Raw genomic sequence first — 72,089 nt, 5'->3', positions numbered from 1 at the left:
ACCATAACTCCGATCGCAAGTTTTCTCACAATTAAACCGTAGCGACTCCTGTTATATCGATCAACGCGATCAGAATAAAGCCCTAGCTCGGACGTACTTATGGCGGATCTCCTGCCAGTTTCAAGCATCGCCTTCTGAGAGTTCTGGCGAGTGGTGTCCTTTACGATTACACATTGACGATACTGAGCGTCCTTAATTAATCAGCTTACCGTTGACATGCCTCGCTGTCGATTTGTCGAATTTTACCTCGCCATTGTCGTCGAAATGTAGTCGCGTACGAGCTACAGGTGCTCTTCGGCAAGGGTTATTTCGACGAAACGCGAAACAAGACCGTTTTAGCCCGATTCGTTAAACCGTTATTTCGAACTATATGGAGCACACGACGTTGCTCTTTCGCCGCTTCCCACGCAACTAACGATCGCGCATTTCTCGGCTCACAGTTTTCACTGGCGATTCCATCAGGCGCCACGGAGATTTCCTTTGTTCGTGGGGGAGGCTCGTTATGGTAAGTGGAAGGCAGGTGGTTATGGGCTACTTACTACGATGCTAGGACTCGAGTGCCACCGAGTGCGCACGACATGCGAGGAAAATCTCTCACCGTTCCGGTGCTTGACCTGCTAAATACGCTTCTAACGCTCCATTTTCGTCCGCTTGTTCGAGTCAAAGCGACACCGCGATTTCTTGCCCGTGATGTGCACTTTTGTCACAAGTGTCCGCACGCAAATATCAATGATATTAGAAAGTGGTCGGATATTTGCAGCGAGGATCCTCGGATCTTAATAGGTTGAATTACGTATAATATGTATACATTGAGTAGATATTTATATTTAAAAAATTACTGTAAGTTGCTGTAAGGTAAACAAAAATTTTTGTTTGAAAAAAAAAAGAAACCGACTTATTTTACTCTATTCCTTAAAGAAAAATATTTCTAATTACTATGAGGGAGTCTGTATAAATAAATGTCGACTCTGATATTAATAGTCACTTATATGTCACGATTAGACATGTTTTAATAGGATGTTTTATGTTAATTTGCTAATTTATTTAAAAAATAAAACTGTTAGGAAATAAAATTATAGCTTTTTAGACATATATACTATATATAATTGCGGTTTCAAATATACGAATGTGTTTTCCATTGATTAGCGCAATTAACGCAATCCTTTATATACATAATTTTCAACCGTATCGCTGAATTTTATAATAATGTAATATAACGTAATATTTGAAAATTATTTCTGATTTTGATGTGTTCTCTTTCTGTGTTGAATTAAAAACACATTTTACGTTAAAGCGGGGAGGTATGTAAGTAGCATTTTTATAAAAATTTTTATTCCTTTTTTCCACACTCGTTACACATGTAAAACGACATTCGTTGGTCGACTAAATCCTTATCTGGAAGAAACAGTGTGGCGAAAACGATCGATATATAAAAAAAGGCAATACTCTCTAAATGTCCGGCGAATGATTCAGCGCTCTACCATCGGCCATTAAATTAATCTTTACTAATATTAATACGCATACTAATATTTAAGATTTTGTTAATCGGTAATCGCGCTGCGTTGATCTCTCATCGTTTGCGAGTTTCAAACGGGATGTCGGGGATCGGGTAATTGTATCCTAAAGTCGGCCTGGGTGTCGTTGGCGGCAGAGTTGGGGGTGGCGCCGGGCTTCCGGTCGGCGGCGGCGAGGTCGGCGTGCTGGGCGTGATGCTGTAAATAGGCGGGGGTGGTGGCGGTGCTGTCACGGTTGGATATACCGGCCTCGGGGTTGACGGCGGAAGATATGGTGGTGGTCGAGTTTGCGGTGGAATATACTGAGTAGTCGACGGAGTTTGTGGTGGAATGTACTGAGTAGTCGACGGAGTGGTTCTGGGCGGCAGATAGCCCGATGTTGTCTGAGTATACGTGCTAGGCGTTCTTATAGTTGGAGTATATCTTGTAGGAGTATATCTAGTTGTGGTTGGTGTATATCTAGTTGTAGTTGGAGTGTATCTAGTTGTAGTTGGAGTATATCTAGTTGTAGTCGGAGTATATTCGGTCGTAATTGGAGTGTATCTGGTAGGAGTATATCTGGTTGTCGTTGGAGTGTATCTGGTCGTGGTTGGAGTATATCTGGTTGTCGTTGGAGTGTATCTGGTCGTGGTTGGAGTATATCTGGTAGTAGATGGCGTAGAATAAGGCGGAAGATAAGTAGGTGCTTGGGAAGTGATTCGAGGGGTGGGTCGCGTGATAGGCGGTGGAGGGCGAGTAGTCGGGCGTTTTGTAGAATATGTTCCAAAGCCAGTCTCAAATGATCCAACGCCTATATATCCTTCTGTTGTGGTCCTTGGAGTTGGTGGTACGTAGGGTGGTCTAGTTGAAGGCGGCAGGTAAGAAGGAGTAGGTCTTGTAATAGGCGGTGGAGGACGAGTGGTCGGGCGTTTTGTAGAATACGTTCCAAAGCTACTTTCGTATGATCCAACTTCATATTCTATACGTTTTGTTGTTGTCCTTGGAGTTGGTGGTACGTATGGAGGTCTAGTTGAAGGCGGCAGATAAGGAGGCGCGGTTTTAGGTGGAGGAGGTGGTGGTGGTGGTGGTGGTGGTGTCTTGGGAGGATACGTAAAAACTGATTCTGGTGTAGTATATGTGTATCCTCTTGTTGGTGGTGTTCGCGGAGGTGGTGTTCTTGGTGGTGGGGTTCTAGGTGGAAGAGTTTGTGGAGGCGGTGTATACGGTGGCGGTGTTCTCGGTGGAGGAGTTCGTGGAGGCGGTGTTCTTGGTGGAGGAGTTTGAGGAGGTGGTATATATGGTGGCGGTGTTCTCGGTGGTGGAGTTTGTGGAGGTGGAATATATGGTGGCGGCGTTCTCGGTGGAGGAGTTTGTGGGGGCGGTATGTATGGTGGTGGAGTTTGTGGGGGTGGAATATATGGTGGCGGTGTTCTCGGTGGTGGAGTTTGTGGGGGTGGAATATATGGTGGTGGCGTTCTCGGTGGAGGAGTTTGTGGGGGCCGTGTATATGGCGGCGGTGTTCTTGGTGGAGGAGTTTGAGGAGGTGGTATGTATGGTGGCGGTGTTCTCGGTGGTGGAGTTTGTGGAGGTGGAACATACGGTGGCGGCGTTCTTGGTGGAGGAGTTTGCGGGGGTGGTAAATATGGCGGTGGTGTTCTCGGTGGAGGAGTTTGCGGGGGCGGTGTGTATGGTGGCGGCGTTCTTGGTGGAGGAGTTCGTGGAGGAGGAATATATGGTGGTGGTGTTCTCGGTGGAGGAGTTTGCGGGGGTGGTGTGTATGGTGGCGGCGTTCTTGGTGGAGGAGTTCGTGGAGGAGGAGTATACGGTGGTGGTGTTCTCGGTGGCGGCGTTCTTGGTGGTGGAGTCTTGACAGGTGGTAAATATGGTGGTGGTGTTTGCGGTGGAGGAGTTCGTGGCGGCGGTGTTCTTGGTGGCGGTGTTCTTGGTGGCAGCGTTCTCGGTGGCGGCGTTCTTGGTGGTAACGTAAACTCTGTTTCTGGAGTTGTATAAACGTATCCGGTTGTTCTTGGCGGCGGTGTTCTAGGCGGCGGTGGCGGTGTTCTAGGCGGTGTCGGGAATGGAGTCCTTGGAGTTGTATATGTTACATATGTAGACGTTCTTGGAGGTGGTGGTGGTGTTCTAGGAGGAGGTGGTGGTGTTCTTGGTGGTGGCGGTGGCGTTCTTGGTGGCGGTGGCGGTGTCCTTGGTGGCGGCGGTGGTGTTCTTGGTGGCGGCGGCGGTGTTTTTGGTGGCGGCGGTGGTGTTCTTGGAGGCGTTGAGAATGGAATCTTCGGAGTAGTGTATACATATCCATCTGTTACTACAGGGGGTGGTGGCGGCGGTGGCGTTCTTGATGGTGGTGGCGGCGTTGGGAATGGAGTCCTTGGGGTTGTATATCTCTCTGTCACCACATATGTTGATGTTCTTTGTGTCGGTGGTGGTGTTCTTATCGTTGTTATTCTTGGAGTATACGGTGGCAATGTCACCGTTGTTGGCCTCAACGCTATTTCACTTGTCCGTGATCCTCTGTCGATATAATCATAGTTTATTACAATATTTAGTAAGAAAATATTATTTATTATCACGCAAAGCTTAGTTACAAATAAACTTTTTTTAAAGGTAAATCTAATCAAACTGATAATAGTATACATATTAAGACTGATACTTATACATATATACATATTATAAGTATTATAATTATATATATATATATATATATATATATATATATATATATGAGTATTATAATAAATATTATAATTTTTAGATTTTTAATTACTTACGCAGGGGGTAAAGTAAAAGGTTTAGATGGTGGCTCATAGATATAACCCTGGAACTGTGGGCTATTCTCTATCGCACGTTTGCTTCTCTCACGATTTGCATCTACATAGCACGTGGAGAGCAGGGCCACCACAACGGCTGCCCACAGCAGCTTCCACTGCACATAACATAACTTTCATTAAATTTTCACCATTCCAATTAATTTAAAAAAGTAACTTGATTATGTACATTTGTGTATATTTGATTAACGTAAGCTATCATTTCAAATATTTTTTGCGTTAAAGCTTTTTAAGTAACTATCGCGTATTATTGCGTCAAGGATCGGTAATTAAATGAGTAAATAAAAATTACATTATTTACTCTTTCTCGCAATAATTAGTCGAGCGTTCACGTATGCAATCGTAATAGATCGAAGATCATCTCCGTGGGATAATCTCACGCTTTGCCCACGGTGATCTTACATAACGCATCGACCACGAGGTGCTATGTAATATGACGATGATGATCGTGAAAGGTTCGCGAGCGTAGAATACGGTGTATCGTCTTTTCATTGATTAACGTTCGACGATGCAGTGCCATTTACTACATAATTATGCTAAATGTTTCCCGTTAATATAAAAATTTTGAGACCCACATGACAAAGCACATGGCTTAATTTTAGCAATAGCTATTATAAACGCTTTTTAATGTAGATTTTCTATTTAGTTTTAGATTTATTCTCTGATATTTACAACGTTAAATATATTTATAATACACTACTCTTATTATTAAATCCTTTCTCATTTCATTTTTATTATGTATTATAATTTGATATTTTTCAGTGTGTAACATATTTTACATTTAAATGCTTTTATATTATAACAAAAATATTATTCTGCGTGTAACATTACGCCGTATTTGTTTTTTCAACATGGATGAATAATCTTGCACCTGCAAGCATATACATCGCGGTTTCATTAGTTAGCGAATTTAAAGGCGTCTGTTTCATTTCATCAGATTCAACTGGTACCTCTGACTGGCGAATTAAATCGCTGTAATCGTTCGCGACGTGTTCTGTGTTCGACGAACGATGATTCTGTCTCGAACAAGCGCGTCCGGTGACCTTTAGCTTTATAATTTATATGGAAGGATAGCAGTGTGTGTACCACGGGGAAAGAGACAGCCTCTCCCGATTTGTATCTTGTGTGTGAAAGGTTTCTGTTTTGTAGAAGTACTGGAGTCGGTTTGCCGAAGAAGCGATACAGATTGTAGGCAAATATATCCCAAGATATCAGCAATGTAAAATTTATAAATTAAAAACGAATTTACATCAGATTTTAATTTATCAAAATCTAATTAAAGTATAATAAAGATTTTAACATTTTCAACATGTTAATATTTTCGATAAGAAAAATTAACTCCAAATTAATATTCTGACTCCGTGAGATAAAGCAAATAGATGTGTCAAATGTTAAATATTTTAACAATAAGAAATTTATGAAAAATATGTAACGTTGCTTGAATTTAACATTGACTTTCATGTATCGATTGTATCTTACTGCAACTTCGATGCAATCGAAATTTGATATTACAAGAAACAATGTGTCTATCAGATAATTTCTGCACTTCCCTGATGATGTATCTGTGGCATCATCTAAGTCAATTGACTACATCCATTAACTCGGCACTATATCTGTTCCACCTTTGGCCTTTACCATATTTGCTTTGGACAGGTTCTTCTCGTACCGTGTCATTGTAGGAACCTTATTGTACTAACAAGAGGGAGTTCTCTTGCTTGAGGCGACACAATGATCACTCGTGACTAACAGATATGTCGGATGAATCAATGGCATCTTAAGATTTCGAACAGTTTTTAGCTGTTTATACCAAACTATTGTATTTAAAGGTTTCTAATAATAAAAGCGCTATTGATCACGTGCACTTATTGAGTTTTTGTTTAAATTGAAAGAGAGAGAGAGAGAGAGAGAGAGAGAGAGAGAGAGAGAGAATTACTTTGAATTTCTGTTATTTTGAATTTATTTTACTTGTACTCTTATTCAATTCCTCATGCAATTATTCATTTGCTCTAACCATGAACTCGTATCACGATAAAGACTTCAAGGCATTTATTAAGACCTATCTGCGTAGAATGTCATTATTGTATAAATAAAAACTCCGTGTAGGAAGTGTTCGATAATAACAATACTGGTTTTATTGAGGCCGACGCAAGTTCGCTCGAGTCTCTCGGAGAATTACGCAGGTCGCAGTTATGTAAATGTAAAGGGACTCGCGGACAACATTCTTGCAAAGCGCCTCGCAACTGCAGCGAAATGGCATATTATTTCGTGAAAAAGACAGGACCGGTGATTTGCACGGTGTAGATTTGCCGTCGTCCCTCCCCCCCTGCACACCCTCTCTCTCCCGTGGCGCCGAGTGCCAGAAGTTGTCTTTGATGGAATTTATGACAGGATTTATTTGCAAACCATTTACCGGTGACATGAGTAATCATCCTATTCTGGCAACTGTAGGATGCTCAAAAGACTTCGAGAAAGAGGAGGCTGCGCTTTCTCAAGAGAGTTCTCGAGGGATCATTTAAATTTAAAATGCAACGCGCAATAGAACGTAAAGAAGTCAATTTCGAAACTTGGTTGTGTGTACGCGGGTAACGCGCGCGTGTTACTCCTTATCGCGAATGATTATCTCGCTGCACGTGATAAGTAGGACAATTATTAGAGCATAATAAGCGCGGACACCCGGACAGCTTCATCCTGTCTGTTTGCTCAGCGTTGTTCGAAGGGTACGTACAGATTAAGCAAACAATCGATCACTCTCTTACAAAGTATCCTTAGACATTTCATTTACATTTGGAGAAAGCGCCGAGAGTCCGCGAGATGCTGGCCGATAAGAAGGCGACATGGACCTCGGTGGCCTTTTTCTCATTGGGTCGACGCATGAGATCGCGTAAGGTGCAAAATGTCTTGCGCAACGCAATCGAGCGTTGAAATTTCTAATCACGCGACTGTCGCTAATGGAACACGCGGAAGAGAGTCGATCGAATCGCGAAGCAATCGTCGAAGGCAGGTAGAGAATTTCTTTTGTGCGGGCGTTTTTAAGGAAAATTGCGCGGATAAATGACGATGCTCTCCAGAAAGCGTTGCAAGCGCCATTTATAGAAGTAGATTTTATTATAATAATTAAAAACGGCAAAAGAAGCGATTAGAAACATTCTACATAATCCTAGATTATGAAAAAATTTCAATGGATATAATAATCACTCAATGAAAGACTTATATTAATTTCTTAAATGTAAAGGTGATTTTTAAAATCTTGGAAAATTTTTACAAAATTTCGTTTGATTTGATACCAGAGATGACATTATCAAGAATGCGACGATCGAGGGGACTTCCAAGGTTGAAAAATGTTTCTAAGCGTGGAAGAACTCACGAGGACTACCTATAAATTTTGAAGGAGATTGAAGTTCGATCTCTACAAATGTAATCTATTTATTTGATCTCACGCATAAAGAATATTTTTTTTCATCAGACTCCTTAGTAATATTTATAGTTTTTACGAACAAGTGAATCCTAGTATTCTAGTGTTTTCGAATACTTGTACCGGATTTATGTAAATCACGTAACCTTTCCTGTTAAATAAATGTCAAGGATTAAAAAGTTAATGGTCAAAGAAATAGCATTGAGATTTTGTCGAATCAATATATTTCGAATGATGTTCGCGAGAAGAATGTATGGTAAAAAAAAATTCTGGTAATACCACTAATCAGTAGTCACATTACATGTTTTGTAACAGCGGATTATCGAATCAATATTGCCTATTAATATAAACATGTTATTCATTGATTGAATATATGATTGTGAAAAAAACGCGCGGTAAAGAGATTCAACAAAGTTAATAGTCATCATCTCGCAATTATGTAGCCACGTGGCCACAGGTGGTTTACATGAAGTATCATTAGTATTCGTCTACTATAGCATACACACATTACGAAAGCAGGCAATGTAACAAATGTGGCGCACGATAAAAGATTCTGGACTAGTTAATGTATAATATTATTTTATAGTCGTTTGTGCAGAGATTAGACAAAATGCAAACCGAAATGCATAAATAATAAATAATTAAATGTATATATATAATGTAAAATAAATAAATTAAAATAATGTGAAATAAATATATATTGCGTCAAAAATTCGGAGCAACGTGGGGAAACCTTATTTCGCAAGACGCGATTCTCTGCGTAACGCGCATCCTTGACAGAAAAAAAAGCAGGTGCCATAATTCGCGTACGACACCCAGGCTGCGAATCGCGCAAGTCGGTGGAGAAAGCAATTTGTCGGGTTCGGCTTAACCGCGGCCGGACCGCTCTTAGCGAAACAGGCTTAATCAGCGTGGGGTGCGTGTGCGTTCAATGGGTGAGCGTGCACAGCCGGGTCAACCTTATAAGGTGCAAATATAGTTTCTTGCATAATTCGTGCCGAGCCGGCAGTTACGTCTCACTAGCACTAACAAAGCACGATTAAAGCCTCTTCGGGACAGGTGCTTTCCAATTATCTCACTCGACGATGATAAATGCTCGTATCGATTAGCGTAATCTCCACTGATTGTGTCATATCTCGAAACGGAGTAAAAGTCACGATGCTAAATATTGTGTTACGCATAGCAAAAATGAACCAACAGAATAAGTATAAAATTTATCTGAGAAGACATTAATGGAATATGTAAATATAAATTGTGAAATACAGAATTATAAGCTTTTAAATATAATTTTCGGATTTAGAAAATGTTTGAGACTATATTAATACGATTCTCACTTATTCGATGTAATTTATAGCTTCACAAATTTGTAAAGGATTTTAATTTTTTTCTGCGTTGCTTCCTCTTTAATTAGATAATGTATAGTCTTCGTTAAAGAATTACACTACCTTTGAGGTTTTAGAACGATACCTAAAGTTTGGGATTTTTTTGTGAGTAAATGGATAACTTTATTTGAAATCTGTTTAGAAAACATTGTTGTACATATATAAGAAACTAAAAAAATATTTTTTTATTTTTTATGTCCAAAATGACGGCGCACTGACCTACTTGCAAAATCCCTTTTTTTTTTATCGGTGTACAGGATTCCAGATACACGGTTTGACTTTGAACAAAACACAAAGAATTTTCATTATTTACATATTAAAGACTAAAGAGATACGTAGGGATTTTTCAAAATATTGATTTTTCTTAAAATGGCAGCTATTTTAGAAAAGACTTGTACTGGCAAAAAATACACATTTTTCGTAAAATAGCTGCTATTTTGAGAAAAATCAATATTTTAAAAAATCCTTATGTACATCTGTAGTTTTTAATATGTAGACAGTGAAAATTCTTTGTATTTTGTTCAAAGTCAAACTGTGTGCCTGCAATCGTGTTCACCGATTTCAAAATTTAGAAAAAAGGCATTCGGCCAGTAGGCCAGTGTGTCACCATTTTGAACATTAAAAAAATAAAAAAATATTTTTTTATTTTATTATATGTGTACAACAATGTCCTTAAAGTAATTTTTTAATAAAGTTATCTGTTTACCCAGAAAAAAATCCCAAACTTAGATATCATTTTAGGGCCTCCAAGGTGGTAACCCCTTAAGTCGATAGGAGCTTACAATCCAAAGCCTCCAAACTGCAATAAATATTTCATTACTGTGTGTACTCGTACAATGTATAAGTAACAAATAGGTAAGGATAATATCTTGCGCCGGCCGCAATATTAACGCGTCGTTATTAATTATTTGTCCATTAATAACCTAATCAATATTAATTACCGTGCGCACCGTCGATGCAATTATCATCTGTGAAACGTATGAAAACTTCTGTAATCGCCGGCGGTCTTATTGCACCTGCGACGTGTAATTACTTTCTACATACGTCGTCACGTCTCTACCGTTGAAGAACAACGGCGGCTCGGTAAGACTGACGAGCTATTGTAGAACGCCGACAAAAGTCCCCGGCCGTTGTAATACGTTGTTTTCGCTGCTTAACATGACAGAGCCGGTTCTTTCCAAGCCGGATCGGTATACGTGTGCGAACGGAAAACTCGTGCCTCTGCTTTTCAACCCCATGACATTTCCACGTGCGTTCAACCGATCGCGTGTTACATAGTAAGAAACTTGCAGTAACTCATCCGTTCGCCGCGGACGTATCATAAAAAGTACCACTTTCCTCCTCGTATTAGGCGTAACGGTATGTGAGCAATTACACTGCTTTGTGCGGCGATGGCATTGTAGTAAAAACGAGTTGCATCTAACAACAAATTGAAGAGATTTCCCAGAAACGACTGATTGGATCGACGTCGATGGCGTTGGTCCGTCAAAAAGTCGATTTGTTTAATTAATTTTCTATTTAGATTTTAAAAAGTAATTAGATTAATAGAAGTAATAAGATTGTGTTGAAAATTAAATAAGCATTAAATAAAAAAACATAGTAGAGACGTGGCATAAGATTTTGCGACACTTAAAGAAAAGTATTTTTATTTCTTGATCATTCGAATTCGAGAATCGATCAAAGCAACGTTGGTGAGCTGTCCTGATTCTACATATTTTGAAGTGCTGTTTTAAGTAATGACTTAGGGCCTAGGCGAAAGTAAAGGAGTCCAGTGACGAGTTCGTATTTCAGGAATTCGCGTGGGACGTCTTGGCATGTGTATAATTAAATAGAATCCAGTCTCTCTCGCGTATCGCGACGAATCTTTCTCGCAGCTGCCAAAAGGCAGAAGTTCGCGCGCTCGCCGACGACGATATGATGATGATGATGATGATGGGCCGCATTATAATTGCATTACGCAAGCGGACCGGCGGTTGACCTCGCAAGATCGATCCCGTCCAGCTCGCGCGAAGAGAAAAACGAGAGGGAGGGGGCACAGGTGGGAGAAGAAAAAGGACAACCGGGTATTTATCGTTATTACGAAAGGACGTGGGCTCATCTTGAAATTTACTGACCAATTTGGTCCCGCGGCGACCCGTTATTGCATAATCAAAATACCACAATGAACGGCGCGTCGCGCACGGTGTTGACCGGTTGCCTGGCTGCAGTTCGGCGCGATCGACGGGAATACGCGGGAGATGAGGACGGTGGCCGATAAATGCAAATAAACGTTCGACGCTCCGTGACGGATTTATTTCAGCGTTACGTCGTTGTAAGAAACGCGGGGCGCGGTGTGAGTCACGCGTGAAGCCCGGCATCGTAGATATACCGTGAAAATCTTGATCTCGTATTCCGGTCTCGTTGAACAAACGACTGTTTGATATTGATAGATCGGGTCGCTGTAACGATGGATTCTGGACTGGGATGCCTCGAATCGCTTTCTATATCGCGTAACGCTGCTTTGCATTTCTTTCGCAACAAAGGATCAATGGACTGTATTTGAAACGAGAATATTATATCACGCGTTGATAGCTCGAAGGAAGTCTCTTTTAATTAAAGTCGAAATACGATTAAAAGTTACGTCATCCGCAGCTCGAGTACTGTATTATTTTTCTATATAATTTTTAAATTTTGTCATTATGATAAAATATATCATTGTTTGAATACTTCACAGATATTATATTTGAAATTATTTTTTACAGAATTTCTATATCCTCTGGAAAGCTATTCAGGTGGAATTAATAATATCTAGTTGTTAGTCAAATCGCGAAAAAAATAAAAATAAATCGAAAAATTGAAAGCTATTTGTTAAAATCTTATATGTCATATCGATGAGCAACAGCCATTGACTTTTATTTCCGACTTTTTCGATCATCTTTCATTTTACGCATTTTACTGAAAGAATTACGATGAAACAAATGCAATTAAATTTACGATAAAATTTTGCAGACTTGAAAAACATTCTTGGGCAACGTAAATATGTTTCTGAAATATCGAGTTTTAAGATATGTAATTGCGAAACCGTCAATAATACTTCTTCTGTAAATGCGGCATCCTTGTATTATAGATACGGTAAAATAATAACTGAATATAATAAATAAGTACATTTATATTATAAATACAGTAAATAAATATATTATAAATACAGTAATATAGATACAGTAAAATAATAACTGAATACAATAAATAAGTACATTTATTTTATAAATATAATGATAATCTCGAAATATCCTTAAAATCTTAAAGTCTTGTTAAAACTTTATCGGAATTTTCTAAACATATTTTTGTAATATCAAAAATGGAATTTTCATTGCGTAACTTATAACACAAATTTTTTATATTTTTAAAAACACATGGCTTTTTTCAAGATTACAAGAGCATCAAAGAAGTCTTTCAATGGCATTTTTTTAATATCATCAATTTAACAGACAACTTTCAGTGATCCTCGGTTTAATGGTAGATTTTATCGATTAATTTCTTTTGATAATCGCGGAATGACGAAGTTTCGAGTTTTCTGTTCGATCTCCGACACAGTCAAAGAACTTCCGAGGACGCTTGCGAAACGTGTATTTGGATGAACGCGTGTAGTTATGCTGAGCGATTAACAAAATATTATGAGGCATATTTTTGGGAGGTCGTCACTGAAACGGTCGAGTGTCCTCGAATGACATCTTTCGTCTTCACTTGGCAAATTATTGAAATAATTCTGATATTTCTATGTTAACACGTTACTGAAAAATGTTGAGATACGACGTGACGACGAGTCATAAATATGATCGCTTCGAATTAATTTAGAAATTGAACGTAATCCGTTGTGAGTTCGAAGAATTTAATTAACTCGTATGGACAATTATGAATCGTCAGTTCGTTCATTAAAATGATCACTTTAACAATTTCTACGAATTGATATTGATTATCTGTAACATTATACTAATATCATAAGTACAATAAAAATTGTTCAATTTAATTACGTAATGAATAATTTCTGTTAAACTACACTGACTGCAAATTTTCTTATACTTGTATTTATTAAAATTAGAGTAACTCATTTTTTACAAGTTTTACAATAGTTAAAAATTATTTTTAATTTATGAAAAATATCAGATGCAAAATCAATTAGATCAATCTTGTGACGCAAGAAGCGACTATAATTTTAGGTAAAATTATTTGATTAGGCAAAATTATTAAGTAATTAAATTAGAAAAATTTATTCAATATCATTATGCTCATTCTTAGTAAGATATATCAACTCTGATGGGTTGGCGATCAAACAAATGGTTTCGCGATGGCAATCATGATGGTCGAACGGAGTAAAACACGAAGAAACCGAATTGAATCCCTTCGACGCGTCTCTCGGACGTGACGAATCGTTAACGGGACGATTCATCATTCTGTCGACGGGCGATAATCTGGGGATTTAAAAGAAAAAAAAATCTTCTCGCGGTGGAAAGATCTGTTTGCGTAACACGCCAAGCACATGCTTCGGCGGTAATTACGACATTTTTGCGAATCACTAAAGATGTGCAGTCATTGATATTCAGCCCGAATGGATGCCAGGCGGCGGATAAATTAGTGAAAGTTACGATTGCAAGATAAGCAATTAATACCATAATCAATTAATCGTTGATTACAATTCAAAATTTGTTTTACTTATATCGAATTCAATTTCTTCAGATTACGTTATGCCAATCAATGATCATTATAACGTATCTCTTTGTAATTGTAAATTTAATAATTTGTATTTTAATAAATAATAATAATTAATTTGTATTTTTAAATTTAATTAATATTCTGCTAAAGGATATATTTAATTATTAAACGTTGATGTTTGTGTAGTCATTGTGATGTATCACGTGAATCGGAAAGTACTGGTATTTCTTAATATTTCTCAAAACGCGAAAACCTTTCACGCGAGACTCGGGCGGTTTTAACGATCGAATACAACGTTCCATTATCTCATGCGTGTTAAATGAGTATGTGTGTGGGTTGCGGATAAGCGCGATGTTCTTGCCCCGCATGTAGAATTGTGCCAATGACGTAAAGATCGTCATCACGTATATCTACGTCTCATTCATAATTTCTATATGCAAATATCACAAATGTAATTGTAGAATTACTTCGTCGCACACCGAATCAATCATGTCGATTTTTATGACAATATAAAAATTTGTCTGTAGGCTGAAACGACGACATTAATTAATTATATATACATGAAGAGTTATGCAAGTTCTAATCGCGTGCCGATCTTTGACCCTCGGCTGACTTGAGCAAGAATTTCAATTATGCATAGCGCCGGGGCTAAACTATTGCACGACAATTTCGCTAATCCTTCTACGCGTGAAGTCAGTAGGCACTTGTTAATGTCTAAATATATTTAATCAAAGGACTGTATCGCGAAGATGTTTGATCAGCTAACGAGGAGTCCCGTAAGAAGTCATGTTTCTCATGTTGTATTACAAATAACAGAAATTTATCAATATGTACAAAGTTATAGACTCTGAAATTGTAATTTTAATGGCGGGAATTTTTCAAAGAATTAATAAATCTGAATACTAAAAATGATTTCATAACGAAAATCTTAATTTAAAATAGAGTTTAAATTTAACTAATTATTTAACAGAGATTTTTTGAAGACTTAATAAAACTGAATACTAAAACTACTCCGTAATAAAAATCTTAATTAAAAATAGAGTTTAAACTAATTATTTAATAGAGATTTTTCGAAGAATTAATAAAACTGAATACTAAAACTACTCCGTAATAAAAATCTTAATTTTAATTTTAAATTTAATTTGTTTAATTACTATTTTTTAAACGCCATAGCTAATAAACGCGACGCTGGAGCATTGTATTCTGACGAAGCACGCGGGGAAGAGATGAATGAGGGAAGTGAGAGTCGACAAACGAAAGCGATTAAGATCGCCAAAGGGCCCAAAGGACTACCGTCGATCCAAGTATCTTCCGCACTTACTTCGGATTCGCTTAATTTGCATAAAGCCGTGCTAGGCCATGAACCGATGAGAGACTTGTGTGTATCGTAACTGTGCCTTATTTGATGCCGAACAGAAAACGCGGTTGTGTATTACGCCATAAGATCCTCGAGGCCTCTAATGGCACGCGAACCGAGCAGTTTGATGGCGTGTGACTTTTTATGCGCAGAACCGCGCGATTGACCTTTACCGGACGAAAATTCACTTCTCGTTACGTGATCGTTCCCATTTTAATCCACGCATTAAGCAAGAATTTAGATGTTCTAACTCGATCGATGGAATTTGAAGAATTATAAATATTACATAAGTCGCTTAATAGATTTATCCTTCGATCTCGTATTCTGCATCATCGATGCAGAATCGCTGTAGAATTAATTCACCGTCAAATTAAATTCCACCAGCTTGTAAATGATATATCTTACAAGAGAAGTAATTAATAATAGCGTCTTATTCTAGAATGCTTTTAGCAGTCACGAGGTAGATACAGAGAAGATGATAGTCTAAAATGATTTTTGTGGAAATAAATGTGAACAAGTTGGCGGATTACAGTCGGTGAATGGCGTTGTTGTACAGATTTTATGTATCAAGATCGTTTCACGCAAAGAGAATGTGAGCTTCGCATTTAATAAACTTCTAAATAAAACTTGCTAGACGAATATTAAAATATAATTTCTAAGTACAACTTGCTAGTCGATATATGTTAGTAATCTCAAAATTCCAGACGAAATGGTATTTCAAAATATACTTAAGAAATAAAATTTCCTGTTTATTTATTACTTAATTTGCAATTATAAAATAAAATTTGCAAATATAACATATAGTTTTAATTAATGGGTTAATTCATAATTCAACTAGCACGTTTTAATTAATGAAGAAATTTGGGATTTAACTTTAATTTTTATGCGCATAACTAAAAATTCTTTGGAATTCAAGTTATTATGATCTATCTAGAATTTAGAATTATGCAATTTTCAGTCTGACTATTGCATTCTTCTTTCACTTGTGCATGACGACTTTGTAGCATTATATTCTTTTTCAATTAAAAAAAACTTTTTACTATGAAAAATTTAAAACAAATTCTTAAATTTAAAATACTTAATTGTAAAAATATATTAGTCAAGACGGATTTCATATCAAGAAACAATAATAACCCTTGACATTTGCAACTGCCGCAACAGCTGGCTGTCTCGCTATTAATTCCCGCGAGAAGACTCGGTTTATGTGTAAATACCAAACGACAGGCTCGTTCGACGAAAACGCTATTTTACAGAAAGGAAAGTGCACATGACGGGTGTAACGTTCGTATGAGTCGAAAATCGAAGGCGCGAAGTCGACCGGGCGTTCTCGCCATTGTCACGAGAGTGCATGCGGGAATAAATTATCGCCGTTGCATCTTTACCGCAGTATTCACTTGATACTTTCTACTGAATTTTTTACGTTATCGCAGCACGACAAAAACGGGGACTCTAAAGTTGAAATATATGCAGAATGTCCTCATAAAAAGGCTTATGTAATGATATAGAACTCGATAATATCTTAAAGAATTTTTTTCTGTGAAAATCGAAAGAGAGTCTAAAAGCTAATAAATATTAAAAGCTATAATAGCGCAACTAAAGTAATACTTTTGAATAAAATTTTACATAGCAAAAAAGAAATAATTAATAAATTTTACATTACATTAAAAATATTAAGAAAAATTTAATTAATGTAAAAGATATTATGTATCAAATATTTGATAAATAAACATATAAGAATATTATACAAAAAGTGTCAAATAAAAGATGTCGCTCGAGGATAACACTTTGCCGTTACAAATAAAATGTTATTATAAATTTTCCTGTTAAACTTAAGACTGACGTCTTCTTTCTTTTTTACAAATGTCACTTTTCTAAATATAGGGCAACGAGACTATCATCACTTCTGTTTCAGTGTTTTCATCTGCCACGATGCAACATTATCGCGATATGTTTTGCACGAGAACGTAAGGATTCCTAAGACCTTCAGGACATTGGCGTTATAGATCGATGAACGGTGAAGGGTACTGTGCAAAGTTCAATTTTTCAATCTCGATTCTCGAGTAGCTACTTTCCACCTGTTTTTTTTTTCTTCACTGTATCTCACTTCTCCGAAGCACTCCCCGACGAGAAAAAGGATCCGCACGCTCCTTTGCGCGTGTCGAGTACACCACCCACCCCCGGCATCCCCCATGCCTGTTTTCTCTCACGTCACTTCGCGGTCCATGATTCCGTGATGCACTGCTACTTACCATGGCTAGTACGCTGCGCTGATCACCGATCAGGATGACCAAAACAAAACGGACACTTCAAAACGGACACATGCCTCGCTCCGGAGAGCGCGAGCGTCCCGGGAGGTGACTTCTTCGTCTTGCGGACGACCAAGAGCATTTATAGGATTTACCTGATTGGCTGGTGGGGAGGACACGGTGTACGTTCGGTCCATGACGATTATTGCCAGGCGCGAGACGTCCGCGGGAGGATGCTGTAATTCTTCTACTTCCACGCACATGCACAGGTGGGGGTTGAACTGGAAAGGTAGAGGGAGAGAAAGAGCCGGAGAAAGACGGAGAAGAACAGAGGGGAAGAAAGAGAGAGAGAGAGAGAGAGAGAGAGAAAGTGAGAGTGAGCATCCCGTGAGAAGGACGGAGTCATCCGCGATGGTATTTCAAAGGTCCGAAAGATAGATGCTGAATGAGGATGGCCGAAGGACTCCGCATTCGTCCCTGATCCAAGAGCGCGCGCCAACGAACGTTCAGAGAGATGATTTCGAGAGACTCAAGGACACATGATCTGAAAAAGAGGAATGCCAATATCGCGCTTGTGTCGCCGACTGGTGCATATGCATTTTTCGTGTGGGCGTTCAAAAAACAAGAAAAGATACGCGGATTCGATGGCACAAGATGAACGATGTTGCCGAAACGAGTTTCGTGATGTTCTTATTCTGAAAGATGCAACATGGTCGTATATGTTAAAGGGTAGTTTGTAAGTTTGGTATATTAATAATTAATTTTAAAATCTGATCATCACAATAGTGTAATATAATCTTACACCTTGAGTTATCTTTTTACGTACACTAGCTTCATTGAAGAAGCCATCAGGACATTATTTGAAATTTAATACAGCTATCCTTGTGGCCATAAATATGAATTATCCTGAATTTATAGCATTTTCTTGGGAAAGGTAATAAAAGGCCAGAGGAGGGCTGATAAAATACTAAAATTATTATGAAAATAAATATTATCTTTTAATAAAACTGTTTTTTAATTTACTTTTGCTGTATATAAAATATTTACGTCAATTTATGGGAATGCTTTATATTTACAATGCTTTATATTTACAAGCCAAAGCTGTATAAAATTCTTGTTTTTAAATATCATAAGAGGAAATAACAAATCAAAACAAATCAAGTTGCGCTTGATCGATCATTATCGAATCGCATAATCGGTTACAACATTGCCATCGCGCCTTTTTCTGCATTCTTTTCTCCACGCGGGAAGACAAGAACGTTGAAACTTCCGCACCACGATTCATGAAAATAGAGTTGACGTACGCATACCTAAATATCAACAGGTCTCGTTTTATATTTCTGCTTTCTGCCACATAATTAAGCGACGAAAGGGTACGTAGGCACGACGATGAATAATTACCATACCACAGCTACGACGCGACGATAAACTTCACGGCGGTTCCATTATGCAACGTGCTTTTTTTGCATGTTTTTGAGCTCGAAGGGTGTAATTCAAAGTGGCGATAAATATACCGTCGTGACGGTAAGCGATTGGATGGCCTGGAAAAACTTGGTAATATACTTTGCTATCGTAAATGTCTGATGTGTGTTATATCGACCAGAATCGGTCGAACGATTCTGGCCGATATAACGTAACGCGGGAGTAGGGACTCACACCCAATCGTATATTTAATTGCCCGTCGTAAAGCGAGGGTGACGATGACGCTGCACGATGAATTTCGCTGGACCGTATTTACAGCTTGTGGTTTTTGATATTGTTGACATTTGAATACTGCGCAAGACTATTATAGACTGCGCATGATGTAAGACTAATCGATTTACGACCGCCGCGCCGCGCCGGCACGACGAAAGCTGTCGGCAGAATTTTGATATTCACCTGCTAATTTCTCTCGTCGTAAAGGCATTAAGACTGTAACTGCTTCCAGTTGTGGCCTAAAAAGTCTTATTTGTTAGTTAGATTTATTAGTTCATATTCATATTACTTTTCTCTCCTTTTCTACTTTTATTTTACGATTTATGCAATAAGATATTATATAAATTACAAATATATACGTAATTACTTAACGTGTGCATTCTAAATTTCCTGTTTCCTGATATTTTGTAATAAAAATTTGCTTATGTAAAAACTTTTGCACAAAACAAATTTAAACTTTGATATAAAATAAATATAAATTCCATTAATAAATATATTACAATCAGTTATGTTAATGAATATCATTTATACTTAATGTAATTTCTTTAATTAATTTTACTTGATCCCGTGTGATAAATCACGTTTTGTGTGCGTCTGAATGCAAGAGGCGCGCTTTGCACGAAGTGACGGCGACTTTTCACTTATGCGGGGAAAAAGTGGCGAAAAAAGCCGACAGATTTTTCATTGCGCAAGGGAAAGAGGCATTAATGTTTCTTCTTGAGTCGTGTAAACTCCTCATCAGGGCTCGAGACGCTTAGGCACAATGATGCTCGAACGATCGTCAACGGGTCATCGCAAACATTACGCGAGCTTGCGTTGCGCGTGGCGATGCACCCGGCTACCGTGGGGTCCAATAAAAGTTTAGTGCCAGTGGCGCAAGTACTTAGAATAAGTGCCTGAGTTATTTGCTAACGGGAATAGTACTCGTGTAGAGAAATCTTCAGTCACTGTGGCGCTCCTTGGTGTTTGTTTCAAGGTGGCAGTCAATTGCAGTGTCTGAAAATTATAAATGACTCGGTTGTTATAAGCATAATGATTTCTGCGAGGAATAGTCAGCGCTCGCAGTATACTAAATAATTTTTTCAACATACATATACATATTTTAAAAGATATGCTCTTATATATGTATATTTAAGATTTATTTTAATTGCAATAAAATTTCGATAAATAATAATTCATTTTATTATTACTGAATAATTTTTTAGAATGTACCGGCACTTCTCTATCTTATACATATGCATTTGACATTGATTTTAATTGCAATAAAATTTCGACGGACAATAATTCATCTTTATTATTTGTATTTAATTATCAAATTATCATAAATTAGATTAATAATTTCTTGTCGTCATTACAATTAATAATAATTATGATGTATCTACGTACATAGTGGCAAAAAGAACGAAAAAAACGAAAAGAAATCTTCGAAGATGTTTAGTTTTCGCGGAATACTATATATTCCTAATTACGTAGAGACGCAATCATCTCGGCGACGGAGTTGATGTGTCTTCCAACTCTGTCGGCACTTTTTTTTCTCTAGCTTATAACAATTTGCATTGTCGGCAAATCGCGCCGCGTTAATAAAAAATAACATCACGCGCGCGTCGCGTCGCCAGATTTATTACCAGGATATTCTTCGTGAAAAAAGCATGTCTCCGAAAAATCTTCGACTTCTGACAAATTTTCCAAATTCTGTGTTAAAAGTATAAAAGATGCTTATTGCGTGTAACTATTAAGTGTAATTCTTAGAGAAATTTATTATTAGCTGGAAGAGCCAAAAAATTGCTTATTTTGAGTATTAAAAGCACGAACAAATAATGCTTTTAATATTCAAAATACATAGCCCTTCCAATATTAAATTTCTGCAACAGAATTACGAAGTATAATATTATAAAAAAAGTTATTTTTGAAAATCTTGACTCTTGTGGGCTGTCTTATTTTTATTGTCATACTTTATTTTAACTATTTTTGGCTACACAATACATTATTCATTTTTGCTTGTTTGTTGCGACATCATCTTTATCGAAACATCCTTTTCATTTTATTGTTCAAAAGGTCAGTTTTACTGCACTTGAAATATAAATTACATCAGATACGAGTGAGCGATTGTAAAGCTTAATGAATTTTTAATGCAGACGGGCTAAATATGATCGTGAATAAAAAGGATTGCACATCCTCCTCTCGGTGTGCGCGTGAGAAATTTCTCTGCAGAGTTATCTCGCCGCAATGATTTCAGAGACGTGGGTGCCGATCGAGTGCATGGGAAAAAAAAAGATTCGCGATTACACCTGTAAAATTTTCCCAAATCAAAACGGCGAAACAAAATTTGTTAATTATAATTAATTATGTATAAAATTCAAATTAAAAAAATATATATCTACATTCCACAAAACGTGCAATTCTCTCGTTCGTTCCCACTGCCTTCACGAGTTTTTGGTATGCAATTGCACAAAGGTCGAAATCATGTTTGGTGTGAGCTTAGGTCGCCGCTGCTGGCCGCGTGTCGCGTTAGGGCTAATTGAAATGTTCTTCCTGCATGCTCGACGCTCTCCGCATCCGCATTTTTATACGCTTCTCGATCTGACCGCGAACGGTAGGATAACTCCCCGGGACGTAGCAATTATCCATGAATGAAGTTCGCTTCTCGTGAGGCTAACCTTTCGCTTAGTATTTAGTTCTCCGCTGAATGAAGGGGCTCGACACAGACGCAGAAAAGGTCGTGATCGCTGCCCGCGCGACCTTCGCTCGTCGCGCTCTGCCAGATAAGCCGTTAAAGGGATACCTTCGGTGGAATAGGAAAATCGGTTTTTAAACGATGAGGCAGCTGCTGTGCGTGCTACCTATTAAAAAGAATAACTTTTCGTCAGAAAGATTAAAATTTTTGCAAATTTATGATAGTTTTTAATTAATTTTTATCTTTTGAAAGAGCCACAGCTTCTTTTCTCTTATAAAAATTCAATTTAATACTCAAAATAAGTAATTGGTCATTATCTTTCACTATTAAATTTCTGAAAATTTCTGATTTTGCAATCAGAATGCGTCTCTTTTAACATCGAATGAAGATTTATGGGATGTCCCCATGTAACGATAAAAATCGACCCAACGCCGTAAACGCTTCCATTATCACTGGTTATACTTTCGAGAAAAACTGTCAACTCTATTAACATCTGGTTATAGCAAAACTGCAACTATCTTATCGGCCTATTGACGAATACGCAAATGGCCTTTGCTTCGCGGTGCTAAATGCTACATACGAATTGGTCGTGTGATTGATTATTCGAATTTCGACACGTCTGGTGGATTTGCGTGTGCGTATGATGCCAAGTGTTTGCCTGTTTGCCTCTTACACTGCAACTTTATAGCGGTTCGGTTTACGTTACGCTCGAAAAGGCGGACACTTCCTAAAAAGGAAGTTTTCAGCGCTGATAATATAATAGTATAAATTTGTCGACCCGCTTCTGCGAAGAAGGATCTAACGAAGTACTATCACCTCCGGGAAAAAATTTTATTAATAGGCGTATATCATTCGCAGGTTTATCGCAAGGTGTATCTACATCTTCGTATTAAGATTACCTGGCGAGACCTTGGGAATTAGAATAATTTACTTTCCGTCTTTCGTCCTTGAACTATAAATTTCATAATTTCATGGCAAGATCATGTTTCAGAAACGTAGGTTTCACGAGTTTCTAAGAATTTGAATATAGATTTGATTCTCATTAACACATCCGCGATGAACGTCGTGTCTTGATCAGAAGCGACACGCTTGTGTCTCCGAGAAATGTAAAAGTTCGAGGATGCCAAATTATTGAACGAATAAATTCTTACCTGTTAAAAATCAGATAGTATAAAAAATAAAATAAAATAAAAACAAGAAAAGAGAATATATATATATATATATATATATATATATAAAATCAGATAGTATGGAAAGTAAAATAAAATAAAAACAAGAAAAGAGAATATCTATATATATATATATATATATATATATATAAGAGAATATATATATATATAGTTATAGTTAAAGAATATTGAAAAGAATAAAAATAGAAGTCGAAATTATGAGTTTTAGATATCAATGCATTTAGACATTTAGACATTATCATTTCATCGCATTTGCATTTAGATTGTTTTGGATATTAATTACCTTCCTTCTTGAAGTCATTGGAATTCGGAAATTCCGAAGGACGTGTATAGCCAGTTCGTTGCCGATGCAATTTTTTTTTCTGGACGCCCGAAAAAAAGTATAAAGCCTTTAATATAATCAACTGTATATAACCGTGTGGTGAATTAATTAAACCTTACCACAGAACAGTGTTAAGTTTTTTTTGTCTCTTTGCCTAAAACGTCTGTGAAACTTTATTTTCTTGGTCTTTATCAATAGGTCACGTAGAACCTTTTTGTTATATAATAATTATGATTATACATATCTTCTCTAAATGAAAGACCTGATATTGGCGAAAGGAACTTATATTCGTGAAGGAAACTTTAACGGCACACACTACCCTCATCATCAGCCGCTATTACTTATGAGGTAATAAGCATTATGAAGTAACCAATTTTTATTGCGTTCGGCCCCTCGCCAGTATTAACTGCGCTGCAGAGTACAGAATATTTCCCAATTCATTAAGAATACCGCTCGCGGCAGTAGTATTTCGTTGTCGTCGGATTTCAGATTTTTTTCAGAACCTCTCGCTGAAGATTCGCAGTCGAGTAACTGGCATTATTATTCGTTGAAAACTTATTAATTCTTGTTGCGCTTCGAGGAGCGATGTAAGTACCGTGCATGAGAAAGCGATCTGTAATGTGATTTTTATCGTTGGGCATTAATATCGCGTATTAGATCGATTGTGCGTAATGGGAGTGTAAAAATGTCGGCATTACAATGTACGTTAATCAAGAGTCAAAAGATAATTAATAATATAAGGAGTAGGTATTTCCTTAATAAGATAAGGAAATAAAAGAGATATTGAAAATTTTGAAAATACATTATTACCAGTTATAATTTAGTTTTTTTTTTAATTCTGTCTAAGAATTTGTTGTATCTTTTCATTTATAAATGTACGCGATGATATTATTTGATTTATCGGTTAATAACGGTTTATTAACGCTTCGTACTCTTGACCGAGCTCCCATTTCTTTCGAGTGATGCACCAGATGCATCATTCGGTGCACTCTTCGGCAAACACGCAAGATAACATGAGCGGAAGCTATTCCTCAGGCATTTTTTCTGCTAATTATGTCCGACGATCATCTGTTTGCCGGATTTCCCGAGAAAACAGTTAAAATTAAGCAATTAACTTTCCGCCAAATTCCTCGCGATCTTTCTCCTTATTAGGAATTTCTAAACAAATGCGGATGTTTCGGGATAACTTTGTTGGGTAAAATGTTTGAATTGCGAGGAACAAAGTGATAATGCACTCGTGGCCTCGTGGACAAAATTTTCGCCATTTAAATGTCACGAGGGCGCCGGAGAGGTTGTTTGTGGCGGACGACGCGTTAGCCGCCATAATAACCGTCGGCGTGCCGTGTGTATCAGACGTTTTACTTATCTTCATATCTCCATAAATTACCCGTCAAGGTCACTTTATGAATTCTGCGTACGTCTCATCGATTGAGTTTCTATCAGTTAATCCGAGAAAAATATTGACGGTTAAATTCGCAAGATGAATTACTGCAAGAAGTGATTAACGAAACTCGCATAGCCATCCATTTAAAATTATTTCGAAGTTATAATTATAATTGCCAAATTATATACCCCCGAAGAGAATATACAGTTTACTCTTCTTTGCGGTTAAGAGAGGTTTGATTACATGATTGAAGATGCTCCTGCGGCACTGCGGATAAACTCGGATAAACTTTCAAGACGGGAGGTTTCGCTTATATATATATATATAAATTCGGTATATATTGAAAATTAGTAATATATTGAAATTCGGTAATTCTCGCTACATGTCCTTGAGATGAGAACGGAGAATGTTATAAGTCACTTCCCACGATTAGAATATCGCTCGACGAACGCTCGGCACCGGAATAGTCGGCCGTTACACGTGCATTCATTAACTGATTCCTGAATTTATCAGTTGTTATTTTAAAGAAGCTCCATTGTGAATTATTAGTCGAACTGTTGCATTATTAATGGATCCTCTGCCAATTTTGTTATCGAGCAATTTCGATGTTTTCAATGTTGGTTACAATTAAGAGACATGACTATTCAGTGATTTATTGTGGACGGTTATTTTTTTATAGATCAAACTTGGTCGACCTTTTCAAAAGAAATAACTTTCGACTGAATTCTGCAACGTTCTCAAATAATTCAAATCGTCAGTTTTACTTATCTCTATATATATTGCTGGTCCCATAATTTGATTACTGGCTAAATTAAATATAGTTAATTAATATTAAATAGTAAGAGTTATGAATCGTTGACAGGACCACAACGTAAATTTCGATTATATCGATATACTGCAGGTATATCTTACGACATTTCGTAACGTCATTCTCATATGTAGGAGTATACGAATCGCCGAATGAAAAACGCGAAAACATAATTCGCGACACGGATTTACGTTTCCTACGAAATATCAAAGGTACTGAGAGAGCAGCCGCAAGGCACGGCGAAGCGTGCGATGTTACACGGTCAGTCCTCGGCTGTCGTAAGCGGCTGATGTAAGAAGAAGAAGAAGAGGAGAAGACGAAGGAAAGACACAGGTGTGACCGTCGCGGCCTGTAATAAGAAGACAAAGAGCTTTGTATCGTGAGCATCTCGCGCGATCTCGCGATTTCAATAACTAAGTACTTGTAGGCGGTTCTTCCTCTTCGAGAGCACTCGAAACTTCATGATCGCACCGGTCGCACCTGTCGCACTTTGCATAAACGTTTGCGTGGAAAAGATGATCTGCTCGGCTGACGAAGACCTTTCGCATTTTTAAAAGCAAAAAAAAAACAGATCGAATTCTCCTAAGCTATCGAACAACGTTGAGTTATTTTATCATTTATTCATTTTGCTTATCAGTAATATTAAAGTTGTGACAATAACAATTGCTGATAAATCATTTTTCTGAAAACGACATTAGTAAGATTTAATATTTTTAATGCAGAATTTTTTTTTTTTTTTGTAATATATATATTTATACTTGATAATATTATATTTATTATATAGGAATACATTTTGCAACACACTGTGGTTTTATAATTTCTTTGAGAAATTTTGTTCTTACTTTTGTTGAATTTTTAGAATTTTTCGTAGACATATTGCGTGCATGATTTGACACAAGCATTACATAGATAGGTAGGTTCTTCGCGGCGTCGGATCGAACATGGCGACAAAAAAGGTACAATAGAGAGAAAACGACATAGATCATCTTTGAACTAAGCTCATCTTCAGATGCAGGATACTTCGGAAAAAATCCAGAAGGAGGCCGTTGTTTTGCGTCCATCTTAACCATGGTAGCCACCGTAATGACCGTAACCACCGTAACCACCGAACGGATATCCTAAGCAATGAAGAGATACTTATGTTAAATATTTTCATGTGAACGATCCCTTTGTTCGGGAATGCGAATGTGCGCGTGTACATATCTGAACGTGAACGATTTCTTTGTTACGAAGGCAAGAGTTAACATACGTATGTGAGCTGTTCTTCACAGTTTGCGTGATGTAAAACTTGTGTAATGTGTAATATAAAAAGATCGTTCTAGATATTTAGATCTGTGTATCATTTGTGTATCATCTGTGTGTCATGAGTAATTTATTTGTTCTATTTTCCGTCAACTTACGTACATTTTTACAAAGAAATGTATGTAATTAATTTCTTATAGCAAACTGTATATATAATAATATATATAGTATATAACAATTGTATATAATAATATATATAATCGAATAATTCTATATAATAATATTTTTATTATAAAACAAACAATAAATTGTTGTACTAAAATGTTACATTAATTATAAAGACTCAAATATCGAGAGAGAGAAAAATAAAAAAATTAATAGATTAACTTTAAAAAAGATTAAAGAAAAAATACACACATCTATGAGGAATTTTATGAGATGACGTAACTTATAAAATAAATTGAGAACAGATTTTATTAAAAATCCTACCGTATCCGTAGCCAAATCCATGTCCGTATCCATGTCCGTACCCTCCGTACCCATGGCCATAGCCACCGTAGAATGGGAACTTATATCCGTAGGAATACGGGTAACCGTATCCGTATCCTAGATATCCTGGTTTTGCAACTGCCACGCCGATTGCGACAGCCAAGAGCAGAACAAGGTACTGCAACAGCAAAAACAAACAGAAGATTTAGCTCATTAAAAAAATTCCAAGAAATTAGCGCAGCTTAAATGTACCATGAAAATATTAAAAATCGAGGAAAAAACTAAATTTATGTGAAATTCTTATTTTTCTTACAATTACATTGACGCGGTATAACACAAGCATTTAAAAATAATCTTTTAATATCTCAAGCAGAGCAAAAAGTTACGTTAACATTTAAGAATTAAAATAAGAAGAGATTGAATCAAGTACTAATTTTATATTTTAGTTCTACATTTTGTTAATTAAATATTTTTTATAAAGAATTATAAAATTATAGAAATATTACATAAGATGGTTGCAAAAAACTTATCTGAATCAATGACACAATAAGATTACTATTTCATAAGCTACTATTTCTTTTTATCTTTATGATTTTACTCGTGCGTGCAAACAAATCTCATTTTAATGACTGACATATCGCATGATGTTAAAATTTCATATCAAATTTATCATAAAAAGTACACTCTATTACAAACTTTATCATGCAATAATTCATCGTCAGCCGAGAAAACAATGCTGCAACGAGTTATCACGATACTTAACATATTCTAGATACATTCTAGAACAATTTTTTTATTCAAGTTCTCGTCGCACTTACAATCTTCAGGCACGCCATTCTTTCTCGTTATATTTACAATTGTTGTTTCTAGCCCGACTGACGCCTCGTTAACAATTGCACTGATTTTTTCTCATCTGTCGTCGTCGAACACGAAACTGTCCATTGTTTCTGCGACACGGGTGCTTTTATAAGAAAGGCGGGGTCCCTAAGGCGTGTAAGGCGGTGGACCCCCCACGAGAGGTATACGTTTTTCCGGGCCTCGCGCGGTGGCCTCCGCCCGTTGTGCTAATAGAAATCTTCATTGTTACCCTGGGATTATGCGAGTTGCGATTTTGCATTATGAAAGCAATCGCGACGCGGCGATGCGGCGGTAACGCACGGTGTGACGGGGTCACGTTGAGCGTGTCCACGCCCTGATGGGCCGCCTTGACATCCAAATTTCTTCTTCAACGCGATTGCTCGCGTGTGTATCGCCGTAAACCCCCTCATTACGGGCGGCAGAGAGAATCATATACGTCGCAATACACCGCCGGTTGCGATACTTAATGCTGCCCGCTGCCGTAATCGCTAATCGCTTATCGCCGACGATAATTCCCGGGCACGTCGCATCGGGTGAATCAGCTGACCCCCTCCGGCTTCGGAGGACGAGTTCTTTCCCGAATATCGTCACCGAAACAGAAAGAAGTGACAGACGCGTTTACGCCCGCGCTGGCCCGACGATTACGTAAACCGGGATTCTCTGTTACAAAATGTGAAATTATGTTGATAGACTCCGCGCGCGCGCTTGATACATGCGTGTCCGATTTGTCAATTGTCGTGGCGACATTCTCGGCGACGTTCCTCAAACCGAAAAAGAAGGGATAATTTAGATATTAAAAATGAAGAGGGTCGAGAACGGAGAAATTTATTACCTATATATACGCTGATTAAATGGAGATGCCGGAACTAGAGCGAGTTCATTAGTCTCGGAGTTTCTACTATTCCCGGAGTTTCGCAGAATAAATTATGCGCAGAATATTAATACGGAATCGATAGAATCATCGTTAATATAGAATGATGCCGTGTCACAATGATAATAAATTGCAATGATAAAAATTCCTTACGGAAGACAAGATATATAGGTTGGCTTCGCCGATCCAACGTGTAACATAAAATTAATTAATTCAACAGAATCTTAATTTCTCGAGAACTCCGTCTTGGCCAGGTAGCGCCAATCTATTTTTATTAAATACGACGAATGTCTTTTGACTCGCCTTATCAATCATGTCTCAACAGAAATACATATGTAATATACCGTTTGCATAATCATAGTTTCGCGTAATAATGACATGGTTAACAGAAGAAGTTGATGCGTCATATTAGCTAATTCTAATTCTAGTCAGTCTTTGTGTAGAAAGTTACCTATAAATGTAAATATTCCGAGTATTACGCATCTTGTAAGTGGTGTAACGATAAGAAACGGGCTGATCAATTGTTAAGAATTTTAAGTAATTTTACTTATTTTACTATTTTTTTTCTGCTTCAACTTCTTCAATTGATAACGACAATTTTAACTACTTCAATATTTCATTCCTATTATAGACTTTATGAGAACGCAATTAACTACTACGATTCGCACTTCCGTCGATTGAAATATCATCGATATGAATATTGTATGATTATCTTCGTTTTTATTAGAGCACGATTTTCTTTGTTGCATTTACCTTCACGGTCGATTATCCACATTTTCCGCCGTGCCGTTTATTCTCCGCTTCCAGCAAACGAGATCGGATCTACAATCGATATTTAGAACGGCGAAGGATTTCCTGCGTGTTATGTAAATTGTTATTTACCTTGAAATTGAGTGATATAATAATTCACTTTTATAAACTTAATTCTTACTAATGGGGATTTTTAAAAATATTCTTTTTCAGTTCAGAAGGTAACTTTTAAACATGAAAATAATTATTACAAAAAAACAATTGATATAACAAATAAAATTTAAAAAAATATTTAATATGACGTAATAAATTAAATTCAATAATTATATATATATTTTTTTTATTTAAATTTATTGCCTAATTAAACTTATATTCCAATTTGAAGTAAAGGGAAATTCTGTTATTTTTTAAGTAAAAAAAAAATATATATATACACGTCTTGTTAACGGTTTTTTTTCACGCAAGCAAACGGATGCGACTAATTGCATGAAAATTAAATGTCTCTAACTTTGCGTGTCTTGCACAATCGCGTTTCGTATCGTCATTGACGCAGTAGATGCGACGTATATGCAAAATCGTAATGGAGGCCACGAAAATTACTGGACCATAGCAACGCTCCATGCGTTATTGTTAGAGACAAAGAATAATTGTGTAGATAAAGGCCGACGGCAATAATCATGAGAACATATTCTATATCATAATCCTGAGAATCCGCTGTAATGGAAACTGATGATAAGCACGAATGTACGCGTGTCGCGCAGTGCATGTAATTAGTGCGCCTGTTTAATTATCGGCTTATCTTTCCTACAGTCAAAGGCACTGGCGATGCCGCATCTGCAACGAGCGGAATTTATAACAACCCTCTGCGTACGTTTCATAATTTATTTTTAATAGGATACATAATTTAATAACAATCGGCATCTAAACTACGTGTTTCTTATGACTTAAAAGGTCAAAGAAGTTTCTACATAAGCTGTTTTTAAATTAATAAATACATTACTATAACTTTAACAAATTTTCCCTCGTAAATTTTTCAAGCCGAGTTTTGAAATTTTCGTTCACACTTAAAATTATACATCTTATATTTTCTACAATTTATTGATTCTTAAATTTTCTATTTTATAAGCAGAGTGTTTCCTAAAAAAAAAGAAGATACTTAGAAAAATTTCTCATATTACATCATACTTTCTTCATATCGTTTACTACATTGTAATTTTAGCTTCACTTTCTTCTGTCAAGTTTAACGTCAATATTTCAAGGGATCAGGCTCTCCGACTGTCGATATTAATCAAATTGACTCGCTTCAACTCCTTTCGTCCCGACGTCTTGTATCGATTCGAGCTCGGTGCCGGCGCTACCTCCTCGTCGTCGAGCGCGGTGATCCGCTCCGGGGGATTCTCATCTCCCGTGAGCTCGGCCGGTGCCTGCGTTGTCTCGGCCGAGTCACCCGAATCGGCGGGTCTGCCCTTCGGCGGTAGGTACTTCTTACCCGGGAAGAGAGGTCCGTAAGGATGAAACGGGAGCCCAACTAGATACGGATCGGCATATATTGGATAGCCAACGGGGCCAACTCCGACCACAGGGCCGCCCTTGAACACCCCATGGAAGTGGTCGTAGGGCAGAGGACTGAAAGGGAAACCGTGGAGGGGAAAAGTCCCCAGTAATGGCTTGACCCAAGGGGGCCCATAGGGAGGCGAGTATCCGTTTTTTGTCGAGTTATTCTGATCATCATTCCCAGCCGGTTCTTCAGTTTGTCTTGCATTATTATTATTATTATTGTTGTTGTTGTTGTTGTTGTTGTTATTGCCATTATTATTGCCATTATAACCGTAACCATGACCGTAATGGGGCGATCCGTAGAAATCGGGTTCACCGTAAGGCCCATACGGACCGTACGGTCCGTGGTGTCCGTGGTGTCCGTGGTTTCCAGAAGTGTTATTTCCGTTTCTCGGATAGGGTCCGTAGAAGTCGCGATTACCGTACCCTCCGTATCCTCCGTAGGGAAATGGGGAATAGGGACCGGAATGATAGCCGAAACCTCCGTAGGGCGAGCCGTAACCTCCGTAGTTGGTCCTGTTGTTCTCCACTCGCGCGTTCTCCTCCGTGCTCGCATCTTCCCCGGATTCACCGTACGGATGATGATGGTGATGATGATGGTGTCCTCCGTAGTGTCCGTACGGTCCGAAACCTCCGTGGAAACCTCCGTAGGGTCCGTGGGGGAAGGCTGCCTTGGGGAAGCCCACACCGCCGTGATAAGCGGGATACAGACTGGTGGGCGACTCTTGGATGTTACCGATCGACGAGTCGATGTTGTCTCTGGACTTCGGAGTCGCGTCAAGATTGTCGTTGCCTGCTGAAAAATCGTAAGACCTGTAGAAGTTCGGCTGTTCCTGGCGCAGGTAGGAGCCGTCTCGTAAGGATCCGTCGACTCGTATGTTCGCCTCGGATCCCTCGAGTCCTTCGGGGGAATTATCGTACAGCCCGTTGTAAGGATACGGGCGTGGTTCGTAATAGCGGGCTGCGTTTGACGTTCTGTCGACTATGTTGTCCAGGATCAAATGTGAATTCAAGTCGTTGTCATTCAAGTTGGCCGTCAGGCTGGAGGGATTGGATGATCGATTACTGCGGGATTGCACGTCGCCCAAGATAGCCGGCGACAGTACTGAGGCTACATTTTTTGCGAAGTTTGCTAGGATATCCGGACCTGCGTTAAAAAGAACAATTTATTGTTAGTAAAAATGAAGAAAATTTTATGAATTTGAAGAAAACACGTTGAAATTTTAATTTCTTTCTTCTTCGTTCTAAGTCTTATATTAATGAACTTTGCAAATAACTTATGCTCAGAAACTTTCCAATCGTAAATTGTAGTTTATTTATTAACTGGCTTTTATAGAAATGTATTTTTTACTTATCTCTTTGTTTGAATTTTGATCCGTGTAATAGTAATTATAAGAATATTGTTTCGATGCAAATTCAACATTTTTAACTGTTAAAAAATAACTGTTAAAATAAATTGTTGATCAAATTATAATTTGAGTATCACATTGCATACCACATTATTTTCTCAATATTTTTTGTAAATAATAATGAACCATTCATAATTGATGAATTTTGAGAAGAAACATTTTATGCTTACTGACTGCGCTTCTGGCTGCTCTTCCATTATTTATTGCGCACCAAAGTGCGATGTAGTATACCAATATCTGTAAGAAGAAAATTCAATATTAGATTAAAAGCACGGACGTTGTACTTACATTAAATAATAAACAATAATAATAAATTAATAAATACTTAAATATTAACGACTCAAAAGATTTTTAGTTTATCTATAATGCATCATTCATTAAAATTCATTGCATTTTTAATATCAAGTGTTATTTTATGGATAATTTTTAAAACTATATAATTAAATTGTTAAAATAAATCTTTTTCTAAAAGACATCAATATGCATATTAAAAAATATATATAGCAAAAATTAACTTTATTATAATTTGCGCTTATATTTAAAAAGAATCTAGCAATAAATTATTACTCTGTAACTATTTTGCAAAATATCTGAGATAAAAGCAAAAAACAATAATTTTATTTTAGATGCGAAATTACGAAGATTTGCTCGAGTACAATTAATATTATTAACATAGAAGACATAAATAAACGGTTCTTGGTGTGCTATATTTGAACATGAGATAATTTAATTATACCGGCGATATCCGGGATTTCCCATAAAAAAAAGGCAAAAAAAAACGAACTGCGTAACGCACGACGACACGAGTAGCGTGACCGGCGCGATATAGAATTATGTTTTATTTGCCATTGCGTAAGGAGAGACGCGTGCGCATGTAAATTCGCGACGATCAACGCATCGTTCCAGCAGCGAGTTTTGCAAAATCTCGGCGAAAAGAATCTCGCCGGCTGCACACACGCGCACGAACGTCAAATATCAGTTCTGGATATGCTTATTACCGCGTCTCGTCGCGCGGAACTCGATTCTTAATAATAATAGAATCGAACCGGTCTGTGTGCGGTCACGCAGATTGCATTTTCGCGAGGTACACAATTGCAGAATATACGCGCCGCTCGTTCGAGCCTATGGAACTTTCGTTAGGTGAAGTGACAATCTTGCAAAATGAAATTAGAAATTCCTGGCACCAGTCCCTGAGAAAATAATTAATAAATATTTAGTTTTAATGTCTTCAGGAAAATGTTTCCATATGGGAGAAACTTAGAAACGAAACTTGTAATTGCAAATTTTCTTCCGATTTATGTAAGACTCGTATAAGAGAAGGCATTGTTACGTTTGCGTTGTGCGCGCGGATGTTTTACCGGGGTTATTACTTATTCTTACCCGTTATTTTATAAAATACCTAGTTATGAAGGAATAATTTGAGGATATATTTTTTAATGTAGGTATCGATGTAAGATATAACGCGATTTCCGCTGTGTAGTACTGTAACATTAATATAAAAATGCGAAGAAGTTTACATCATTTTAATGTGAGGTATCGATGTAGGATGACACGACTTCCGCTTTATACCGCGACATTAATATAAAAATGCGGTGTTTTTAGGTCATGCACTAAATATACGTTATGTTATTTCTCTATTAGGTTTTTTATCTATTTCCGTAGAATCTTCATCCATCGAAAAATTTTGGAAATGTAATCTATTAAAAGGAGATATAGGTTTCCACTACAAGGATAATTTACACACGTGATATAAGCAAGAAATGAAACATCAAAAACGTTGTCGCCACGAGAAATAATAATGTATCATCTGTTCTGCGCGTGTTAAAAGGAAATTAAATCGCCATTCAGGCATGTTCATTCACAAGTCTGATTTTCGCGAGTCACGCGTTCTACACGTGCTCGCTGGCATTTCTTCGCACAGCATCCGTTAATCATTGCTATTGCGATTTGGAATTAAACTCTGACGTCTCTAAATATTCCATGAAATTGCATATTTCGATTTATGAGTTAGACTTTCGTGTGATGCGTGCATTTCTTAAACCAAAACGGAAACATCTTTAAATTATGAAATGTACACTGCTGAAATTGACGCGAATCATGAAACTGCAATTTCTTCACAGACACTCAGCGTACTTTTTCTAATATTTTTTGTTACATGTGTGATCTAAATAAAATTACATGTGTTTATTTGCAAAAAGGAAATAATTTTTAATATTGATAATATATGTACACATGTGTAATAAAGTATCCACTGATAAAATTTAAGAATTAAATAGATTGTACCTTTTTATTAATTTTGTTCAGAAATTAATTGCAGCATTTGATAATAAATTATTAAATACTGTAATCAGAATATTTTTTTTGTATAAAATATACCTAAAATTCATATATCACTTTAGATACAAATTCTTATGTAATATTCAAGTTATATGTTACAATATGCAAAGGCGAGTGTATCAAGAGAATAAATTATCCATAATATCCTTGTTAATAAATTCACAAATGATTCACTCGATTATGATATGAAATTACGGTGAAAATAGTACCCAACGAGTTATTCCCGCGTACACGATTATAAAAAATACATGCAAATCGCAGATATTTCGATAGGCATTCCGCAGTTTTGACACTTCACACAAATCTATTTAATGGCACCTGACAAATTTTTAACGTTTTGCGATGATTTATTGCGCTATCACGGATCGGTTACGAAATTGCAATTTTGTTGCTTCTCCCTGTACGACCAACGGCTTTTACATGCAAGAGGATACTCACGTGCGACGCGTAATGCATCGTGCGTGTGGCTCGTGACGACTAAGGGACAGACATCGTGCCGGACGTCATTTATACTTTCTCTCCTTAAACGCCTTTTACCCTCGATACCGAGTGCATAGGGTGTAAAGGGTGAATCGTAAATTGTAGTCTTCACATTTTTCGATTACGCAAATCATAAGCTTTATCAAATTTATAAGCAAGAGGTTATATGACGCTGATTTGTGCTCGCAGATTTTGGCATCTACAAAATATTAGCCAATCAGATTTTTATATACCTGTCGTTTATAAATAATTAAAATAACACTGACGCAACATTGAGCAGATATATATATATATATATTCATTCATTGTTACCCATTAAATCTCGATAACTAATATCGAGATTAATATGGCAATAAATGTAGTATAGTATAAAAATACAAAACAACGTACAGTACATAAAAGTATATAAAAGGTTGTGTCGCAAAGTTTCGGTCTTCAATTAAAACTTACGAGAATATATTCTTAAATAATGAATATTTTCTATTGTTCATAATTACGGATAATTTACGCGAGAATCGTGGCAGCTTTAATTTTGGCGTAAATTAATTCGGCGAAAACCACAAACTAATAATGCTTCATCCGAGCGTCTCTACTTTGTATCATAATGCATAATATCGTGCCGTAAAACGCAATGTGGGTGGCTTGACGTGCGTTCTTCGCTGAAGAGTTTCATGAGGAGAGAAAAGACTCGAGTAAATGATGTATGCATTTGATGATTGATGGCCTGGTCGTTCTAACAGTCCGGCAAACTAATAGCCGATCTGGCTGATTGTGCCGACGATACCGGGGGCGATGACACCGGGAAGATTGTAAATTTGCACAGGTCGAGGCGAAATGCCCATCAGACGGGTCGCTCGGAAATTCGGCGTGATTATTACTGGCCGTTGAGTGTTGCTCAAAATGTTCTCAAATTCTCTAGCTTCAGCATTAATCTGCCTGTATCCCGGATACTTGGCGACCATGCCGCTTACGCTTCCGTAAGGAATCCCACCTGTTGAATGAAGCAATCGATACATTAGTAAAAAAACTTTACAACATTCGCAATTAAATATAACTTTCGATATAATATAATTGACCTTATGTTAATTATGATGTCACAATGTTTTTTTTTATCTACATTTAAGATTTTCGAACAATGATTTAATGTTTAAAACAAGTGTAAATTTCAACTAATTGCAATTTTGAAATTTGACATTTGTGGTATCATTAATTAATTAATTAACATTTATAAAATTCATAAGAGTTTCGTTGTAAACGAAATTATTTTTTACCAACAAGAAAAACCAAGTCGTTAATATCTTCTGTAAATAACTTATATCTCACAAATTTCAAGCAAAGCTATTGTAATTCAGAAAAATCTCGGAGATATATAAAGCAGTTTTTTACATCTCTGTCTGGAGAATAATTTAGCTGTTTTTTTTAAGTAATTTTGATTCAAATAAATAATTTTACACAAATTTCTTATACAATTTATTTCAAAGCAATTATTTCACAGAAAGCAATGTCGATTTGTATTCTAAATAAGTACACGTTAAACTGAACCATATTTATTAACAAAAAGTTAAATTAATTAATTTAAGCTATTCGAACACGTCTGTCTGACGGCTGCAATATGTTGTTTCGTCGGGTGAAAGGAAGGAAGATTTAGTCATCAATGATTACCAGTGCTGCTTTCTGTTGGAACCTAATCTGAATTATATTCAAAGATAAAGAATATAAAAATACTTAATTTATACATCTAACAAACAATATTACATATTTCTATATAATATAGAAATATCTGGTTTAGCATAAAAATAATTAAACCACAGATTAATTATTTCTGATATAAATTATTTGTCGCCTTTAAAATGACATCAATAATTTTAATGGTGTGAGAAAATTAGTTAAATTCAACAGATTATTTTCTATAAATGTATATAAGATTGTAACATATTATACATATAAATCTATAAATTTTGATTTGATGGGTGTGTCTCTCTTGAATTTGGAAAGTTGAGAAATAGAAGTCTGACTTACCGTACGCCAATCCATTCACCATTTCCACTATCCCTGCGCTGTCTGGTGCTGCTGCCGATAATTTTAAAAGCGTCACAAGTCCAAACAGCAGGGTAATCTGCGAAAAATCAAATGTGAAATAGAGATTTCAATGCGTGTTCGAGAATATCTTTATGTAACAATGCTAACGGAAAATGATACAATATAACATATTTAATATGTTTCATGATGACGTTTATCTGTTGACAAAAATACGAAATTTTCTAGAATTTTTGTCATTAACTTTTGCGCAATAATTTATGAAAAAATTATTATACTATATTATTATATAACATTAAATTAATTATATACCCCATAATTTATTCTATGACTATAAATATTATAATATTAGTAGTATGTTAGTAAAACGTTAACGTTATTTTATAATTATGCTTTTCCTTATACCTTATACATGTATTACGAATTACTTGATAACAGTTTGTTGTACGTGCATATTTCTTCAGTTATGTAATGCAGCGATGTTTTTACTTATATTGTAAAAACATTATGTTTTTTCAGTTTACTCATGAATTAAACATACAATTTATCATAATTGTATTATTGCTATCAACCAATAACGTCAATTAGCATCAATATAAGAAATGTTTCGCGTAGATATATGACTTTGAAACTGATTACATTAAAACAAATTTAGGCAATCACAGTAAAATGGCAATCGCGTATAGAAAGTGTGTCATGCTTTGCATGCCAGTTTTTCGCACGTTAAGATTTCGTTATCAATCTGCCTTTGTTACACAATCTTGCAATTCTTAAATATTGCTAAATAGTATTTATCCGCAATATTCTTAAACCGAACATTAAATCTAATAGCCTTAAATCAAACAGATTGTTACTCATTGTCAGATACTTTCTTAATAAGTCGCCTCGATATATAATAAAATAAACATTTTTTTTACATACACATATATATATATATATATATAAACTTCAAGGTCTTCAAGTAAAATTAATCAAATGCTAGTCACATATAGCATATATATTAACTACAATGTAACTTTCTATTAATCAATTGTATAATTCTATATTTCTTTGAAGACACACCCGATCACAACCTTCAAAGAGAACTGCAATACTGAACGCATTTAATCTATTATCGAGAGCATCATTAAATCTTAGATACTATCTTCGCATAAAATTACAGGAACCACCTCATATCCTGCGCACGGTATTCCTATCGATGGGACCACCCTCGAGATTACTATAATTTAGTACCCGACCACAAAGCGCCTTAACGTTCACGTACCTTGACGGGCAGCATGTCGCCGTTTCCAGTGGTGCACGACACGTACCCACGTAAACGCGCGTAGGCAAAACTAGAGTACAAAGGCAAAGATCGAATTATATATCTCGCGTTGCGTGACGCGGAGCGGTGTGGCGCGTCGGGCCAATCGTAGAATCCAGCGTTCCCTTTCGATCGCGCGCTCAGCTTTATTCCTCCGTCTAGGATTTTATCGGAGCGTGTGCGAGGATATCGGTGGATATACCCACCTTGGGGCACCTTAACCTTGGAGCACCGCAGCCGTGCCTCTCACATGCGGCGCCGCTGACTCTTATCCCTGCGCACCAAGGACCGATTCCCTCGGCGCGGCCACCGCCGCGTTTTCTCTCTTTGTGCCCCGCTCGCGCTTTTAACGACGCTGATGACGCGCGTCCTCGCCGACCGACGACAAATGTCAACGATGTCCTTTTAGATTGGATGCGGTTAGGTTAATAAACAAGAAGGACATAAAAATTGCCGATAATAATGTGCTCAAGTTTTACTTAGGAACTGCAGTCGTTAAAATCTTTCGCGGAAGATCAATGACGGTATAGAAGGTGGTATAAATATTTACGAATAAGACAAATTATTGTATTACTTCACAGAAAGAGATTATAGAAATATATGTAAATAAATTAAATAAAATTTAAAAATAGAAATTTATAGTACAATTTGTTATAAAAGTTTTCATATATAGATATATTTTATATATGATAAATGTGAAAACTTTGTATATTGTTTAAATAATATCAAAAATTTTCCGTATCTAGTTGATGGTCATGTGCGCATCGTCAGTTGATTTTTTTTTCACGTGAGGACGCGGGGAAGCTGTTCGCTGTTACCTAACGTAATACGATTATTATTGTCGCGTAATGCATTTTCATAATGGACATTAGCGATGTCTACTTGGCGAGAGAAAATACTTGGAAAGTATCTTGTTGGAGACAAGAATGCGTCGCGTCAGACAGTGTAATTTAAGTCAATTTAATATTTTATCATCATTTATATGATCGCGTGTTAGGAACAACTCGAAAAAACGCGTGAAATAAATCAGTGGCGTCACAGGCGATCTCTTAAGTAGAATGACAGTCATTTCAAATGTCAAAGAACACGTTGAGCGACGTTTCTGACACGAATGAATTCGCTACCTTTCATTCGTGGACTGTGTCATTAAATTTGAAGTGAAATAATCGAGTGACTTCTCAAGATTCTTATTCATTGTATATCACATTGGTGCTTGTTAAAATCTTTGTCCTCTGTGACTCAGATGTACTTGATGAAAAGAAGAAGTTTGAACTAAAAATCTTGAACTACATATATCCGCACGTGCGTAATTTATTTGACAATGACAAATTACTCGCGACAGATATATATTCGTCACGCTTGTTTGAACGACTGATACTTCTTTCCATAGCCGCCAGCGAGACCGGCGTACCTTTCCTTTCCGGTTACAGAATTCCATTATTGTAAGGCGAGACAAAATTCTCTTTCTCTCTGCCGTACTAACCGCTGATACACGTGATCTAAGTAAAAATAGTCCCACTAAGCGTCTCGAATAATTTTACGATTGATGTAGCTTTATATCTAAGGACAATAACATTAGAATATTGTATATTAAAAAATAGATAAAAATTTAAGTAAAAAAATTATCTTTTTTTGACATTTTATCTTTTCAAAAATAATATTTACATTTGTTAACTTTATTGTAATCAAGAAATGAAAAAGAACGAAAATTTTGTATTAATTGTGAAACGCATACGCGGCATTTAATGGATTAAAGTTCTTCCGCGTTTGATTTTTCGTAAAGAAAGATAGTGATCGAAACATCCATCTTATTTCGTTTTAAATATTCTACGTATTTATAATATACGATTGTGCAATAAAACACAATTATGAATGCCATAGAGCGCAACGGTTACACAGACGCATTATGACTTGGTTGCATTACGCATAATTGTTTTGAGTTTCCCTTCGATAATGGATCGCTGTGGCCAGATAACGGCGTAATTATTAATATGTCGCTTATTATAAGTCACACAAAAAGATTACCGCACTTATACGACGAAAAATAGATCAAGGGTATCCGCTCTTCGAAGACGGTCTGTGCGATTACGTAATAACAAGGTTAATAATCCAGCGGAGTCATGAATCGCAGCGATTGTTTTGATGATAAACATTGCCGACAAAGCGTTGCAGTTACAGAAGAGAAAGCGACAAAAAAATATTAATTTAATGCAAATCGCGCTTAATCATCCAACAACCATTATAATTATGTATAGAATTAATTGATGAAAAGCTCAATTAAAAGAGTCTTTAACGAGAGAAAACTGTTTCGTTAAATAAGTTCTTAAAACACTTATACTATTAAACGATGCAATAAAATACCTAAATATAAAATAAATTATATTTAGACAATTGTTTATTAATCATCATATTTTTATATTTAAGATTAATAAATTATATATAAAAATAAAAGTGCTGTTAAAAATTATTATTATTATGAAAAAGGTTCACATCGAAGCTGTTTGCTTTCTCTTCTGTCTCTTCTGTGTAAAATATTGGGTATTATAATTAAGTTATCTCAACAATACAAAATATTGTAACGTCACACGCCCGCATTTATATCATGTATAATCATATATACCTTTCGTGGGAAAGATTTTAACGTTGAGATCAGCATAAAGTTCGCGAAAGCGGACGATTTATATTACCGGTTATGTCAAAAAAAGATAGCGATTATTGCCGGCGCATTGTGAATCTGTGAGTGAGCAGAAAATTTCAACTCTTAATGAGGCGTCTTTTTGTCGTCCCGAGCGAGATATAATTTCTCCGGTGTTTCGCACGATTTCTTCGCGCTCGCGTGGGTCGCGCAACAGTTGCGTCGATGAAAAAGAAGAAAAAAAACAGATACGGCGACGAGTTTTGAGTGGGATGTATTATGCAATCCCCCTCTGTAACGTTTATTTAACAAAAGTATCCTAAGCTATATATACAACAACGTAATTAGAGGTCGGAAAAAACTACTATTACAACACCTTCGGATCGCGCTTAATCATCCGCGTCTAAAAATCTGCGCTTTCTCTAAAACAAAAAAATTAATTAACTAAAATATGCTACAATAACTACTGCAAACATTAAAGGGTATCGTGCGTATTGAAATAAACTCGAGTGCAAGTGTTCGAAGTTACTTCTGCGTCGCGTACACTTTTGTAGTAAATGTTTCAAGAGATTTATAAAAAACGCCTGCTTAATGCTTAATAATCAATTTCTTGTGTGATACGCTTATGATAATTTCCGATTTCTTTATAAACGCGATCAAATTTGTACATTATTATCTATTACGAAAGAAAAAGAAATCGATGAAAAGAAATAAATTTAAAGAGCTGAAATAAATTTTTTGTGGTTACCTAAAACAAAATTAATCTCTCGCGCGAAAGATACGCTTTTGTTGAAGTACCTAAAAATTTAAGAATCTGAAAATAATTATGTAGAACATTCAACATAATGAATGGGCAATGCTGCAAAGAGTTTTTACATTCTAGCAACCAGTTTGAGCGTCCTACATAATTGTTCATGGTTTAACAGAATTATTTTCGGATTTATATCTACGTAAATTTTTAGATACTTTAGCAAAACTGTTCTTTCCGTACGTAATATCAATTTACGATGGAAATAAGAAATGTTTTGTTGTAATTAAACAGAAAATAACGCCGGCTCTAATTATTTACGCTCTACGTAATAGTAAAGCCTGCGTTCCGGATCTTTTATGAACTTGGTCTGCAATAATGACTTCCGCTTTTGTTCCACAAAAGCCTCTCCTTTTTCTTCCTTATCGTCTACGTCTTTGTTGTTATTTTGATCCTTCCAGTTTTCGGTTATCGATTCACTCTGAGTTATTTTATTGTCTCGATTTCTTTCTCGATTTGGTGGAATTTTATGTATCAAGTTGCGTACTGTGTAGATCTGAAACCACAAACTTTCATGAATGAATCATGAATGAGTCATATTGAACGCATAATTGTATCAACATGCATGTATTCATATAGTTAGTTTTGAGTCATTACATGTTTAATTTATGATGTTACTTTGCACATAAAACATGTTTGACAAATGATGCTTACATTAAATATTTTTACGAATTGCATGAACAACTTGATTAACGGTTTTATCTTAAATTCTAAATTCTATTAATTAATTCTATTTAATATATATGTTTCATATTGTTACGCTAGTCCTGGTTCTAATTCATTCTTAATTTTGAAATTATTACAAGAACATTTTGTCCGACAGAACAAAGAAGGAGAAGAAGAAATTCGTGCCTTAGTAATCGTAATTCTTTGAAATCCAAGACATAGAGGACGTCGTGTGTCTCGAGCCATATTCGGTCAGCTGAACCGTCCCGTGCCGTGGTGACAAACTTACTTCTGACGATATCCCAAAGCCACCGTTGACACTATCATCATTAACAACCCCGTCGTAAGTGCCGAAATCATTTATCTTCTCAACTTCCTCCTTCTTCATTCCAAAACGTTCGAAAACGTTACCTCTATCCTCGTCCTGAGGCTTATCTAATGTCACCGACTTTTTAATATCATCTTCATTAACAAACTTAACTTTATAATCTTCTTTCTTATCATCCTGCTTTATTAATCCACTTTCGTTATTTGAATTTTCATTATTATCATCCTGTTTATTATTACTCTTCCTGCGTCTCGATCTGATTCTCAACCTCACCGGCGTTCTTCGAGCGGACGTCAGATTCGTCTTCATAGAATCGAAGTTCTCCGTTTCGTCCGGATAAGTGGTCTTCTTAACGATCTTCTCCTTCTTGACTCTCGATCGGTGCTCGATCGTTCGTGTTTTCGGGGTCGAAGTTCCTACCTGAAAAATCATCAGTTTTGATTGTTTCGGGCGCGGGGCGTAGCAATTACCTTAACTACTGTAAAAAAATCTAATCTATTTACTTTCCTGATTTTTTTTTAAATATCTTTTTCGAGCGGATGTAAAGGCGGATTGTCTTACAATTAGATCAAAATCGTTACTTACCGAAGGCGTAGTCGTTGTCGAAGCCTCGGATTTCCTGCGTCTCTTTTTCGTGGGCTTAGTAATGGACTCGGCGGGTGAATTATCGAGGGAAATCGTGGAGTTGTTATTCGATATTATTCGTCGACGTTTCTTACGTCGTTCAGTCGCCGCTTTCTGTTCCTTAACTTCCTTCGTTCCATTAGATAAGTGACTCGGCTGGCTGGTCGTTACTTCTGTCAGCGATTCCGGCTCATCTAAATTACTCTTGTATAATTTCAGATATTCCGCGGGCTCTTCTTCCTTCTCTTCGTTAATAACGCCCTTGCTCCTGAGTCTTCTCGAGTCAAAGCTCGAATTATCCGACACGTTTCCGTCAACTTGAGAGATTCTCCTTCTTGCGTTCCTTCTTCTCGATGGCTGCGTGACGTCTTCGGGCACGAGCGTCCCTCTGGAGATTCCTCTGCCCGAGGGAGATGACAGTTTCCGCGCGTACGAAGGGGAGCGATTTTCCACCTCCTTCAAGGCTTTTCCTCTAGACTCGTCATCCTCCTCCAGAAATTTTTTGATGGATCTGCTGATTTCGCGCGCATTAGAAAAGTTTGACGGTTTCGTGTTGTCGGAACTGTATCTGCTGCTGTACTTCGTAAACGGCACGTGCTCGGTGCTAGATTCCTCGTTGTCGTCTACATACCTGCGCGTGATACCGCGTCTGGTATTTACCCTGGGAATTTTAGAAGGGACGTTGTACTTCTCCCAAGGATAAGCGGGCCTTTCGTATCTCGCGGATGCTCCCTCGTCCTCGTCGTCGAAAAATCGCCTCTGCCTCCATTTCTCTCGCTCTTTCGCCAGTCTGTCTCTCCTTTCCCAAGGATACTCGAATCTGTCGGAATTCTGCAGCCACCTGTACTTGTCCGTTTTATCCTCTTTGTCGACGTGCCAAGGAAATACGTAATCCTCGCTCTTTTCCTGGCTCTCCTCTTCGGTATCGTTCTCCTCGCTTTCATTCTTAAGCTTGGACTTGTACCTTGAAAATGGGAAAGATTTAAAGAACGTTGTCTTCTCGGTGTGTTCGTCATCTTTGTCGTTCTCAATCAACGACGGCCGCGTCGTGTATGTAAAAAACGTCTGGTCCTTGCTCAAACCTTCCTCCTCCTTCGACGAAAGTTCCTCGGAATCGTCGTCCTGCCCGAATAATTTTGCCGGCGTCTCGACCTGTTCTTCAATTTTCTCGGAAGAACCGTTATCCCACGGATCCGCCACATTTCCGGGATAATCGGTCTCCTCCTCGTTCTTCTCCTCGTTCTTCTCCTCGTTCTTCTCCTCGTTGTCTTCGGATTCGTGATTCGCGCTATACTCATTCGATGGCGTTGTCGCTTCCTCGGAAAATGCTTCCGCGTATCCTGGTGGATCAGATTCCAAGTACTCTCGTAAATCCGCGACCTCCTTCGAGCTCTCAGAATCCGTCGAACTGATCGTGGTTGTGGAATCGTCGACATTCTCGCGAACCTGATACGTGCTGGTCGTACTTTCCTCGTCAAACGCGTCGAAGAAGCTTTCATCAGAATCCATATCGACGTTCTCGGTTTTTCCCGGTTCCGGGTATTCGTCCTTCTTGCGGTGGATCATTTGTTGTACAGCGGATTCCTCGGCGCGATAAACCTCGGTTGTGCTACTTTCTCTATCTTCTACCAATGACATTGCACTTTCGATACCTGAAGTGCTCTCGGTCGAATTGTTCTGCCGATTGCCGACCCTCTTCTTCTTTCTTTCGACGCGATTATACCGCGGCTCCTTTCGCCTGCTGTCTTCATCCACCGTCCTCGTGGTAAACTTTCCGAATCCTCTCGCGTCCCACTTGGGCTTCGAGTACCTGATTCGATCTCTGATCGTGTAAACGGTTTTCCGAGGCTCGCTCTTGTCGCTGCTCGTGGAGTTTCTTCGTCTCCTCCGCTCGTCGATATGCAAAGTCGCGGACGAGCGTCGATCCCGCACGCTAATTGACTTACTCTCTTCGATCTCCAAATCCAACGGTTCAGACGTCGCATTTGTTTTATTCCTTGTTTCTTTCAGCGATTTTACAAACACATTTCTAACAGCATCGTCTTTTATAGAGTCATTAAGTGCGGCCTTTTTATTCTCATTAATCGTACTTTCATAGGAATTCTTCGCAGTATCGTCCGTCGTGCTGCGCTTGTTTATCTTGATATGACGAGTGATGATTCGCGGAAGGTTCGTAGACCTGATTAAAGATATTCTGCTTGTAGCCAGTGGTCTATGCTTTCTGTAATTCTGTCGCTGAATCACGTATTTCGGAGGAGGCAGCAATCCCTTGATCTCCGCCGATTTCGTGTTATTTGTAACGTCAGTGAGGTCAATAATGATGTCAGGCTTCGACGTACTCTTCTCCTTCGAGGAGCTCGACGTATTGTCCGCCACTTTTAACATATTTTCGCTGCCTATCAGGTCCTGTGTAGGCAAGGTCGTCATCTCGTAAACCTGGTAAGCGTTCTTCAGATTCCTGATGTTACCCATCACGTCCTCGTACACCTGATTCTGATAGGAGGCGGTCTGATACAACGTCGGCGTCGGCGTAGTGGTGGAGATCTTCGGCCTGGGTTTTCGATTCTTCACTCTGCGCAACGTGTTGATCGGCCGCGTGCCACGCACCGTGTGGAAATACGCGTTCCTGCCCCTCCCGGTTTGCGGATCGTGCTTGTAGTTGACGCGTATCGACTCCGACAGGGTCTCGTACGGGCGGATTCTGTTTCTGGCCAGCCACTGGCGAGGGCTGCGCTCCGGCTTCTTCGAGACCTGCGGCACGACGTACTCGTCGTTCTCCTCGGGGAGCACCATGATCTTCGAGGCGAACCTCGTGGGATCTATTTCCGTCGGTGGAGTCGGCTCCTCGACCAGTTTCTCGGCGAACAGCGGATTGTCGAGGGGATTCTCGTCGAAGTACTTTGCCTTGAAGCAATCCAGTTTGTCGCCGAGGCCACGGAGACGCGGTAGATTCTCCTGCGGACCGCGTTCGGGATCCGGCTCCTCTTTCTCGGGCAACACCTCGTCCAGATTCGGTTCCACCTCGTCGCACTGCCTGTAAGCGTTTCGAGAATCGTAGAACTCCATGCCGCGCGAGGTCTTCCGCGGCACCGTTCTGGGGTCGACGACGTACCTCAGCGCGGACGCGCTGGGTACGTTCTCGTTGTTGTAAAAGGGATACTTTCTCAGATCTAGTACGGCCTCCGTCGTGGAAAATTCTACGAGATCGTCCTTCGCGAATTCTTCGACGTAATCGAAGCTGGGAACTTCGATCTCGACTTTCTTCGACGAAGTCTCATTATCCTTCTCGTTAAAGCGCGTGGCAATCTCTTTATCGATGACATCGCCGCTGATCTTGGGTGACTCGTTCAATAGCTCATCGTGATTTCTTTCCCTTACTTTGTTCTTCAAGTTATCTGTCGAATACGTTTCGCTTCTGACATCTCTTTTCTTCTCGGCCAATTCTGTAACATCCACATTATTTATCCGTTTACTCCGCCTTGCCGACAGGATCGATATTGGTCGAGCGACAGTGCTATTTTTGTCGCTGGATGTTCCGCTCTCGTCTCCTCCCGATCTCACGGAGAATGCAAATTTCATAGCGTCCGGAGCACCGATCGCTCTCCGACTCGGCGACTTTCCTTCCGATCTATCGATTACCCTATCAAACGTACTTTTATCTCGCTGCTCCGATTTATCGTCATTGGTCACACCATTGTTTGCCGCTGCTTTCACATCAACGTCCGCGCCGTTACCGTCGCCGCCGCCGTCGCGAAATTCACCTTCGTCGGATCTCTTTCTGCGGGATCGCGTTTTCCAGCCAGTTTCAGAATTCAGCGGGAAATGTTTAAACGCGCTATCATGCCGCTGCGGTTTGCTACTGCGATGATTGTCGTTCTGCTTATTGCCACGATAATTGGCGTAGGTACTCGCCAGTGGTAGCAGCGGCGGCAGCAGTTTTGTGGCCGGAAGTGAATTTTTCCGATAGACCGGACGCACCGGCTGACGAACGTGGCCGAAGGGATCGAAACGGAACGGCGATTTAACCGGTTGAGAACGATGCTGATTTTGCAATAGGTTCCTCCAGTCAGTCTCCCGCGACGACTCACTTTCGACGGGCACGCTCGAACGATTCGCCGCCGAAGGATGATCCGTCAAGAAGATCGAGTAAGCAGCTCGTTGAATCGGCGGCCTCCTCGAGGTGAGATCTTCTTGAAAGACAAGCTTCTTCTCCTTCGGAAAAGACTGAGGGTCTTGCTTGTTCTTGATGTAATTCAGCATCTTGCTGTACTTCGCGCTCAGCTCGTCACGAATCCTCTCGTACTCGTTTTCCTCTTTGTCGGACGACGGTGGAGCTTGTTGATGGGGCGATTGAGTGACGGATTTAACGGGTTTCTTCTCGTGAGACGGTTTCTCTCTCGCCAGTACCCTGTACTTGAGCTTATTTTTGGCGACGGCGATATTGCTGTTATCGAGGACAGGTCGGAGGAAGGGGTTCACATGGTAATCGGCTATGCGCGCGTAAGCTTCCTGGGTGAAATTGATCGTGCGTGCTGCCGGGGTGCTGTTGGACACCGTGGTGGTAGAGGACGAGTACTCCACGCCTTCGGGACTCGACGACGGCAAGGGTTGCACGCTGGTAAACGTCGACGTTGTCACCACGTCGTCGACCCTGTCGTTCTGTTCAAGCAGATGACGGCCGTGCGTTGGAGCGGAGGCGGAACCGAATTCCACGTGATCGGACAGCAAGTCGCGCGAACGGAAGCTGTGCGGCTCGAGGAACGTCGAGGGTGACGTCACGGTCTCCTCTTCCGTCACTAAGAGATACGGACCGTGACCGTCGATGGTCGCAACCGCGATGGGCGCTTCCTGCCGCGGATTCATGGTCGTCGAGTCCAGTGCGAATGGCGTGGATGGCTCGGTGGTCGACGGACCTTGCTGCGCCTTGAAGTAATCCCAGAAGAGCTGGCTGTAACTAATCGTCGTGGGCTCGTCGACCTGTCGGAACGAGGCGACCGGATCGACGTAGCGCAAGGTCGTCTGATCGACGGAATATGTCTGCGAGTTCGCAGGATTTTTCACAAAACCGTGGGGAATTGCCGGTCTCTCGACATCAGTTAAACTTGCTAATGAAAACACGGTTGTCTCGTTATTCTCAGGATGGAGCTCCTTCTTTCGTTCCAATTTGCGCGACTGCTTCGTCTTTTTATTTACATTATCGGATTTTCCATTTTGCAATTTGGACTTTTTCTTTTTCGTCTTCTTAACAGACTTATTTTCGCGTTTTGAATTATCTTCAACTTGATGATCCTCGTCCTCCGATTCCGAGCTATCATCCTTGATGTCATTGCGAAGTTTCGATTCTTGTGCATTTTGATACGTCTTCGAACTCCTCTCGGCCTCTTCAGCATCCGTCTCCACGTCCTCTTCCAGTTTCTGAATATTGCTCTCAGCGACGAATTTGGGATCTATCTCAGATCCCTTCCAGCTGTCCCTGCCGTGTCCTATCAGATTATCTTCATCATCCGCCTCCTCAAACTTTCTACTTTCTTGCACATGATCTTGATAATCATCCTCATATTCCTGGAATTCATCGGGCACCAAGTTCTCGTTTTTCCCCGTTTTTTTCTTATCGCTTGGGTTTTTTCCGCTTTTCTTATGATCGTGAAGCTTGCGCGCGAATCCCTCGTGAAAATCGGCATCCCTGACGTGCCCCGCGTGGTCGTAAGCCGAATCCTCGTACCCCTCCTCGGTGTAGACCGTGTTGACCTTCGAATTGGTGACAACCGCCCTCAATCTAGACGCGTCACGCCTCTCCTCGTCGGTCTCCGCGCTTTCGATCGCCTGTTGCTGCGGCAGTCTCTTCACGGTGTGGCTCCCACGAACCTGAGCGTGCAGCTTCGTTGGCACGAAGTCCAGAGGGATGTTTCTGTCGGGTGGCGGCTTCGCCCAGACTCCAGGTGCCACGTATTTCGGTCGAGTGGGCACGTCTCTGGTCTCTTCGTGCTCCGAGTACGGTATCGCGTGATCTGGAGGCTCTTCTGGATCATCGTCCTCCTTAGAGTGTTGCTCGCTGTGCTGATAAGATGGCCGCGCATATCGATTTCGGATATTCGTTTCCGAAGAGTCGAGAAGTTCCTCTTCCGCTTGTACACTCGTTGAAGTTGGCAAATCGGTCGTGGAATCTTGAGAGGTCGATGTCGTAATGTTCGAGGGCTGCAACCAGGCGCGATCGGTGACTTTATCACTCTCGGTGGTAGAGCCAATATCGATCGTGGTGGTGTAGAGAGTTTGATTCGATGATGACACATCGTGAATGCTGGCGATCGTCAGAACAAAAATAATAATTAGACTGTAGGCTTGTCGTTGTTGCTCCATTTCTTCGGATTGTTCTTCGCCTCATAGCATCATTAAAATGAGAAAATATTGTTCGATATACAACTAACAATGACCATTAGAGTGTCAAAGTATACTTTTTAATACGCACATTTCATCACAATTATTATATTAAATATTAATTAAAACATTTAACATTAATGTCTCTAAATATCAGAAATACATGTTACAAATTTATTGCAAAACTTGAGAGAGGAGGTACATATTATATATAAATCACGAACTGTATTAGTTTAAAATTTAATAGAACGGCACTGAATATATCGAATTCGGTTTTCGCGACAACAAGTTGCGGTTCAAACTCCTCGTATCGGTGGAAGACACTGTTACGTTACTCGGCTTTCAAAGAACGCAGATTCTACTGGCGATCCTATAAGTGACGTTTATCGATTTGCGAGTCGTTGCGACGAAGGAGAGAAAATCGCGATTTACATGAGAGCCGCCGAAGAAGTGATTTCTAATCATCCTCGATCGAGGTCTTTCGTCAAACTGGCCAGCGGTACGGGCCGCATGGCCTAATTTATATTTTCCAGCCATCGGAAAGGCGAGGTAGGGTGAAAAACATCGTGGAACGACGGTAGATACCCTGCTCCGCGAAGCGTTGCAGATCCGATCGCTCAACGATTCTGTCACTCTCGATTGGATTCGTTCGCGCAGGCCGTTTCACCCAGACGCCTCTCTTCTCCGCGTTCGCGTATTAGAAACTCCGACGTGTAGCTGACCGTTGGGTATCCCAATTACGTTGCGCTCGTACCCTTAATTTTACAGCGCGATCACGAGTGCCTCGTAAAAGAGACGCGCGAGAGCCGAGAGCAGGAGGAGCGCGTCGTTAATCGGCGCAGAAGTGCGCGTCGCGTATATTGACACGAGGTGGAGGAACGCAAGGTGGAGGCGCGCGAGAACACGAGGATGCACCATGGGAATAGCGTCCAGCGAGACGAACGTAGAGCATGTAGCGCGATTTACTTCGCTCAGTCAGCTGTGAACGGTTCGTTTCGCCGGGCTGCGCTCCGCTTCGTCTCGGCACAGCGATTGTCTCCCGGCGTCTTTCCGCGTTGGGCCGCGAAGCGTGTCGCTCGGGCTACGGGACTTTCTTCGCTTCGACGAGCCCGCGAGAGAATTATCATAGAATGTAATTTCCATTTTCTCGGAGCAGCTCCACGAGCGCGCTCAGATAGCTAAGTGAATTTTTTTATGCAAAGTGCTTGTAACTCCGATGCATAACTACGATCTTTACCAGTACGAAAATACTATAATAGATATAAATAAAGTGCTTAATAAAGACGAATCGAATTATCAGATCGAGCTGCGTTTAGCATTAAAGTATGAATCCTTTCTTATAACTTTCGACAATTTATTTAATCTGTAATTATTTTATATTCTAAATCTAGCGATAATATTAACAAAGCACCTCGTTTTCTTTAATAATATAACATTGAATACATAATTAAATTAAATTAGAATAAGGGGAATATTAAGGTGCAGCTATTATTGTGATATTATGATATTATAGCGGATAAAGTTTTCCTTAAATCGTACGTTAAAATGTGCCTTAGTGTTAAAAGCCGATCTTTAGATTTACAACTATGAGCATCGGTTCGAATGATTTTATTGCGCAAACCGAGCCGACTGTAGCAAACGATACTATTTCATCATCAATCTTTAGTCCCGACGGCGTAATGTGTAATGCTTTTTACGAAGACGAGAATGTGAATTTTACGCACGTTGCCATATCACAAGAACAAGACGTACGTAACAAGTGTGTATACATTTATCTATCTTAGTAAGACCGTTTTTAGTATTCCTAAAATACTTTCCCGACATTTACGGTATAATATACGTTCTATGGTGTGCCATATATCATCCCTTTTTTTATGAAGATTTTTTGAATAGAAAGCGCATTTTATTTTCATTCTTAATCTCCGAGTAATAAACCTAAGCGGCTTCAATTTCAGACAAACGATTTGAATAAAAAAATAAAAAATAAATATTAGTTTTTAATTCTTACAGTGTAAAACTTCATTAATAAATCTCAATGTTATGCTTATAAAATTGATGTTTAGTCGCTTGCTAATGAATTCTTTTCTCAATTGCAATTAAAAAAATAATTACTATTCTAAGATTGTTATTAAAAATGCAATTTAAATATTTAAGATTAAAAAATATTACAAAATTACATAAAAGACTTAATATGATCTTGGACAAGCAAGCTTCTTTGAATTTAGAACGGATTAATAGAAATCAAGTCACGAGAACAATAAAACGGACTTGGATTTTTTCCTGTTTCTACCTTGCGTATCTTGTAGAGAAGCCTTTACAAAACACACAGCTGCGAGAAATTTAGCTTTCTCCATTTACACGAAGATGCGGTTGGGTTACATTAGAATCTCCTTCAGATTTTGCATAAAATATAAATTAAAAAAATAAATCCGATAATCTGCGATTTATGACTGCGAAAAATCAAGTCACGATATAACATGCTGTACAGGAAGTAGGAAAAAGTTTCGGACTTCCAATACGTGAAATGTGAAATTGCATTTACAGATCACTGATCGACGTTACGGCAAGTAAAACTGCGATCGTGTACATTTCATGCTAATAGCGATTGGCATTGCTTGTATCACTGAATAAAATTTCAAACACTTTCACTCGCTGGGACTGCGAAGCACATTACAATTGAATCGAGCCTACATCAAACAATTGTAAATAGGTGTTACGATTAAAAAAGAAAAATCTAAGAATACTTTATTGGTGATACAAAACATAATTATATATAAAATCCTTAAGTATAATTTATAAATAATTCATAGAGACAGGTAACGATTAATAAATATCAAATGAACGTGTCCGAAGGTCCAAAAAATAAAACGATCATTGCATCTGCCCATTTTGGCCATATTACTCTACAACATCTATTCCGATGTCTTTCCGCTTTATTACACAAAGGATTCGTCAAGTAATATTCGAATAAAAATTTATCGTCACCTACTAATACATATTCGCGTGACCTAATTAAGTAATAAAGAGATACTAATTATATAAGGTACCTATTTAAGTTTTTATGACAATACAAAGTGCCCTACATAACGTTTAAATGTTAAATTAAATGTAGGCGAAGCTCCGCTCATAATGTTAATTAAATTTCGAATCCTTCTTTCTTTTATTCTTTTGTTTGAACTCGACTCAAAAGAAGTCTTGGAGGCACGTAAACAATGAACATGTTACCGCACGGGACCACCGTGTACTCCTCTATAAGGAAATAATACTCTCTCACGATCGTAGATATCAATGTAAGAAACGCGAATACGTGATTTGGAATCTTCATTAAAGTAAGATGTCAGGTACTCCAAACTCCAAAGGAAGAAACATTACGATCTAAGATATCATCGGCTTCCACGCGTTATTGTCGCTTTGGACCGGTGCTGGCTGGGTGGCGAGTTGCGGTTCCGCGGATTGCAACATGGAAGCTTCCGGCTTGAAAAAGTCTATGATTGGGTGATAATTGTAATTGATTCTCCTCTGCGGCTCCTGGTACTCGTCGTCGAAGCCCCCGTTCTGCAGCCTCGACGTGGCATCCACGTCCTGATCGTACGGCTGACTGTATCTGAAAAATGATTTCTCTCTAATAGCTTCAGACATTCTAATTTCTAATAAATTTCAATCATAATATTAATTAATGAACTTCTAAAATTTATCAAAAATAAAGATTGATTTTTCTTATTAAATCTAGATATCATAATCTGGCACAGATTATTTCCTTATAGAAATAAATTTTATAAAGAGGCATATTATCAAATTTATATTAATTTCTGTTATTTTGATTTTATTAATTTATAATAATTTTATATTTGATTTATTAATTTGATTTTATTAATTTTATATTAATAAATTTCACTGTAAATAAATAAGTTTCAAAATTTAAAATTAATTTAAGCTAAAATTCTAAAATTAGTTCTAAGTCCTAAACAGGAATTTCCATCAAATCTAAATAATAATTTGACAGCGATTATTTTTTTACAAAAATATTTTACGAAAAAATATATTAAAAAATGTTAAATTTATGATGAAGTAAAAGCGTTGCATGCTACTCACCGGTTGACCGTGCTGTTACGGGAATTCTCCGTGTAGTCCTCGTGGACGGTGGACTCCCGTCTGAAAGGCGGCCTGGTGAGTCGGTTGGGCCTGCTGCTCTTGGTCAATGGACCTTTGTAGCCCGGTGCTCGCGTGTTGGGCGCGTGCTGTTGCGGCAATTTGTCGTACGGCCGCGGGATCGGCGCGGGCTTCTTCGGTCTAGGTCTAGACAGAGTAAAGCTGGGCCTGCTCGTCGGATTGATCTCCAGCACCGGCTTCTTGTTGCTGGACACTGAAGGAAACGAGACGAGTTCGCTGAGGTAGTTCAACGTGGACGACGGCGAGTAATTCTGAAGTAAAGTACCGTGGCTGGAGTCGAAGCTCAAGGTGGGTGAGTACTTGGTGACGTGATTGAGAAGATTGACAGGCTTGTTGAGATCCTGGAAGTCGTCCTTTTGATCGTTGATGGTCGCGAAATCCGCGCCCGGGAACGATTCCTTGGGCTTCGTCGGGGGATCTTTCTGATGCGGCGGGAAGATCTCGGAGTAGCCGTGCACGTGGCAGCTGCAGCAGGTCGGCACTTTAAATATGTCCATGTGTAGTCCCAGTTTCTGATCCCAGGTCAGCAGTCTGTGGTAATTGTAGATTTGCACGCAGGAGGAACGGTAGTTTTCCGAGATAAACGAGCAACTTGACTGTGGATTGCTGTGGAAGAAACATTAAATTAATTTATTCAGCATTGTTAAAAAGTAGAACACATTAAAAAGTCAAATAATATATTATTACAATTTATGTATATGTATCATTGCCTTCAGTAATATATAGTTGCAAGAAAAAGAAATCATATATATTATACTTTAATTAACTTTAACTTTAATTAATGTTTTATAATTCTTACTGCAGGCTGCATTTTACAAAACAGTGACTTATAACAAGCAAATATTCTTGGAACTCTGATCAGATATCCTTTATTTAGCCGCTTCAAATGGAATGTTACGTAAATTGATAATTAACGTCCAAATAAATTACTCTTTCTCTCTCTCTTTATTCTTTGAATAAAATACATATTGGTTGCCATACTTACGAGCATTTCTCCAGTCGTATCGTCTGGGTGTGTTCACCTGTGTTTATTATGTACTTCCATACCCCGGAAGCGGCTCTCGCTAATTGCGGGCGAGCGTATTTGACAGTTGACGGACAAGTGAAACCCTCCTCCACGTTGTCGAAGGGATTGTCAGATCGTCTGAAAGTAAAAATATGCGATAAGTAATAAAAATTATTTTTGTTAAATTAAAAACTAATTTCTTAATTATTTAACTCTTTATCTTAATTCCTTCTTTTATTTATAATTTATCTTAATAAAATAAAATCTTAATTAAATTTGAAACAAGCAAAAAATAATTTTTAGATGCTTCTAATTATACAGACGTATTAATTGTTATTTATTTGAAGTCAATAAAAACTTAAAATTCAAATAATAGCCTACAAATATTTCATGTACCTTTTAATCTCGTTGCTCTCGTATCTGTTCTCCAACGGTAGGGCGCTTGGCAATTTTTCTTCCGCACTTCCGTCTTGCGCCTTGTAATCGGCCAACAATGCGGATACCATTTCCTTATTGGACCTTAAACTTCTTATTATCGCCTCACTAGAAAGTTAAGGCCGTTATTAATGCTTTTTCGCGAAAGTCAATAATAGCAACATTTTCTCCAATGCGGAAAATTTCTTTTACGCGCATCTCGTTGGACACTTATTCGAAAGACTAAGATGCGGACTCAAGTAATGAAAAATTTAGAGGAATTTAGGAAATTGCAATTGCTCAATGCGTAGTTCCGCAATAATCAGGTAGCGCAAATTATCTGTTTGCAAAAAGGTAGTTTAGCAAATTAAAAAAAAAAACAATTTTAAGAATTCAGTAACAATGCACCTTGCCTGAACTAATTGAGGCTCCGTCCGTCACACGGTCAATACCTTATTTATCTCTACACACGATTCGGTCGCCGTTATTTTAATACTTCCGCGAAGGGGAGACGCGGAAAGTGAAAACCGCGCGCCGGCCTGCCAATTAAGACGGGCCGGGGAGATTTTAATCTCGGCCCGTATATGCAAATCGGGCCGCGCGTAACAATGTCCGTCATTAAATTCAATGCCCGAAACGAAAGTTCAGGGCAGATGTACTCACTGCGGATAATCGTTGGCCTCGAGACACACCGTCTTCGTGAAGAAAGTGCATTCGCTCTCGGTGGGCCTCCTCTTCGGATCGCTCGGTTTCGGTTTAGACGGCCGCATCACGGACGGCCTCGATAAACCTGCGTACGGATCAGATCATCAGCCGATCTGCCTTGGCCCGTGCCACTTTTAGTCCGCCGGCGCGGATTCACGCGACTGTCGATTACCGCCGGCGCGGAAAAAACACTGACCTGTGTAAACGTTCCGCCTGTTCGGGAGAGACGGCCTCACGATGGTTCGCACTGGTTTAACGAATATTGGTCGCCGTCGATCCTGGGGCCTGACCAGCCGCAGCTCTTGAGCCTGCAAAATCGGAATACTCGTTTGTAAAAATTCGTACAAAATTAATATTATCTTTACATTATCACTTTGCTCTTGTATTATGGGAATTAGGAAATATTTTTAGTTAAATTCGCTTCTTTTTTTGTTGTTAATACGTAATAAACACTATCTAATTTGTGGCTTATTAATTATAAGGATGTACACACAGAAAACTTATGATCACACTTTGGCGTGTGCGAACATTAAATTTGCGGTATATTCCCTGTAATTATAAACGCCTACAAGTATTGTCCGTGTGCGCTGACCTTAATGATCGTTTACTTAAGTATACTTAAGAGAAACGTCATTTGCACCGAGTGCGCTCTATGTATCGTTCTAAAATCGCTACGGATTGAAAATGTATTAATTGTATTAATATATCTGTTGAATTAAATTTAAAATAGAATTCCATTCTGCTCAAGCAAATAAATACGTCGTCGAGATTGCCAGGGAAAAAAAATAATAACGACGTGGTTCCTTTTAAAATTGAATTTTTATCTTATTCCGATCAGTCTCTGTAGTCCTCAGAGAAGCTCGCTGTAATACCGCGCGTCGCCGCTTATCTATTCCCACGCAGAATAAATCAACATCCGCCTATATCCGTTCAAGTCGCTCGCTAATTAATGTCCGGAATGGAAAGTCGTTCTCTCGCGCGATATATCTGATTGGTGTATAGTAATCGCGACGCCACGCCGCTCACGGAGATTCAAGAGATGGTCCTTGCGACGGAGTCGTCGTCGCAATAAAATATGTCGAACACGTGAAAGTACTTGCATAAAAGGCGCTGCTTAACAGGCCGCCGTTACAAGTGAAAACGTATACGATGCGCCCGTTCTAAATCCGTGAATGTGCCGCAATCTAAGCCTACACTGAATGAAGATTCAGTGTAATTCTCGATAAATGTTATTCCTTTCAATATGCAGTGTGATATAATAAGATAAATTCAGAGATCAAAGTTTGAACCATCAAAGCTTGCGAGAAGAAAAACTTACAAGATAAAATTTCAATATATATGTTCATGCTGATTTTGTATAATAGGATTTTTTAAATATATGATATGATTTATACAAATGATCTATACAAATGATTTATATTAAAAATAATTAAAAAATAAATAAAGTAAAATAATATGTATAAAAATAAAAATAAAAGGCTAAGACAAGCCTTTTATTTTTATATTATTACTTTGCAAAAACGCAAGCCTTGAATTTACCTTCACTGTAAATAATTTAATTTTTGATATACTTAAAATACATCAAAATAATTAAATGATGATAACAGAAAAATTTTTAATTACGATTACATTTCGCAGTCGGAAGTAGAAATAATGCATCAATTTGGAATCTGCATAAAAGTAATCAAGGATCTACATATCGTATGTGGCAGATACTAATTTAGCCTATCAACGTGATAGTTTAGAAATCACCGAAAGCTCGAATTTATTAGTGGCTGTATGTATACGTAAACGTCGATATTTTTAAGCACCACGCACCGTGAGAAACTCGTCTGTCAGGGAAAATATACATATTTATTAACCGGTGGGATAAATCTCGTTGAAATTTACGGCGAAGTGGAGACGTCAAACTTCAACTTTCTACAATTCTCCGGATGGTGAGAAAAAGTCAACGCAGTAGATCATTCGTGCGCGATCACGCGCATCACATAAGGATGATATTATTTCTTTTTTCTGTATCTGTATGCGTTTTAACTTACTTCCGGTAACGCCTCGGGCACCTCGTCCTCGTCCGACTCCTCGCTCTCCTCGGAGTCGGAATCGTTGGATATAATTTTCGCTATGTCCATGCTGATCGGCAGCATTAGCTCCCTGCTCGCGTTCTCTCTGTTGCCGCCACCGAAAAGAGTCCGGACTTCCTCGAGCGGCGGTGAGGTCGTGTCGTTGTTGGATATCCTCGTGGAGATTAGAGTCGCCATTGCCAGCTTCTGCGGCGGCGACATGCTACGTATTATCGGTATTACCTCGCCAATTTGTTCCCGCTTCTCTGGCATCTTCATCGCCTAGAAAAACAAAAAAAAGGATTAGTTTTACCTGTGTAAAACAAATAACTATGTATAGGTATGTACATGCATTCGAATAATATCTTGTTTTATCGAATTATTTAATCTTATAGAAATTTAGATAAAATAATTTATATTATCGTATTTTACCGAACTATTTAACTTTACGAAATTTAGATAAAATAATTTATAATGTACCAGAGTATACATTATTGTACATTCGTTCAATCAAACGTCAATATAACGTCTATTTATAAATTAGCAATCTGTCAGGCTTTCTGTACTACGAGTTTTCTTCATATAGAGACTTCTACCTTATCTTTCATGCAATTCATATTTTATGAAAAGTAAAGAAGATGTTAGATGAATGTCATTCGAAAGTACTCCATGCAAACGTGCCCACTCACGGATGCCACTACTTCTCGTACTTTGCTCGTTCTGTTCTTGACGTCCTCATCGGTGAGCTTGAGAGACGCCGATATCTTCCCCTGAGCTTTCTCACCGTCGCCGGCATTATCGGCGTTCTTCTTCGCGGCATGGATCGGGGACAGTAGCACGACTGCCTAGAAAACAAAACAAAAAGTTGCACGCCGCGTTATTGCGATACGACACAATTTTATTTTTATAATCGCCGCGGATAATATTATTAGATAATTCCGTAATCACGTCTCGCGTAAAGCATTACATGCAGCGCATTAGTAAATCTGGGATTACATTATGCGTTATTACGTCGCTACCTGCCTAATTAATTTGCCAGAAGTGTTAAAAGGATGTTATCTATATCTTATTAATACGGTAAATTGTAATTAACAGTTAGCTAGGAAGTCGTCGCGGCTGATGCGAATCGAAAATATTAAATTTTCATAAAGCGAATTAAGCAGTATGTTAACTCGGCTTCTGGTATATCGCTAATTAGTTGAGCGTCGCGCGCGCGCGCGAGACGCCGTCGATTTAATTGAATCGCGCGAGTGAAAACGGCGAAGCGCGCGCGTGTTGGCACGGAGAGCCACGCGGGGGAGACAATAAAATGCAACTTCCGGAAAGAACAATCGTAACGAGCGTGCAAAAGCGCGCTATACATATAGCCGCGAGTGAATCGCAAGGAAGCGCAAATTACGTTACACGTATCTCTTGTTTGCCAAGAGCGTGGACCGATTATCGCGCAAGAGATCTTGCCTCCTCTTCTTCTTTCTTTTCTTTTTTTTTTTTTTTCACGAGAAGAAGGAAGCCCGTCCGGAGAAACGTCGGCTGTGCGCGCGCGCACGCGTTCGCGTTCGTTGCACCGGAAGCGCGGTGTGCACCGCAATGAGCTTTCGCAGGATGCAAGAGATCGCATTGCGATCTCCTCGACGCGCAATCGTCGCAAAGGAGAGCTCCGTAACGTACACCGTCGCGAAAGTGTTATGCAGATTTAATGGCACGGTGTAAACGGCGAGACACCTGACCTGGCGTATATGTGTGCGATAACGGCCAATATATAATTTATATGTAGGTATATATAATTTTTTTGCCGCAAGACTCGGATTCTCAGTGAAAGTAAATGACCGTAAGTTTCATTTAAGCTGACTCCTGGCAACCTGTAATTGGGCGGCTTGATGAATTCATTCTCCGATTTAATTATTTTCGTGATAACTAAACGAGTTAATTATTATGAATGAGAGATAATTACATTGAAAGCTAGTCATTAACCGTGAACGCTAGATTTATTACTCGGCGTATTATAATGAATGGGGGAGGAGGAGGAGGTGATGTTATATTTATTGATGCTTAAGTTTCATGAATGTAGATCGGATATTCTTGTAATTAATGCTTATTAATTTTCTATTGTACCCCGATAATTGAGGGAGCAAAACTGCTTCGCATATCTTCTCTCGAATATCTCTTCTCGATACTCTAATAAATGCAACTTAGTTTCGCTAAACTACGATCGAGCTCTCGGGTATAAACAAATGCAGGATGCAACTACGCACGCACGTGAGAATGCATTAACCACGCGATACACGCGATGCGGCATGTATATAGCTTCAGCCCTAAGAGAATTCCTATTTCTCAGCTTCAACATGACGAAGAATGCCTCGACTATTATTCAGAGTCATTAAAAATGTATTTCTTTTTAATTTGGTGAAATGTGCGTGAAACCGAACGGTGCTTGTAAGTAAATTTATAAAAGTTAGAAATTGCGCGGGAAAGAAAGAAAGCTGAATTAATAATTTATAATTTTGTCAAAGATCGAGCTTCCACTTATTATTAGAGAAGTTTGGATACATATAAAAATTAAATACGAGGGAAAATTATGTATGTTCAATTGATGTTCTTTTTTTTATTATATCTTCTTATTTTTTTTATTTGATAAATTTATTGTTTTATTATTTTTTGTTCCCACTTATTACTAGAGAAATTTGACTAGATATAAAAATAAAATATGAGGACAGTTTAATTGACGTTTTTTATTATAATATCTTCTTGTTGTTTATTCGATAAATTTACTGTTTTACTCGATTTAATCCTATTAGGATTAAAGACCTATCATGTCGGTCATTTTATAATCAACGTAACGACCCAATAATCGTCGAGCGAAGCAGGCGATTTCACTGGTATTCAATGAATTCTTCGGCAATGAAACAAAATCGCGTGACTGCGTTCGAGCATTTCGTGATCGGTGTGTTTCGAGTCAGTTTCCATATTTATCGCGTTGATGAGGAGCCTTTCGCGAATGCTCGCGCGAGAGCGAACTCGGTATAATTCCAGCGCATGTGCGAAGTATCCATCTATTACTTTTCCTCATTCCAGCGTGCGACTGGATCAAGGTCGCGACAAAGGTTGTTCCACTTTGGACCAGGTAAACTGATGCTGAGAGCATCACGCGGTCAAAGAACTGAAGGAACGAGAAGCTTTATTTATTTGACTTCAAAGAGTGCAAGTAAAACTTTCCTTGAATTCGAGAATTAACATCTGATGAAATTTATTATCTTTTAAGCAGTTATTGATAAGAAATAGTTATACTATAATGATCCCTAAAATCATTGATTTAAATATGCTAGTTTTAAAGAAGAAATAAAAAATTTAGATATTTTGTATATGAAAATATTATAGAGATTTCTCGTCCATTCATTTTGAATCATTATCGCGCGATTAGATGAGCATTAAAAATCTTAAAGCTAAAAACATTAAATAAATGAGCAATTAAATGATTAACAATTAAAGAATTAGAATGGCGACAAGAAATTCCACTATTCCCAATCAGTCGTAAAAATTAGAGCTACAGTCTTAGCCATAAATATAAAATGCCCTGAATTTATTGCATTTTTTGGAAGAGACGATAATAAAAGTCAAAGGTGGACTAACAAAATACCAAAATTGTTATAAACATAAATGTTATGTTTTAACAAAACTTTTTAAATTTACTTTTTGTTAGATATAAAACGTTTGGGTCAATTTGTGGGGATACTTTATACTTATGGCCAAGACTGTGTACCTATACGTCTAAAAGAAAAATAAATCTTACCAGCAGCACCCAGCTCGACTGTCCTATCCTCATCCTAACGAACCACTAAGACTCATCAACAGTTTCAGTATCAACCAATTTACTGCAGTTATCCCGGATTCCACTGCCACTATATTTATACCACTGCAACTGTTTATCAGTCTCTCAGCACTATCATGGAGCAATATCATTAAACACCCAACGAGAAATTTTCTTCACGAAACACCGTTCGCGCGTTCGCGTAGATTGCGCTCGCGGGGGGGAGTCTTCTCGAAAACTGACAAATCAAACCCAAATACGAAGAACCTCCGGTTCTGGAAAGGATACCTCTCGGTACCGATGTCCGTACGCTAAATCCACCTGCCGCCGATCTGCTCTTTGAACTGGCGCGAAACGTCAGCTCTCTCGCGGTGGTAGGAGAGACGCGAAGAGCCTCCCCGCGCGCGGTCCACGTGGGGATAATGTAGGAACACGGGATCTCCCCCTCGTGCAGCCGTGACCGAGAAAACCGGACGGTCGTCGGGTTGGTGGATAAGCGTGTCGTACCGGAGAGAAGGAAGAAGTCGGCCACAGCCGGAGCTCCTCCTCTCAGTCCGTGCGAGAGAAAGAGCGCGGCTTTACTCTCGGTCAATAGATTACACGCAGCATCGCGCACTTGTACTGCCGTTATACAAGGTGTTCCAGGTTCACCGATCTTCTAATTATTTTCTCATTAATTCAAGTGTCTTCCCTAAAAGACGTCGATGGCTTCTGTTTGGCCAACTTTTGAAGATTTCATGAATTGAACTTTATTTAACTGGAAACAAATTTTATTTTCCCTCGACACAATGGGTTCTTTTATTTAAATGTTATGTAAAGATATTTAAAGTTTTAAAAAAGATAATTTTTCTTAAAAAAATTTATTTTTTCAAATTGGTTAAAGAATTAAAAGAAGCGAGGAGAACGTAGGACACCGTGTAATTATTGCTGTACCCATCGGGATAACAGATGATCAACACGTTGTTCTTCCTGCGATTACTGTACCGGATCTCGTACTCTCGGTGTGACACTCTATTGTGCCGAGAAAGTTTTTCTTCGTGATCGATCATAGCGATCTTTTCGTCGCGTGCGTGAAGCAGGTGACTCTACAGATATCTACGCACAGAATGTCTTCGGTAACCTATATACTGATAGAAAGTCCGGATTTTTTCTCATTAATTTTGGGCGACCTTACCTTAATATATACAAATTGTAAAATTAAAACATTATATAATATATTTGCTAAATACTTGTTTAGTCAAGTAATCCTAGATATTCTGTTAAAGTGATAAAAATAAAAGACTTGAAATTATTCACTTGAAATTATTTTTAGAATTGTTAAAATGACGCTAGACGGAGAAAGACACAGGCACTTTTACTTATTACTCGGAGACTATTTGAATTGTCACGCATGATTCAACTCGTGGTCCAGCGCGCTTTCGAAAACCATGTTTTTATTATAATAAAATATCACGCATGGCCGGTTACTTAGGTACCCGTCTCATTTAGAAAATAGTATACCGTTCGAAAGAAATTAATCGGCGTAAGTACCATAATGAATTAAAGGATACCGTTATTTTCTCTATATAATTGCCGTCTTTTGATAGCGCGATTAACAGTATACGATTGTTTAGAGAAAGTTACCCAATTTCATGCTCGATATTTTCTATACGATTGGATATCGATCACGTGTTTTAATTGTTGCTTCACGTACACATCGCGATGACATCTAAAAATGATTTAAAAGAGAAAAAAAACTGCACTGACTTCACGGCTGACTTCGCGACGTCTTCTTTGCAGAATTAAATAAGTCGGCGATTAAGATTTATGTAAATTAAGAATTGTATAATATCGCGTTTACCACTAGAAGTACCATGCAATCGCAAACTTTCTCGCCTTACAGTCACACGAAATTGCTTGGAAAGCGCAACAAAGCACTGTAATATCAAGTGATCTATATAATACCTGTGAAAAGGTAAACGGCGAAAGTGTTATTTTACATACGCGGCAATATTTGCGTCCATTTCGACGCAGGACACATAAAAGCGTGATAACATCGCGTTAAGATAAGCTCGATTGTACAAGAGAACACTTTCTCGTATTAATTATGTTTTGCTTTCATTATAATTGTCATTAGCGTATTTTTTTTATATCTTCCATTTTCGTGAAATTTACATTTCGCTGATGTATTTTAATTAAAATTTAAATATGTTACATGCAAAATCTAATTAATATGTGTGTCATTTAAGATTTAAGAGTTATTTAAGTTCATTTACAAGTCGGGAGTCAATCAAGATTTATTTCTACTTCATAAATTTATTTTTTACCGCAAATTATTAACATTAATTTTATTAATATTAATTAGAAAATAAATTTTATGTAGTAATATTAATATTAATTAGAAGATAATTTTTATGTATTCTTTTAAATGGCTTTATAAATTAAATATATCACACATTAATGTGTTATCAGTCACAGAAAAATTGCATCCAAAAGAAAAATTTCCGGAAGTCGGATGACGTTTCTGTTTTCATTTGTGGTAAGAGCAATTTGCGGTAAGATAACGGTAACTGACGTACAACTTAAAATCGTTTACGTCAATGACTTTCTTCTTCGCGGAAACAACGCTGCGCCCGAAATCCCGCGAGACCGCAGCTTTATTCCCACTCGAAATTCCTTTTCCCCGTCGCGAGCTCCGTTTCTAATAACAGCTGCTTGACGATGACGGCGGTAGGGGTGAAAGCGGCGCGGGTTTTACGCTATGCTCAAATGGCATTTCAATGTACGATTGGCAGTACTTACTGTCTTCGGCTAGCGACGTGCTAACATTACCACGGCGATGGTATAACGATACGCAACCGGCGTCGCGTCGTTAGGAGGCGTTTTATCCGGTGCGCGCGTTAAATTGTTTCAGAGAAGCCGTGAATGAAGCGTGAATGCAACTAATTTCCCCGATATTAAGAATTACCAGCCTACTTTCGTGAGAGGATGAGCATTATGGAATGAAGGACATTCGTTCTGGGAAACGAGGCCTTTAAGAGTGTTTTATCACCAGCGCGACGTGTAGATTCGAGATCGTTACTATGCGTTTTAACAATCGAACTGTTACACTTTCACGGGGAAATTAAGTTAATCGGATGAAAATGTCATGATCTTGGAAAAAAAAGAAACACTTAAAGTTATATAGCTGATGATAAAATAAGAATATTTAAGACCTTACTAAAAACAATATTTGCAATATACATATAAAAAATGATAAAACATAAATATTAAAATAAAAAATTTCCGCATTGACATAACAATGCTACTTAAAATTAATTAAAAAGTTACAAATCGTCCTGACAATTAAACGACTTGCTGCAACAACGGGCTAATCCATACCGTAGCCGAATATGTGATATTGATTGAAATGTATATTTTTTTTTTTCACTTTAAAGTTCATTTTCTCCTTTGTTTTTACGAAATGTGAGTTAGCCCACTGTTGCAGCGAGCCCTTCAATTTATTTCGATGCCTTTGGCGGCTTCTCGCGTCACTTTATAAGGCACTTGACAGACAAGTGATCGATATACACGAGTTCGGCGCGAATCTTTTGCCGATCCGTAAATTGGCGTTACGTGACGGTGTTACCATCTAGGAATGAGCGGAATAAATGCTGTAAACCGTGAGAACCGTGATGTAAATTCGAATATTAAGGCGAGCGTGGGAAGAACCGACAATTGGACAGCGAAACGAAAATTTTTCTGTTTACAGAAATTGTCTATAGAATCGTGGTAAATATTTTTCATTTAGAAAAATATATTATAATCCTTAAAAAATTACGTATATTATCCTCAAGATGTAATCTCACACGCAAATATCTATGTTACATCTTAAAAATAATATCAGGAGACGCGGTAGCGTCTCCCGCCAAGTATATTTTTTCGCTACATTTTATATACGCCTCTCTCTCTTCTCGCAACGGGACATCGTTGAATTAGCAGGTATAAATGAGCCTCTCAGACAATTCTCGCGCGGCGCCGGTCCCATTCGGGAAACAGGTTTACTCTTATTTCTTAATCGTCGCTTTAAGAATTTCTGTCTGATCGTATCATTCCTCCCTTTCCGGATTCGCGTCCGAATCGCGGACAGGTGAAACGCCGCCGCGACCAGAAGAGCCGCAGGAAATGTGGGTCGCGTGTCTTACGAATCTCCACGTTCGCAAAATTGTGCTGATTAGAACGGAACGGATCCGAGATTTCCGACAATAATGCAGGCTACGTTCTGAAGATATGAGAGTTGTTCTGTAAAATATTACGCAATCGTTAGTGATAGAATAAAAGAAAGAAGACCTTTTGTATTTCTAAAATATCGCACAATTGAATTGTCTATTTCCTGAAGATATTTTATTTTATTACGCCTGCTTTTCAGCTTTTCTATGTGATTTCGGAACTTGAAGCAAAACATGTTTACATCTGTACGAGCTAAAGTGGGACAGCTGACTGAACGGCTCGTCTTCATAATCCAATCTTGTATTCCAGAAAGAGAGAGAGAGAGAGAGTACCCTGAATAACTAAATATTCTAACGATCTGTAGCGGGAAAATAAGGAAGTTGTGAATCAGCATGGCGATGCTATATATGGCTTTCTTTTAACGCTCGATTTCTAAAAGATTACGATGATATAGGCATTTTTGAGAAAAATAGCGATTAAAAAAAAGAAGGTAAGGTGAGATATTGGGTGGCGTTATGAATGAAAGTGGAACGCGGGTCGCGTCCGCGAGTCTTCTTCCTTTTGATAATCGCGCTTCGATTCTCAACTCCCACGGAATAGAAAGGAGCGCACGAGGGTTACGACTACCGAGGCTCTCGGAAGATTTTGCGGCGAAAGTCTTTCGTTGTAGATAGCCGGACGTTGACATTTTTGCCGCCGTCGCATACCGTATGCGTATACCGTAACCTCGATGAAATTGAGTGTGCCCCCCTGTGTGAAATGGTTTAGCATAATTAGAGATAAACGCGAAAGATCCGGGGATCAGGGATCTATTGAAAAATAGAGAAAGTTAGTCTAACCGCAGACAAGAAGAAATTTAAATTATAATATAATTTAAATTGTAAAATTTATAGCTAAAAAATAAAAAAAATTGATATTATAATTATTTACAGGAAAAAAAATAAAAAAGTAATAAAATATATCAAAGTGCTATCTAATTTAAATGAGTAGTTCGCACGTGTCTGCCTTTCAATAAACTTTCATTATAGAAAATTAATGCAGAAGTGTTTTTAATTTTTTTGTTGCAAGGTCATCGTTAAAAATACATAAAGAGAGTCCCATAACCATATATAATTGCAATTTACGGTTATATCGCTGTGTTTCCAGAAGATCGATCGCTTGGCACGTCGATCGACGTCGCGCGCGATGTATCTTCTAATTGAACTTTCGAAAGTATACTCTAAAAGCATGATTAGTTTCTCCATTTAAGAGACATCATCATCATTCAATGTATATGATTATAGAAATATATGATGTATCATCTTGGAAAGATGATCAGTGAGGTTCTCATTTTACTTCCTTGATACGCAAAAAAGGTGCAACATCACGTGTGTGACTGAAATCATTGACTCTCTCTCCCACTTTAATTCCATCACAATTATTATAATTCTCATTCCCTTGCTTTAAAAAAAAATACCAAGAAATATACGCAAGTTATGCTTTTAGATTGGCCTAATTTTTCTGGGCCTTTAAAACATTACCAACAAGCTTTTTGTTAGTAAAGTGGCAATCGTTTTCTCTTCTATCATACGTTTCAATTTTTTTTTTCAATCGTTCTTTTGAGGAAATATCGATTTAATTGATATCGGAGCTTACAGCGACGCGAGACAGTTGGATTCGTCGTGTTTCGTCATCGGACACGCGAGGAAATCCGTTGCCATAAAGAAGTCCGCGACACTTTATGGTTATTTCCCGAGATTTCAGGAATGCGATTCAATTTACGATAACGATCCACTGCGTCGGACGCACGTCGTACTCGTTCCGAGCTTCGAGGAGCGAAGACAACGGCATGGAGGCAATGGGATAGGTGCACTCGCCTCCGTGGACACCCTATCATGGATACTCTGATGAGAGTAAGCCGATACTTACGACTTCGTGACACGAATCCAAGAACCAAGGTCGCTATTGCACAAAACCTGATTATGGTCTGCAGTGATCGAATTAATATCTGAAATATGTTAATACATTTTAGAGACTGAAGGAATTATTACAATAATTAAGATTGATATTACTAACGTCTATATTTTATGTAAAAATTAATTTTTATAAAAATTAATTTTTACATAAAATAATTTAATTGTGTGGTTACTCGCATACAAATAAAAAATACTCCACGAAGTTTCGGTAACAGTAAATATCTTTTTACATAAAACACAAACATTAGTAACATCCATTTTATATAATTATTGCAATAATTCCATCAGTCTCTAAAATATATTAATAATATATTTTAGATAATATCTAAATTCTAAAATATATAAATTCATAATTAAATATCTAAAATATATTAATAATATATTTCATAGATTATAATAAATTAAAAAATTAATTTTACAATAGCATTTATCATTAAAAAAAAATGTAGAAGTATAAGATCCCAAAAGTTGTTTCTCTTAAAATGTTATTTACTTGTACAGTTCTAAGCCTGCAATTACGATAAGTTAAAGCCAACACACAGGAGCGTCTCAAATTCGCACGCTGAAATCGCCACGGCGATGGGGAGGTCTTAATTAATTTCATTAAGCCGTCTCCTTCGCACCTTCGCGTCTGGAAACGGCGATCGTCAGATCGATATCCCGGTCGAGGGAATCTGATTCCTTCGACCTTGCCGCCTTCTCCTTCTCTTCCTCCTGCCGAGTGCAGCAGCGGTGGCACCTGTAAATCTCCGTTGTCCACCTCCCTTTGGCCCGCGGACTTTGATAAAACGCGCCGGATTTGCATACCGCGCCTTTATCTCGTCCGGTGCGTATAAATCCATATTCCCGTTGCAGTAAATTCTACGGCGTCCGTCGCGCGGATGCGATTTCATAAATCACGAGGACCGAAGGCAAAACCTCGCCTCCTATTAATTGAAAGAGAAGGAAGCGTCTTCGAAAACGTGGTAACTGCCGAAGAGAGATAATCCCGGATTGTGATTTCCTTTCGTTTCAACGCTTTCGGCGATCCGCATACGATCTACGATTTAAAACTGTCGTGATACCGTTTTGAGCTCTTACATTATTGCATTATAAAATTCACTTACTTTTCAGAACTCAAGACTTTCTTGAGGCATCTTCTCTTCAAAATTTCGTTGAAAAGAACCGTTAAATAAGTATTGAAAAAATTAATGCTGAAGTGCCAAATATTCGTGTTAGACACTGTATTTTCCTTACATTCAAAATTATTTTTTAAATAGGAATATTTTTCATTGAATGTATACGGTAATTAAAGAGCGTATTTGCATACCCCACATTTTTATTTGGAAATAATTTTGCATGAGAAAGATGCCTTGCTGCCACATATGTTTTATTTGGCAGGTATATAAAAATAAATGATATGTGTATTTCGCGAGAAACATAATATCTTATTACAAAGTGTTTCAAGATATGTCTTCTTCAAATAAAATTATTCCAAACAAAATGGGCTGTGCAGACAAGACACTTGTTTTATATCTACTGCTCGCATAAAGCCAGCCATTTTTAACGATCGAAAAGATTATTCCGTGTTTCCTGTAAAAACAAAATATGAATGACTTCGGTAATTTTACCCCGGGGATAGAGGTAGAGGTTATCTTAACGAACAGGATTACACACCGCGCAGAACGATCGCCGATCTTTCGCGCTGAGATAATTAATGACGCGTACGCGCGCAAACGCGATGGCGATTTCGCCATAATTCACGCCGTTATTTTTCGCGCTTCCGAGGCTATCTATTTTAAACGCTCTGCGAAGGAAGTGGCAGTCGGAAGATACTGTCGTACGCGCGCACACGATGATTTACACATGCCTCTGTCATACCTGGAGAGACAAATTAGCGTGCGCCATCGTAGGCACGGCTAAATTCCCACAGGGAATTCGATCTAATCGAAGAAATGCGTTAAACGGTTGAATTTTCTCACAACGTTTACTGACAAAAAATTCTTGATACAATCGAGTCTACATACATGTGTTGATCGCAAATATGTTTTTTTTTTCGCGGCACTAACGCGCGAAATGCGATGTATATCCGAGAGCGATGTCTCGAATGATAACGACAAACGGAGACGAGCCGCATCAAAGAGCGAAAACGACGTCGCATGGAAGAAAGATAGCAAGATAAAAAAATACTTAATACAATAATCAACTGACAGCGGAGCTTGAATCGATTTCTTTTTTTTTTTTTTAAGCGACCGCGATATATTATGTCGTGTCGCAATTTTTTGAGCAAATTCGTGATGCTCGTGAAAGAGGAAAATGAAAAAAAAAAGAGAAAATAGCGTGCGATGTAATCGATACCGATCGTCGCCGCGAAACGCGTTGCGAAAGACTAGAATGATTAAGAATAGACGCGTCGGGCGCGATTGGAAACGCGGGATGCACATAACGACGATTAATAGCGAGAATTAGTATTACGGCGAGTAATGCGATTCGGAGAGTGGGACGTCTCTTTTTGATTTCCGGCAAATATAATATTTATCGTTACATCTATATGTATATATATGTATATATATTATTACGCAAGGGACACAGTATGTACATATTTCGCGACGCAGAGCTGAGTCTCGTTGTGTCATCCAACGTGGAAGAAGACTAAGTCTTTCTGTAAATTGTCTTCTTTTTCGCTCAAAGTAATAAACGAATATCTAAAACTTAAAACAGAACTCTCTGTTAGAAATAATGTGCTATTGTTTCGATAAATTAATATTTGAATACTTTTTTCATGAAAAAATAATTTACATAAATACGCATCAGCAAGTCTTCGAGATACGTAAATCATCAGTTGTGCACAATCGTTGTCCAATGCATACATTCTCGTTTATAAATAAAATTAATAAGACGAAATGTCGAGGGATTAATGAGCGATACGTCGCGTATAACTAATTGGTAAAAAATGCTACTTACCCAATAGCACTCTATTCTAGATGGGATACTTATATTTTTGCGGACTTTATAAACTTCCATTGTGTTGCGCTTCGGTATCGCTTATGTAATTTTTTTTTCTATTTTTTCGTCATTTATCACAGCATCGCGCGTTACAGCGTTTCTGTGTTCTTACGTTTTTGCTTACTTCAACGAGCTGGAAATCGCGTAATTAATCGTACTCGTGTACTTCAACGAGACGTAGAAGCGTCCAATAATAAAAGTCCATTCGTAATTATTACGAGTGTGTGCGACGTCGTGTTGCCGAGTATATTCACGTAATAATAAATTAACATCGCATCTTGTCATTACACTCTATTGCACAACGATAATGAGATACCCGTGCAAATGTATATACTGGACGAATTTGAATTTGCGGACGGATTGCGATTTTTACGCGCGGGTCGGAGGAATCTCGTCGTCGTGCAACTTGACGATTTTCCGTTGTCCCAAGCATATAGCACAGTTGGCGATTCTACTTTTCAAGCGTACATATTTCGCTCGAAAGACGGAATACGCTTTGTTATATAAAATTCCTACGAATTTCAGAGGTCAAGAACGGGG

At 38.3% G+C, this 72,089-nt stretch overlaps 7 protein-coding genes across 7 annotated transcripts in view; all 7 read right to left on the bottom strand.

Moving 5' to 3' along the window:
• The window catches only part of LOC105455061, a 4,905-nt gene extending 4,495 nt beyond the window's left edge, over positions 1–410 (bottom strand). The window contains exon 1 of the mRNA XM_011698109.1: positions 1–410. This exon is cut by the window's left edge and continues 19 nt beyond it. Within this exon, the coding sequence (XP_011696411.1) occupies positions 1–128 (128 nt within the window). The 5' untranslated portion in view covers positions 129–410.
• A 905-nt stretch (positions 411–1,315) lies between these two features.
• On the bottom strand, positions 1,316–6,007 carry LOC105455068 (proline-rich extensin-like protein EPR1). The gene is made up of 5 exons (XM_011698116.1): positions 5,969–6,007; positions 4,277–4,431; positions 3,768–4,019; positions 2,118–3,674; positions 1,316–2,075 (listed from the first exon to the last, which is right to left on the bottom strand). Exons 1-5 carry the CDS (start codon positions 6,005–6,007, stop codon positions 1,571–1,573), a joined length of 2,508 nt encoding a protein of 835 aa, XP_011696418.1. The 3' UTR covers positions 1,316–1,570.
• Positions 6,008–26,092: 20,085 nt separating this feature from the next.
• LOC105455060 (prisilkin-39) lies at positions 26,093–28,186 on the bottom strand. The gene is made up of 3 exons (XM_011698108.1): positions 28,042–28,186; positions 27,224–27,401; positions 26,093–26,610 (listed from the first exon to the last, which is right to left on the bottom strand). The coding sequence occupies exons 1-3, from the start codon at positions 28,057–28,059 to the stop codon at positions 26,555–26,557; spliced, it is 252 nt and encodes an 83-aa protein (XP_011696410.1). The 5' UTR covers positions 28,060–28,186; the 3' UTR covers positions 26,093–26,554.
• A 2,778-nt stretch (positions 28,187–30,964) lies between these two features.
• LOC105455067 (component of gems protein 1-like) lies at positions 30,965–35,505 on the bottom strand. The gene is made up of 3 exons (XM_011698115.1): positions 35,444–35,505; positions 32,839–32,905; positions 30,965–32,406 (listed from the first exon to the last, which is right to left on the bottom strand). The coding sequence occupies exons 1-3, from the start codon at positions 35,459–35,461 to the stop codon at positions 30,965–30,967; spliced, it is 1,527 nt and encodes a 508-aa protein (XP_011696417.1). The 5' UTR covers positions 35,462–35,505.
• A 252-nt stretch (positions 35,506–35,757) lies between these two features.
• On the bottom strand, positions 35,758–39,050 carry LOC105455059. The gene is made up of 3 exons (XM_011698107.1): positions 38,787–39,050; positions 37,505–37,601; positions 35,758–36,476 (listed from the first exon to the last, which is right to left on the bottom strand). Exons 1-3 carry the CDS (start codon positions 38,799–38,801, stop codon positions 36,235–36,237), a joined length of 354 nt encoding a protein of 117 aa, XP_011696409.1. The 5' UTR covers positions 38,802–39,050; the 3' UTR covers positions 35,758–36,234.
• Positions 39,051–53,636: 14,586 nt separating this feature from the next.
• Positions 53,637–62,436, bottom strand: LOC105455058. Its single transcript, XM_011698106.1, has 10 exons — positions 62,404–62,436; positions 59,327–59,461; positions 58,596–58,898; positions 56,753–56,864; positions 56,515–56,641; positions 55,834–55,980; positions 55,417–55,575; positions 54,697–55,037; positions 54,354–54,624; positions 53,637–53,865 (listed from the first exon to the last, which is right to left on the bottom strand). The coding sequence occupies exons 1-10, from the start codon at positions 62,434–62,436 to the stop codon at positions 53,637–53,639; spliced, it is 1,857 nt and encodes a 618-aa protein (XP_011696408.1).
• Positions 62,437–70,511: 8,075 nt separating this feature from the next.
• LOC105455057 (mucin-19) overlaps positions 70,512–72,089 on the bottom strand; it is a 190,701-nt gene continuing 189,123 nt past the window's right edge. The window contains exon 8 of the mRNA XM_011698105.1: positions 70,512–72,089. This exon is cut by the window's right edge and continues 466 nt beyond it. The gene's annotated coding sequence lies outside the window, so the exon portion shown is untranslated.

Source organism: Wasmannia auropunctata, unplaced genomic scaffold, assembly GCF_000956235.1.
Source record: "Wasmannia auropunctata unplaced genomic scaffold, wasmannia.A_1.0 LD335957.1, whole genome shotgun sequence".
In the NCBI taxonomy this organism is placed as follows: Eukaryota; Metazoa; Arthropoda; class Insecta; order Hymenoptera; family Formicidae; genus Wasmannia; species Wasmannia auropunctata.
This window is presented reverse-complemented; position numbering and strand designations above follow the sequence as displayed.

Bases quoted from the DNA above. Each gene is read 5' to 3' on its own strand.
- LOC105455068 (XM_011698116.1), bottom strand. From the start codon at position 6,007: ATGACACGGTACGAGAAGAACCTGTCCAAAGCAAATATG. The intron at 4,432-5,968 runs GTAAAGGCCAAA...TGTTATGTGCAG, and splicing joins ACCTGTCCAAAGCAAATATG to TGGAAGCTGCTGTGGGCAGC. The intron at 4,020-4,276 runs GTAAGTAATTAA...TTATATCGACAG, and splicing joins CCTTTTACTTTACCCCCTGC to AGGATCACGGACAAGTGAAA.
- LOC105455058 (XM_011698106.1), bottom strand. From the start codon at position 62,436: ATGAGGATAGGACAGTCGAGCTGGGTGCTGCTG. The intron at 56,865-58,595 runs GTAAGTTAAAAC...CCGATTTTGCAG, and splicing joins TGCCCGAGGCGTTACCGGAA to GCTCAAGAGCTGCGGCTGGT. The intron at 55,038-55,416 runs GTAAGTATGGCA...TTTCTTCCACAG, and splicing joins ATACGACTGGAGAAATGCTC to CAATCCACAGTCAAGTTGCT.
- LOC105455060 (XM_011698108.1), bottom strand. The intron at 26,611-27,223 runs GTAGGATTTTTA...TTCATTGCTTAG, and splicing joins TGGATTTGGCTACGGATACG to GATATCCGTTCGGTGGTTAC.
- LOC105455059 (XM_011698107.1), bottom strand. The intron at 36,477-37,504 runs GTAAGTCAGACT...TTCATTCAACAG, and splicing joins GGTGAATGGATTGGCGTACG to GTGGGATTCCTTACGGAAGC.
- LOC105455067 (XM_011698115.1), bottom strand. The intron at 32,407-32,838 runs GTAAGCATAAAA...TTTTTAACGCAG, and splicing joins AGCAGCCAGAAGCGCAGTCA to GTCCGGATATCCTAGCAAAC.